The following is a 69857-nucleotide window of genomic DNA, read 5'->3' as shown; positions in this document are numbered from 1 at the left end:
TTTGAGAGGGATGTTGGTCTTCTGCATGCCCGACAGCAGGGGCTGGAATCTCTCCATCTCCCTCTCCACACCAAGCTCAGTTATGGACTCCAGCACACGCTCATGACTGAAATACAAGGCACATACAAAGTTGAACGAACTCACATGCATGCAGATGCCTGCCTTCACACACACACAGCTAACACACAACACGGAAAGTAAAAGGTATACTGGGAGACACTATAAAAGTTAGCAATGTTAACCATATCTCTCTCTCTCTCTCTCTCACACACACACACACACACACACTCACAAGTTGTCGGTGTGCTCCAGGATACAGATGGCCGACAGCAGTCTGACAGCGTCCACCATCATGTCTGGGATGAGAGGGTTGGCAGCTCGGACCAGGAGGGCGATCCCATCGGCTGAGGCCAGCATGGCTTTCAGACCGAACTGAAACACAGCAGCACAGACTGAACACTAATACAGGCCCCTACCGTACGAGACTGAACACTAATACAGGCCCCTACCGTACGAGACTGAACACTAATACAGGCCCCTACCGTACGAGACTGACCACTAATACAGGCCCCTACCGTACGAGACTGAACACCAATACAGGCCCCTACCGTACAAGACTGAACACTAATACAGGCCCCTACCGTACGAGACTGAACACTAATACAGGTCCCTACCGTACGAGACTGACCACTAATACAGGCCCCTACCGTACGAGACTGAACACCAATACAGGCCCCTACCGTACGAGACTGAACACTAAAACTGATGACCCACTGTACGAGACTGAACACTAATACTGTCTGGCCCCCTACCATACGAGACTGAACACTAATACTGTCTGGCCCCCTACCATACGAGACTGAACACTAATACTGTCTGGCCTCCTACTGTACGAGACTGAACACTAATACTGTCTGGCCCCCTACCATACGAGACTGAACACTAATACTGTCTGGCCCCCTACCGTACGAGACTGAACACTAATACGGGCCCCTACCGTACGAGACTGAACACTAATACGGGCCCCTACCGTACGAGACTGAACACTAATACGGGCCCCTACTGTACGAGACTGAACACTAATACTGCCTGGCCCCCTACCATACGAGACTGAACACTAATACTGCCTGGCCCCCTACCATACGAGACTGAACACTAATACGGGCCCCTACTGTACGAGACTGAACACTAATACTGCCTGGCCCCCTACCATACGAGACTGAACACTAATACGGGCCCCTACCGTACGAGACTAAACACTAATACGGGCCCCTACCATTCGAGACTGAACACTAATACTGCCTGGCCCCCTACCATACGAGACTGAACACTAATACGGGCCCCTACCGTACGAGACTGAACACTAATACGGGCCCCTACCATACGAGACTGAACACCAATACAGGCCCCTACCGTACGAAACTGAACACTAATACGGGCCCCTACCGTACAAGACTGAACATTAATACTGCCTGGCCCCCTACCGTACGAGACTGAACACTAGCGGCGGGTTGTGATCTGTGATCGGTGGGGTTGGAGCCCCAGACTCCCTCACCTCGTTGTTCATGAAGGCTTTTAGGCAGCGGATGATCTCATGCTGACACTTCACGCCCACGCTGCTGCTGCTGGCACACACAGATGGAGACAGAGTCAGTGAGCCATCCAGAAACAGCACACACTACCCATCATCATGAACCGCTAATTACCAACAGTGTGTGTGCATGTACACTTGGGCCTTACGTATATTCCTCTTTCTCTTCTTGAAGTATCCTCAGGAAGCTGAGCAGCAGCTCCAACCCCTCTTCTCCAAACGTCTGCACCCAGCTAGAAGACAGCAGTGCCACAGTTAACACGGACCGCGTGCGGGGCACCAGGAGATGGGCCACGCGTGTGTGAGGGTGCGACATACTCCGTGTGTATGGATTTTACCTGACGGGGTTGTTGTTAAGGGAGACACGCAGAGATTCGAGGCAGGACAGCAGCTGTGTGTCTCGGGGTTCAGTCTTCAGCTCCTGGATGTACATCATAGCAGACCTGGAGCTCTCCTTCTGACTCCTTCCCTGTGTGCATGCACACACACACACACACACACACACACACACACACACACACACACACACACACACACATACACAGGTCATCATATATGCCTATTTCAGCCTGTTATCCATCTATATCTGAGCATTCTGCATGTTATTTATGCAATATTATACAAAAATAAAATAAAAGATAGAGTTGGATTCCTGTGGCCAATGCTGGAGTTGACAAGATTACCAGTTAACTGTTGGCCAACTGAGCTGAGACGTTAGTAAACTAGCTGGCCACAACAGTCTGAGAATATAGAGCAATGGGAGTGTTAACACATCGAAAATGTTATGATGACTACCTGCATGAGAAATTATTATGAAAATGATTATAAAAATTATCACCTTAGAATCTGGCTAAAATTAGATAACTTGGTAGAAATTTAAGGTATCTAAAAATCAACAGTCTTCATATTAGGGTTTACATGTTAATGACCCAAAATGCTGCCTATGCAGACACGAAGCCATATACAATGTTAGATCCTTTAGAGACGATTGACTACCCCTGTGCTTTTGAGATGACCTTGTCAGGTATTCTAGCAAGCACATCCAGCTTGTAAGCTGGTACAGGTTTCATGAGATTATAGCACTTCAGTTTTTGTAACCCAGCCCAGAACAAACCCTTCAGTCACCCAGGCTCAATCTGGAACTACACCCTATGTCAGTCACCGCGTACACACAATTCACCTGCACGTTCACCACAAGGGGGCAGCAGGTTCTACATCAGATCAACATCTGCTAGAGTTCACATGGAATAAAGGTGGAGGTGTGTGTGCACGCTCCTTACAGCATTGGAGGTACGGAGGTACTGAGAGACCATCTCTCTCTTGATTGAGATGTCCTTCTCTCTCAGAGGCTGCTGCTTCTCCGCATTCAGATTCAGATCAACCTGGAGAGACAGGGAGAAGATAAACGAGAGAGAACCAACGGAAAGAGCCAGAAAGTGTGTGTATGTGTGTGTGTGTAAGAGAGAGAGAGAGAAGAGTTTTTTTTATTTTTTTGCTTTTCCCTTGGGTCACCCCCTGGGTTTCTTTGATCTTTCCACATATGTCAGTTAGCTGTTTTACCTCCCTATTGTTATTGTCACACACACACACACACACACACACACACACACACACACACACACACACACACACACACACACACACACACGCCCTTCCCTCACCAGCATCGGCTCGAAGAGCTCCAGGATGTACCCATCGGGGTGGTCCATTAAGGTGGGCATGCCGGAGATCTTGTACTGGGCAGCAGATGAGTGTCTGTGGCTCGGGACACTGGGCTTCTCCTTCACCTTCTTTTTCCTCATGCTGGTGAAACGCTCCAACTGCCATGGGGTTAAAGGCCAAGAGGTCAGTGCCAGATTTCAGACTGAGCAGCACTTCTGCTGAGCCTGCTTCGTGTGGTTGGTGGTGGAGCAACTGCACCTTCCAACACAGTTCCTCCACTCACATGCCTGTGCCTCACTGTCGGGGCATATTAACTTAATAGGCCTATCTATCTACATATTTTTCACAAGAACGTATGGCTAGCTCTGACAGTGTTCAACGCAAGCTGTAGCGAACGGCAGTAACTTTATTTTACCGCAAAATATGAAAACGATTGAAACCATCGTTAAATACTCACCCAATTAAATCCACTGGGTAATGTAGGATCTGGTAAATGTAGACGTGAATGTAGATAGCACTATGTCCTGCTTCACGTCCCGCTTAGCAATAACTGAATAACATGAACGTTCGTATGATTGGAACGCAATTTGGCCTCTATGACGCCACAGACGGCCACTGTGTCATTGAAATTGCCGATTTCGGAAGTGCTATGTTTGCTTATCAATTCAATATGATCATATATATGTATATATATATATATATATATATATATATATATATATATATATATATATATATATATATATATATATATATATATATATATATTTTGTACAGAAAATATATGTGTGTGTGTGTGTGTAATTATTATTATTATTATTATTATTATTAATATTATTAACATTTTACTGAGGTCGGTTGAAATGATCTTTTGAAAACCTGAGCGATTAAAAACAATGCCCTGTAATGCGCCACCACCTCACACACACCCGACCTCTCTCTTCCTTTAACACCAGATGCGCTGCAGCAGCAGTTCAGTTCAGCGAGGTGAAGGAAGCGTCTTCAGCACAGCACGCATGGTCACAGATAGACTTCTTCTCCCGTCCCCACCAGCCAGGTCACATACACATCAAGTCAAATAGTACCGTTTGCCCTCTAAGCCCAACGTGAAATCATTTTCTTGTGCAGTAAAATGTCTCATACAGCACCAAACTACTAAGCATTTTTAGCCGACTGGTCACCATAAACTAGTCGCTCTAGCCCAAATCAATGATAGATAACGCGAGGACGACCACATACAAATAATTAAGGTAGAGTTTGCAAATCTATGTGTTAAGCTGAACGTCTTCTGTTGTATAGGTTTTGTTAGACAACATAAATTAACACATTCATTTGTGAAAGAAGAAACGAGAAGTTACCCATTACCTGTGAAAAATGCATCTGCATTCTTGTAATGACAACACTCAGTAGCCTATAACTCCTTCTCGTACTTTTTGGTCTTTTTACTGTCTTAATTGTAGGTCTATGTTGATTTACTAATTGCAAAATATATGCAACAAGACAAGGCCTGCAGACAGTGGAGGGTAAACAGAAGTTAACTGAAGGATATGACTGTATATAGTTAATATTGGATATGAATTTTATCAGTTGGCTGCGTGACTTTTTTCCACTGACAACTCACGTTTAGAGAATTTTACAAATAAAAGTCAAATTTCATTCAACATGTGCTTGTAATTTTTTAATAATGAAGTGTTCCACGTGCGCTAAAAAGGACAACTGGGATTTTAGTTCTTTCACCTTTCTCCATCTCAGCTCGCTTTTCGGAGGAAAGTCAATGTCATAGTTTTTATGAACAGTCCGAAAATGCCGCTCCACGTTTCCCTTGTTTAGAATAGCAATGGCACACTGAAAGATGAGGCAAACGCACTTAGAATATGACATAGTGAATATGACATAGTGAAATATAGTGAATATGACATAGTGAAACAAATCCTCCTCCCGTTCTGTATGAAGTAGGTTTGAGGCTTCTTACTCGGACCAGGTACGGCACTCATTTTTATACCCTTTGTTGTATTTAGTTTAAATAAATTGGAGGCTAGCTACGCTGCAAAGTAACTGAACAAGTTAGCGCGGTTTAACGCGCATGCGTAGGTTGTCAGCAGTTCAGACGTCAGATCGGCTACCCTGTATGTCAATCAAAATACAGCCGTCAGTGCAGATGGATGATAGCCTGTCAATTATTCACTACTTTTTAATGTCATGCGATCTAGTCACTTCCTTCGCCATCGACCAGTAGATCGCGATCGACGTATTGGGCACCCCTGCTCTATACACATTACACTGTAGTCCTCGCACAATCGGCGGCTCAGATCTTGGTTCCAGGCAGGGCTGTAAGGGTTGAGTCCAGCGCTATACCGCCACTGGCCACCAGAGGGACAAATCAAGCCAGATGAGCTCTCACCAAGACACTGGTTGCTGATCTACAGCTTGGCCGGGATCTTTAGGTAGAGGTTGTGGGCATTGGCGTAGGAACCGGGGGGATGGAGGGACGTCTCCCACCCAATATCAGAAACAGGTAGATTTGTTCCACCCAGATTTGTTCCACCCAGATTTGTTGTTTTAAAAACTTTTGTCCTAAAAGCGCGGTTTGGCAGCGTTCGCAATTCACGCGCTGTGTTTGTTGTTAGAAACTTGTCAGGTGCTCTCTGGGTCTTTCGCTTTCTTAAGGCTTGTGTTGAGATGTTCAGAAATATCCCGCACTCATAGCGTCACTGACCCGAGCTCTCGCCTCGCTGCAGCGTCGGTAGTTTGTGCCAGCGTTAAACGCGAGGTCAGTGAAGAGAGCAATGAATAGCTAACGTTTATATTAACGCTTGTCAGAAAGCTCTCTGAAACGTAAAGTTACAATACTCTCTGGCCAGGTATAAAATATAATAAATAAAACAAATAAACAAATAAATAAAAGGACACCGTCGTTTGAAGTGCTTTCAGTATTGCAGTATGTAATATTCCAGAGTGTGCTGTTTGGGACACAGCCTTACTGTCTAACATTAATGTTAGTCTTGTCTAGTCAGGAAACCTTAACATACATTTTTTGTCATTTCATTTCAGCATGCCACCAAAGAAAAAAATAATAAAACAACAGGACACAACGCTCCTGAGTTTTTTAAAAGGCATTTGCTTTATGCTATATGTGAATATAATCAATACATTGCATGCAGAATTTATTTAAAGTTGTGGACAACAGTATCATGTATTATTATGTATCTTGTTTAGTTTATAAAGTGCCCTTTGAATTGGATTTATCTAATAATAAACATACATACAGTAAATGTTGTATTTTGTTTTATTTATTTATTTGCAATTTACCGTAATTCCACAAATGTTCTTATTCTTATTTCTTTCTTTTCAATTGTGATTTTTCACTGCAATCAAAATTTGTCCTCCGCTTTTTACCCATCTGTGCAGTTAGAACACACACACACACACACACACACACACACACACTAGTGATTACTAGGGGGCTGTGGATCACACGTGCCCAGAGGGAGCAGTTGGGGTTAGGTGCCTTGCTCAAGGGCACCTCAGTCATGGCCTCAGGTCTGGGAATCGAACCCACGACCAGTTCCCTACCACCAGACCATGTTCTACGTCATTATACATACAGTGATTAACTACCTTACCTACAGTAGGGTGGGCTTTGATTTGATAGCAAATTTGTCGTCAATGACAAAATTGACTTTCTCCATCTTATTTTAAAATTGATTACTTGTTTGCAGAATTAGCAGAACATTGTACATAAAATGATCATACTGTCGTTTGGTGTGCCATCATTGGTGGAGACTGATCAAGGTTCGTTTTTCAAATCTTTTCTGACTTTCAATTTATTGAAATCTTCAGACATTTGACATAAAAAGAAGAGTTCTATTAGCTTGCTACATTTATGTGTAATGGTTGTAAAGATACATTTTTGAATGTAATTATGTTTGAATTAGTTTTAGTTTTCAGTTTAGTTGTTATTTTTAGTATTTGATTAGTAGCTATTAGTTTTTAGATTTTTCTATGTAATTTCTGACCATTTTAGAATTGAGGTCTATGCAGGACATAATGTCCTGGTTGTCAATGTTGACTCTTAGTAACTGCTGGTGTTTTCTGAATATTTACACGCTTTAATGATACTTGCCAAGTGCTCTGACTCGGCTATATATGCACAAACACACGTCCACCATGATGTAAACCAGACTGTTTACAAAACCCTCCCAAAAGCAAAAGTCATCATGGCAGACTGTGATGATGTTATCAGCAGTTTTCCACTTAGTCCCCCTAAATTATCATTTTCTGTTTAAACTGTTTCTGTTTCTAATGCAGCACTGAGGTACTCTGAATGTATTATATTGCATGTAGCAGTGGCATAAAAAGGGGGTATGCAGCATATGCGACACATAGGGGCGCTGCACTAGAGGGGGCGAAAAATTGATGCCAGAAAATTATTTGCCGAGTTGGTGGGGGTGGGGGGGGCACCGATAGTATGTTAGCATACACCTCAGAAAGTATGTAGTTGCAACCCTGGTTGGTGTTGGGGAGTTTATGTGGTTTAAAATGTTTAAATGTAGCTCAATGAGCTTATAGGTATAGACACCAAATAAAGACACCAGTGAACATGAAACCATACACTTATAGGATGTAGGTAGCTCTTTTGTAGCTCTCTTTATAATATGTGTAACACTGTTCATACCTTGTGCCAATGGTTTAGCATTTTTAGAACATGTACTTTTCTATGCTAGGAGGGCACACCAGCAAGAAGAGTCAGACCATAGATAGGGACAGTGGTAGCATTTTATTGAGCTTACCCAGATCTGTTTTCCTGTCTTCTGTGTTCCCCAGGAGCCATGTCTGCATCGTGGGTCAGTGGGGGTGCTTAAGAGGGAGTGTGGGTTTACTGAGCCTGTCTGTAGACCTGCTTGGAATTCTGGCAAATGTGGGATAAACTATCTGGAACCTTTCTAGGGGGTAAACCAGAGGTATTCAGAGAGCTATGTGAAATATAGGTAACTTTCTTGTCTTTATGCCTAACATGGAAGAATTATGTTGGGTGTTGGGAATGGGATGTGAGATGGGAAATGGCTTTATTGAGCTATAAGTGTTCTGTTAGTCTTTGTTGAGGGGGAATGTATTTGGTGAATTGTGTATGGTCTCACCCATGCTGTTAAAAGTGGCCATGTTGCCATGTGTTAGTGGGCTTTTGGTTATTTGTCTGGCCCAGAATGTATGTGTCCCCATAAAGGGTAATAAATGTATACAGCGGCAGCGGTCCTGTTTTTGGTCACGTGATGTTCGTCCCTCAGGTGGGCGGGACCCGTGATCCGTCTCACCTGAGGGTCGTTTGTTCGTCTATATATGTCTTGTCTTTGTACCAGTTGACTGCTGGTTTTTATTTCCTTCATTTGGAACAATGCACAGGTTTTTGGTTTGCACACTTTCTATTAAACCATCCTATTTTCCTGAGACTTGGCGTGATCGCTTCCTTTTTAGTTGCTCACCCTGCCCGTCACAATCTTAATGAGTAGGAGTATGCCAACGAACTCTTCTTCCGCAAACGCCTGCAGAGTGTGGTAAAAACAGCTACAAAAATCACAGGAATTAAACAGCCCTCTCTGAAAAGCATTAATCAACGCAGAGTCCACAGGAGAGCCGCCTCCATCATCAAAGACCACACCCACCCCCAACACAGACTATTCACACTCTTACTGTCAGGCCTGGAGGTATAGAAGTGATTTACACCTCACAAACTCTTTTGCACTAACTGTCAATTGCACTACATTATGGATTACTGCAATATATTTATTACTTAATGTATCCCACCATTGTACAATGTAAATAGCTCTACTGTATAGCACTACCATTCCAACCATTGCACACTGTAAATAATTCTGTTTTTGTATTTTGTATTTCTTTGAGAGTATGTTTGTTTTTATATTTCCATTATTCTTCTATTTCTTATTTATTTACATTATTACATCCAGGGCGGACAGCAATGTAGGAATTTCATTGTACAGGGGAGTTTGCTCCTTACTGTGCATATGACAATAAAGCTTTGAATCCTTTGAATCCTTGAATCCTTCTTGACTTATCACTCATGAAGCACTGTTCACCCTTCAGACTTACTTATCTTTATCAAACAGTAAAACCAACCCATCACTTACGGTGTAAAGCTATTAAATCTCACAGCACATGCAGTTCATATTTGTTGTTTTTTAAATGGATAACATGGTCCTACATTCATTTAGATGGATAACATAGAACTACAGCATAAAATACCAGCCCCACAATTCAGAAATCCAGACAGTCCTGGGTGTTTACAGTTTACACATACATATGATTGTTTACAGTTTACATATTGTTACCTGTTTCAAAATTATTTCAGGACTATGCTCGCTCTCTCTCTCTCTCTCTTGCTCTCTGTCAGCTCTGTTATGTATCATGGTAACAAGTTGGAAGTCAGACATTGTCTGGAAATCAGACAATTACATGTAGCTACATCCAGCTAACTTTATTTATAAAAATGTCAGAGTGTTATGAAACAATCATGAAGCCACACCCAGAGATGATTCTCCTGTGTTGCACATGAGGTAATACAAAACTCTTTAGGTGGGACTACTGCAAAATCTAAAGCCCCTATTGGCTGGAAACAAATGAAGGATGACAGACTGACAAAAAGACCAATCAGTGTGAAGAGGAGTACACCAGGCATGCCATTAGATGTTTTGTTCTCCTCCAGGGCTAATGACAGTGGAAAGTGATACACATGTGCTGAACTCTAGTCAAGTTCAAGTGGGCAGCACGGTGGCTTGGTGGTTAGCACGTTTGCCTCTCAGCACTGGGGTCTTGGGTTCAAGTCCCTATCTGGGTGGAGTTTCCATGTTCTCCCCGTGTCTGCGTGGGTTTCCTCCGGGCTCTCCGGTTTCCTCCCACAGTCCAAAGACATGGAGGTTAGGTAAATTGGCATTCCCTGACAAATTCTCCCTGAGTGTGTGTCTATGTCTCTTCATGTCCATTAAAAGCAGTTGTCTGAGTATCTGTGCATGAATGTGTGTGTTTGTATGTCCAGTGGTGGATGGTGCTCTGTCACTAGGGTCTATCCTCTCTCCCCTTCCTGCACCCCATTCAGTCCCCCAGGGGGCTGTGGATCCTGGTAGAGAGTACGCTGTGCGCAATTGGCTGCCGCTTCTTGCCGGTGTGTGAATGCAAGTGTAAGAGTTGTACCTGCGTTAAAATTGTAAAGCGACCTTGAGTACATTGAAATATAAGTTGAACGTTCATTCATTCAATTTCAGGACATATGAGACGGAGGAGTTAAAGAAGTGAAGGTCAAATTCTCAAGGTCTTCACAGCTGGTCAGAAACTAGACGGTCCTCACACTGGTAACGTACCAAGTGTAATTACAGTTTCTAGTCATTCCAGCCATTGAGTAGTCTGCTGGCTTTCACTGAGCCTGCAAACCATGACCAAAATAACAGACTATATAGAAGCAATGATGGTAACAGAAGCAACAGATTGTACACTGTCTGTCACAAAAGTTGCACCGGTTTTATACTGATTATATTGCACAAGTATATTGCTCCAATGTAGTACAGATTAAATATCAACTGTGAGTGAACATATTACACATGCCTGGAAATAACTAAGCTGTGTTTGAATTTAAGGCCATGATGGCTTTAGGGTAAAAGCTGTTTTTGAGGTGGGTTGTCCTGATTTTAAAAGCCCTGTATCTCCTGCCAGATGGCAGTAGTTGGAAGAGACAGTGTCCAGGATGTGACGAGTCCTGTACAATGTCTATGGCTTTTTGGCTGCATTGAGAGGTGTGGATTTGGTCTAGAGTTGTGAGATTGCAGCCAATTGTATTCTCTGCTGACCTGATGACTCTGTAAAGCGCTTTCTTTTCTTGTGCTGTACAGCTGCCATACCACACACACAGTCCATACGTACGTATGCTCTCTATAGAGCTGTGACAGAAGGCACAGAATAAATTTTTGGGAAGGTGGTTCTTCCTAAGTATTCTCAGACAATACAATCTCTGCTGTGCCTTCTTTAGCAGCTCTCTGGTGTTCGCACTCCAGGTCAGATTATCTTCCATCTCGATGCCCAGTAACCTGAACACTGGTACCCTCTCCGCACTGGTCCCACCAATAATGAGTGGCTGGATGTCCACTTTTCCCTTTCTGAGGTCAATAATTATTTCTTTTGTTTTTTGAGGGTTGAGGAGCAGGTTATTAATTTTGCACCACTCTGTCAACTGCACCAAAGTCAAAGTCAAATTTATTTTAAGCAGCATCAGTCCCCTCGGTGCAGGCGGTGGGCCTCAGGCAGGAGCCAGCACCAGCACGACCCTCCGTGGCAACGGCACATCCAACCCCGGCATCAGCACATCCACCGGCAAGCCAGACCATCCCCCAGGTGCCTGCAGGTGCCTGTATCCAATCGTCTTGGGTGGAGACATGCAAAAAGATAGACAATACAGACTAAGTGGACATCAATTTAAACCACCATTGATTTAAATGTATATACCTCACGTGCCAGTGATGAGCATGTGGCTCCGACATGTGGCTAATCTATAGCAGCATAACTAAAGGGAGGGGTTCAGAGGTGACCACAGGCATGAGGGCTCACTGAGACATTGCTTTCCAGTCAAGTCATTGTCACAACTAGAGTGATGCCACGACACAGCTGGATGACAGCATCAACACCTCATTACCAGAAATCTCAACGTCTGGAGCCCCCCGAGCCCCTAAACATTACAAGGGGAATATTAGCTGAAGGCTTGATTAAATAGGTGAGTCTTAAGTCTAGATTTAAAGATTGGAACTGTGTCAGAATCTCGGATTGGAGCTGGAAGGCTATTCCATAATTGAGGGGCTTTAAAAGAGAAAGCTCTGCCTCCGGCTGTAGTCTTACAAATTTTTGGAACTAGGAGAAATCCAGCATTTTGGGAGCGCAAAGGGTGAGATGGGTTGTAGTGAGCAATGAGTTCACTCAGATATTGTGGGGCAAGACCAATTAACGCCTTATAGGTTAACAGAAGAACTTTAAATTCAATTGGATATATAATCGGGAGCCAGTGTAATGCCGCAAGAGTGGGACTAATATGATCGAATTTCCTAGCCTTAGTTAGGACTCTAGCTGCGGCATTTTGTACAAGTTGTAGCTTCTTTATGGACTGTTTAGAGCATCCAATTAGAAGACTATTACACTACCTCGTTCCTGTAGGCTTGCTCGCCCTCCCTGTCTGAGATGAGCCCGACCACTGTGGTATCATCTGCAAACTTGATGACCTTGTTGCTGTGGTGGGTGGCGATGCAGTCATATGTATAGAGGGTGTAGAGGAGTGGGCTAAACACACAGCCCTGCGGTGTCCCTGTGTTGAGAAAGAGAGCCGTGGAGATGTGAGGACCCAATCTGACCCTCTGTGAGTGGCCTGACAGGAAGTCCAGTATCCAGTTGCATACCTGTGATGGGAGTCCTAGATCTGACAGCGTGGATACCAGTCTATGTGGGAGGATGGCGTAACTCCCTAGCTGCTCCATGTGGGTCAGCGCAGTGTGTAGTGTTGTCGCTACAGCGTCCTCTGTGGATCTCTTTGCTCTGTAGGCAAATTGAAGAGGGTTCAGGTTGGCTGGCAGACAGGCACTGACATGACTCCGCACCAGCTTCTCGAAGCACTTCATAATGACAGATGTTAGTGCAACAGGGCGGAAGTCATTCAGATTATCTGTTTTTGATTTATACATACAGCCAATGAGTTGAAGTGACGAGGGAAAGAAAGACCTTCCCCTGGAGCAGAAACAGCAGGTCTGAATACATCTAGCCTGGGAAAAATCAAAGTCTTCTAAATCTCTGAAGCTTTCATTTTCAGGAATAAACCATAACCAAAGTCCAAACCTCTTAACAACAGGGCTGAATCAGTAATTTGATCAGAGCTGAACATCTAGAAATGGGAAGAGATGAAACTAACCGAACCGTCCGTAGGTCAAATGACTGCAAAGTGCTCTTCATACAAGCTCAACTGTTCAGGCAGTGTGCAAAGACCACATCGCTGCCAGATCTTCGTCAAGACGCCTCCATACTCTTCAGGCCACCGACGAGACGCACGGAGATGTGCGCTTTGATTCATTCAGTGCAGCCACTCAGAACATCAGCCCAAAACCGTCTGCCTTTCTGAAACATGCGAGATGTGCATGTGTATGAACAAACAGTGTAACATTTCCCATGCTTTGATCGTGCTAACTTGAACGTGAAAGGGCACTGTCCAAGAGATCCTCCAGTGAACCCGTGTCTTCCACTGGCTCCGCCTTCCTGCTTTCAGTGTCCAATCGAGGCGGCACTGGATGGAGTGACTTCTTGAAGCAGTTCTTTGGCGAGAATGTTCGTCACTGCATGGCCTGCTCGTCTCCGATTGGCTAAGAGAGCAAGAGAAAAAGACGAGGCACATACAGAGGTGAGAGAGTAACCTGTACAGCACGGACAATAAATCCGATTTACTCCGATTTCAGTACCATTTACTGCAGGCTGCAATGTTTTGAAATATTTGTTTGGCATAAACATTTGGTTCCTGGTAGACATTTCAGGATAACCTAAATGGGCAAGACGAGGGACATTTTACTCCCTTTAGTGAGTTAGTGTAAGCACAGGCGTAATTTTACTCTCTTTAGTGAGTTAGTGTAAGCACAGGCGTAATGTTACTCTCTTTAGTGAGTTAGTGTAAGCACAGGCGTAATTTTACTCTCTTTAGTGAGTTAGTGTAAGCACAGGCGTAATTTTACTCTCTAGAGATTTCATGGACTATGACTGCCTCCAGTGGTGAATGGTGAGAACTACATCAGAGCTCCAGACTCAAGCAAGCACATTCCCAGAGGACTCCCCCTTCTCCAGCGTCATGCAGACGCAGCAGGGCTCGTGTGTCATACCGCCGTTGATGTTGAGGATCTGGCCCGCATTGGTTCCCTTCTGACGCTCCTCCTTCTCCTTCTCCGCCTTCTCCCGTGCCAGCTTCGCCTTGTGCATCCTCTCCTCCGACTCCTTACGCTTCTTATTCTCACTCACAGCTTGCTGTAACGGACCACACACATGCACAAATATGCAACCGTACCAAAAAACAAAGAACTTTTTCACGTTTCTTCACTGAAAATCTTCCTGTCTATGCACTAGCATGTGGTCATTTTGCTTGTGCTTTGGTGCGTTTGTGTGTATGGATGTTTTATACGCAAAAGAAGGGAGCAGATGTCTGCGTTTATTACTATAAACAGCCCAGACAGACAGAATGGCCTAACCACACGCTGGCGTTCTCTCTCTCCCACACACACACTGTGGTATTTCAGAACTGCAATCAAACTACACTTAGCTCAGGAATGTCAATATCTACATCTGCACAGGAAGCGTTACAGCTCAGAACTGTACAAACCTTGTGGAAGAACAAACAGAACCATAATTGTCATACTGGGGTCATAAGAGTTGGTCAACGGTGACCTACGACCTTACCTGGAACATGTTCCTGAAGATGTTGAGGTCACCGAACAGCTTCTCGGGGGTCATCTTCTTGCTATCAAAGACCAGGTACTTGGCCAGGTCTTCGTATTGCTTGTTCATATTTTTGTGCATGAGTTCCAGCTTCTCAAACTGTTCTTGTGCGCTCACCACAAAACTGTAGGCCAAGTTAAAGAACAAACAAGGGCCAAGCACCACCTACACGTCACTACACTGGACAGAGGTCAGTGACACTACACACTATACTGGACAACAGTCAACTTCTACAACATGCCTTTATAATAGCCATCAACCTGATCAAGCCATCTAGTCAATAAGAAAAAAAATTTTAATAGTAGGGATAAAAGGCAAACAATAATAATTATTACAGTAATAATAATAATAGTCAAAATAGGCAAAAAAAAAGCTTTCCTTCATCCTTCATGTGCTTTGATTTAAATAAGTCATCCTGAAATGCTTCTTCTCTCAAATGAAACTACAGACACTGAACAATCACAATCCGAACAATCAAGCCGTTTCAAAACATATACTAGAAGGTTCCTGTCATTCACACAGCAGACGTCCGCTCAGTCATGCTGGCAGTCAGGGAAAGGATATTGTCATCTTCTCCACAAACATGTCCTTGTCATTCTGGGGCGGAGGGAACGTCTCTATGTCCTTCTCCAGACTCTTGATCTGCTTCCCCATTTGGTCCAGATCTTTCTGCAGGGCCTCTGCAAACACTGCAAAAAAACAGAGATGCTGACTTATTCCATTTCTCTGAAAAGACAGAAGACTACACAGTTTCGGCAACATTTTTTCTTTGTTATTTGCGGTGTCCTTGACATGGTTCTTTATGACAGATCTTTACATGTATGATTTACGTGCATGGTGCTACTTAGTGCTTTACTAATGTATAAGCATGAGTGCCAGAAGACTATGTACGAGTGTGTGTGTGTGTGTGTGTGTGTGTGTGTGTGTGTGTGTGTGTGTGTGTGTGTGTGTGTGTGTGTGTGTGTGTGTGTGTGTGTGTGTGTGTGTGTGTGTGTGTGTGTGTGTGTGTGTGTGTGTGTGGTGTGTGTGTGTGTGTGTGTGTGCGCACCTCGGCTGGCCTTCTGCAGGTGGATAAGCTCATCAGTGAAGTGCATGACTTCAGGGTGCTTCTCCTGACACAGGTCTGCCAGGAAGTGCAGGAGAGTCTGCTTCTGATCTGCTGACTTAGTATCCCGTAGCTGCAGTAAAGAGGGGGGGGGGGTGTGAGCAGGGTGTGTTAATGCCTCTATAAACAACCATTAAGCAATAGGTACATTCACTGTATGCTGCATCATGCATACACACACAAGGCAGTGTGTGTGTGTGTGTGTGTGTGTGTGTGTATATATAAGAGCGAGACACCTTGCACAGGTAGCTGATGCTGAAACCGAATGCATTGGCGTTACGGGATCCTGCGTTCATATAGTTGCCCATCAGCAGGATGATCTCCAGGAGGTTGGCAAAGTTCTTGCTCTGCCTCAGCTCCTCGCACGCTGCCGTCACGGCAACGATACCTGGCTTCATGCTGTTCACCTGCTCGTCAAACTGCAGGCGGAACAGGATGGCGGTGAGACGGGGCTTCAGTCTCTTCACTGAACTGATCTGGAGGACGGAGGACCAGAGAGATCACACACACACACACACACACACACACACACACACACACACACACACACACACACACACACACAAGCTCATTCCTTCCAGCTTTACTTAGTGAAAACAGCACAAAGGTCTTCTGACACCTGTATTGCTCACTAGGGCCAGCGCCAACATTCTGTGACTTCATTAGATGGGCAATATTTGAAATTATTGTCTGAATGAAAATGCAAAACATACAATGAAGAGAATGTAACAGTGAAAAATGACAGGTATTTGGCACTGAACCAAAAATTAAAGACAGAGACGTGTGTGTGTGTGTGTGTGTGTGTGTGTGTGTGTGTGTGTGTGTGTGTGTGTGTGTGTGTGTGTGAGTGTGTGTGTGTGTGTGTGTGTGTGTGTGTGTGTGTGTGTACCCACCACTACTCCAAACTGTTCTGACTCTGCCAGGTCATTATATTCATCCTTCCGCTCTAATAATAGACTCAATTGTTCCTGATTAGGCAACAACTTCAGCAAACTCTGAAACACACATACACACACACACACACACATGATCAGATACAAATGATACAGTAGCCAAAAACCTAGGCGTCATACTCGACTCTGACCTATCATTTGATAAATACATAGATAATGCTACTAGGATAGCTTCTCTACATCTCCACAACATTGCCAAGTTAAGAAATGCATTATCACAGGATGATGCAGAAAAATTGGTGCACGCCTTTGTTAGCTCCAGATTAGACTACTGTAACTCACTACTGTCAGGATGTTCAGATAGGAATCTAAATAAACTTCAAATAGTTCAAAATTCCGCAGCCAGAGTTCTGACCAGAACTACAAAATTTCAGCATATTAGACCAGTCCAATCAGCCCTGCATTGGCTCCCAGTTAAATTCCGTATTGATTTAAAAATTCTATTATTAACATATAAAGCACCAAAGTACCAAACAAACATGCACACCCACCTGCACCATGTTTTCAGTGAGCACCTTCTCGTTAACTTCTAGAATCACATTTTTGATCTCCTCATACGGCAGTCTGGTTGACCCCAGGAAAATAGCTGCTCCACACACACACACACACACACACACACACACACACACACACACACACACACACACACAATCAGACAAACCAGTAGCAGTTTCTTGTAAAGCATCAGCTCGATTCATTACAGTGAAATTACAATAACAGCAGGTAAGTGTTGGCTCGTTGCTATGGCCCATCTCTATGGCCCACAACACTGTTCATCAGCAGTCTGCCTGCACACGGGCAGGAAGGTGACAGATCAAAGGTCATGAACCCATACTCACAGAGGTTCTGGGAGGTTTTGGAGTCGAGAACCTTCAACTCCTTCTCCTTCTTCTTCTGAGCTGCCTTTCCGTCCACTTTCTCCTGGTCTTTTATGGCTACATATGATGGAAGGAAAGAGAACATGAGGGAGAGAGCCGTTTGTGAGAGATGCAGATATTTTCTACTTTACAATCTGATATTTAAAACTGTAGCTAAAAAAGACTGATGATGGACAGAGGGGGGATGTGAGGTGATCTACTGAGATGATGATCAGACAGAGGGGGGTGTGAGGTGATCTACTGAGGAGATGATCAGACAGAGGGGGGATGTGAGGTGATCTACTGAGATGATGATCAGACAGAGGGGGGTGTGAGGTGATCTACTGAGGAGATGATCAGACAGAGGGGGGATGTGAGGTGATCTACTGAGGAGATCAGACAGAGGGGGATGTGAGGTGATATATTGAGAAGAGGCATACAAAACATGCCCACCAAGACAAACTAGTACATACGCACACACACACACACACACACACACACACATACACACACAAAAGGTAATGACTCACTCTTGGTCTGGGAAGTGAAGGTGAGAGTGAGTTTGGAGAAGAGTTCTTTGCTCTCGAAGCGTTCCTCCTTCGCCTTGACCCAGATGCTGCTCTCAGACAGATCCTCAGGCCTGATCTACAGCCAACACCATCACAACACCATCACAACACCATCACTCCAACCGCACACCCCCCAACGCCTGTCCATCACTACAGCCCACAAATGAGTACATGTCCCCTCATACAAACGATCAGGATGGCAGCACTGACTCCTAGAAGTGAGAGCAGGAGAGGAGCACCTGAAAACTGCAGGAGATTAGAGCCCAACACAGACACGACCTCACATACAGACTGCACACCAATGTCATGGTGAGAGGGGCTGAAGTGGGGTGTGGAGAGGGGGCTGAAACTTATTAAAGCCGATCATGGCTCCTCTGCACAAAGGACCAAAATGGGACAAAAGATCCAATACACTCTGGAAACAGCAGATGAGATAGCACTCCTCGCTCTAATCTCCCCACTCCACCTCTCTCTCTCCTCGCACTAATCTCCCCTCTCCGTGTGTCTCTCCTCGCTCTAATCTCCCCACTCCACCTCTCTCTCTCCTCGCACTAATCTCCCCTCTCCGTGTGTCTCTCCTCGCTCTAATCTCCCCACTCCACCTCTCTCTCTCCTCGCACTAATCTCCCCTCTCCGTGTGTCTCTCCTCGCTCTAATCTCCCCTCTCCGTGTGTCTCTCCTCGCTCTAATCTCCCCTCTCCACCTCTCTCTCTCCTCGCTCTAATCTCCCCTCTCTGTGTCTCTCTCTCCACTTGCAGATTAATTTTCAGATAATTAGACAAGTGTTAAATGTTTGAAGCTTTAATCAGGTTGTTTCAAGGACTGATCCCCCACCTCCTTGGTTTGTCCAACCATGACATTTTCAAAAAAAGCCATTAATGGTTTGAATGAGACACATGGAGAGAGAGAGGGAGAGGAGGAGACAGACAGAGGAGGAGAGAGAGAGAGAGAGTGACAGACTGATGAACTCATCTGCTGCCATTAAAGAACAGCTTAAGGCTATAGGGGGAGGTAGAAGGTTTTGATGTTTTAACTCTTGCATCAAGAGAACGAGCGAGAGAACAAGAGAGAGAGGAGGAGGAAAAAGCTGTAGGACTAATAATCACACATGGTTCATACACATACATGTAACATGTCAGAGTGTCATACACACACCCCCACGTCCCTGGACATACACACAGTTACGGCTACACAATACGGCCGTACCCGTTATATGGATTCCGACTGACCTGTACTTCTGTAATACACATATAGACCCGCCCACATACCCACACACGCACACACACACACGCACACACACACACACACGCACCTTGCTCCAGTTGACTCGCTTGAGCTGCACCTCAGGCTTGTACTCCTTCTTGGGCTGGAGGCCGAAGGGGAGCTGTGGAGGTGCGGGGGCCCAGCCTCCAAACCCCCCGGGGGGAGGGGGAGGCATCCCAAGCATGCCGATTGGTGGAGGCGGAGGCATACCCGGACATGCTGGGGGCGGAGGTGGAGGTGGAGGCATGCCAGGACCACCGGGCAAAGGAGGTGGCGGCGGGGGCATCATACCTCCCTGCCCGGGTAAAGGTGGAGGTGGTGGGGGTACTGACATCCCTGGTAAAGGTGGAGGTGGGCGAGGCATGCCTGGTAGAGGAGGGGGTGGAGGTATGGCTGCTTGGCCAGGTAACGGAGGTGGAGGTGGGGGCGTGGCTTGGCCAGGTAATGGCGGGGGAGGCGGGGCCATAGGCAAAGCTGTTTGTCCAGGTAAGAGTGGAGGTGGGGGAGGCATGCCTGGTAGAGGAGGGGGTGGAGGTATGGGGGCTGTTGTGATTTTTGTCAGGAGTTCAGACTTGGCTTCCTCGAGATCCTTAGACAATTTCTCAATCTGAAATATATGTAGAGAGAAATAGCCAGAGAGACAGTTAGGGGGAGGGGGAGAGGGAGAATTATTACATCTCTGGTCATGAGGGAAACCAAGAAAGTCGTGGTGAACCCCTGCTGAAGACATGGCTGTGTTAGCACTCTACTCACCCCTTTCACAACATCAAATGTAGACGACAGCAAACCAGCAGCGTTACATTACTGTTACATTTTTTGTAACAGTCTTTTACATGATAGCTACATTATACTTACCTAAACAAATACCTAATCAGATAAACAGATGCCTAGAGAGAACCACAAACAACAGTGTTGTTTCTTAGAAGGAATAGTTTCAACTTCCAAATGTAGTTCAAGGACGCAGAACAAAAGAGATTCACATTACAAGCAATGCTCATTATACGGAAAACTGTTAATGTCGAACAGACAGAGGGGTGGAGAGAGAGGAGGTAGATATTACAGGTCCTGGCTGGAGTTGGAGAGACATGAATGGGGTTTAAATCCATGTCTCATTAGACGCATCATTGATTCATCCCCAAGTGGCCAGGGCTCATTAAAAAGGACCAGCCTGCTAATGACTCGTCGAGGAGAGAGAGCAAAAGGCAGAGGTAAAGCCAGAGTGTGTGGCAGAGCACCAGAGTGTGTTGCAGAGCACCAGAGTGTGTGGCAGAGCACCAGAGTGTGTGGCAGAGCACCAGAGTGTGTGACAGAGCACCAGAGTGTGTGGCAGAGCACCAGAGTGTGTGACAGAGCACCAGAGTGTGTGGCAGAGCACCAGAGTGTGTGGCAGAGCACCAGAGTGTGTGACAGAGCACCAGAGTGTGTTGTAGAGCACCAGAGTGCGCGAGAGAAGGAGCAAGATTGAGGAAGAAGAGCGCAGGAGCTCTTGGCTGGCTTCTCCAGCACATGCCACTGTTTGAAGTGCGTCAGTGGGAGGAAGCAGTTCACAGGCACCAGGGTGAAGAGGACAGGACTGAGAACACCTCTCGCTCCTGCACGGGTCCAGATGCTGACAGGCCTCTCTGAAGGCTGCTGGTGTGTGTTCCACATTAACAGCAGGTTGAGAGGAGGCGCTTGTGTTAAACTCAGTAGTTCTTCTCTCTGCCTGCAACTCGTTCCCACACATCCACACCCCCTACCTCTGTACTCCACACACACACACACACACACACACACACCTCCACACCCCCTACCTCTGTACTCCACACCCACACACACACACACACACACACATACACACCCACACCCCCTACCTCTGTACTCCACACCCCCCCCCACACACACACACACACCCACACCTCCACACCCCCTACCTTTGTACTCCACACCCACACACACAGAGTGTAATTGTAGAGTGTGAGAGAGGAAGTCTTGCTGGGAGGGATTAGGAGAGAGTCCGTCACAGAGTGGAAGAGGAAATCTCCTGTCTGCTCCCATCTCTCCTCGCAAATTACACATCTGCCAGCTCACACGGGGCGCGCGTGTGTGTGTGTGTCTGTGTGTGTGTGTGTGTGTGTGTGTGTGTGTGTGTGTGGTGCCGGGGGTGTATGTGAGCTTAGAGCTGGTATGCTGAGAAAGTTTGATTATATGTAAAATATTCAGCAGTGTTGAAATGTGATGGGTGAGCATGTGACCTTAGAAATGTGAGATGTCTATGTGCATGTGCAAGCCGTGTGTGTGTGTGTGTGTGTGTGTGTGTGTGTGCGTGCGTGCGTGCGTGCGTGTGTGTGTGTGTGTGTGTGTGTGTGTTTACCTTCTTCTCTAGCTCTATGACCTTGGCCTCACTGATCTCCACTTTAGTTTTATCCACCATATTATCTAGAGGAGAAGGGGGAAACAAAGTTAGTGAGAGAAGATGTGTGTGTGTGTGTGTGTGAAAGACACAGAGAGAGAGAGAGAGAGAGAGAGAGAGAGAGAGAGAGAGGAGAGAGAGAGAGAGAGAGAGAGAGAGAGAGAGAGAGGGAAAGATCTGAGATCTAAATCTGTGATAAACCGCATTCAAAGATTTTTTAAATATATAATACAGAAATCTAAAAAAAGGCAGAGAAAGTGCTAGATTTTCAGCTTGACCCAGGGGGGAAGGGGAGGGAGGCTCTGGAGGTGAAGAGCCAATAGGAGCAGCTTAAGGAGAGAATATGTTAATGAGTGAGCACAGGTGGCACTGCGAGCCCGAGGCAGAGAGAACGCATGAGGAAGGCCTGTTCTTCATCCTCCTGGGCACACACACATCGTGGAGAAGGGACACCAGAAATGAGAGCAAAGGAAGACAAACAGCTGGTTTGTAAACATGAGCAGCTGAGTACATGAGACAAACCTGAACGCTCGGCAGCCAAACACAGAGCTGGTCACCTGAGCGGAGAGTAGGAGAAGTGGCTGGCACCAACAGTCCAACCAACACACTCCACTAACATTGAGGGAAACGCGTTCAGTGTCAAAATGCAGTGGTGAAGTCTTGACACAATCTTTGTGTAAGAAACTGCATCTAAAATGGAGGTGTTGAGGTACTAGATAGCTGCTCACCCCCTTTGAACCCATGTCTCTGGACTCTATACTGCCACACTGTGGACAGAACGGGATTTGCAGCACTGCGAGAATGCAGCCCGTGTGTACGTGTGTGTAGGAAGAAATTGTGATGTAGAAAAGTGCTGCTGTTGGGTGTGTGTGTGTGTTACCAATAAGTCCTTCAATGTCCATTTGGATGTTTCTGCATTTGAAGTCAGGATCACAGCCATTTCTGCGGAGGACTATCTGAGCTACACACTCATCAATAACCTTATAGTACTGTGGCCTGAGAGAGAGAGAGAGAGAGAGAGAGAGAGAGAGAGAGAGAGAGAGAGAGGTGTGTGTGTGTGAGAGAGAGAGAGAGAGAGATAGAGAGAGAGAGAGAGAGAGAGAGAGACAGACAGACAAGAAGATAATCATTAATATTGGAGGTATGGTTTTAGGCTGACATCCTAAAACCATTTACAATCTCCCTCTCTGCCCCCCAACTCTCTCTCACACATACACACTTCCTCCTGTTCGCTTCCTCAGTGAAATCACACAGAGGGAAAGTGTGTGTGATCCCAACCTAATGTGTGAGGGGGCTGGTTTGTGAATGTTTAGAATACATTTACATTTATGGCATTTGGCAGACGCCCTTATCCAGAGCGACTTACATTTTAATCTCATTTTTATACAAGTGAGCAATGGAGGGTTAAGGGCTTTGCTCAGGGGCACCTCAGTCATGGCATCAGGCCTGGGGATCGAACCCACAACCCTCCGGTCACAAGACCAGTTCCCTAACCACCACGCCATGACTGCCCCCATAAGAATAAAAATGTCCTATATAGGAAAAACCCTCAGAAAAAGAGCAGCAAGCTACTTTATCAGGACCAGCAGAACCGTCCTGCTAAGGTCAAGTGTTCAAAACAAAACATGCGGTTCACGTGTTCATGATTCATTTTGGTTCCTGAGCTTATCGTTAGGTTTAAGAAACTCAAATCGTATACAAATAATTCACATATACACACAATACACAACTAACCTATACAAAACACATCCAAACTAACACAAGCCCATCCCTGTGTTTCTGTGAAGACCATGAGTGAGTGAACATTTCAAGACGGCCAGTGATGCTTCTGTCCATCAATCTCTGCACTTCTCTCCCTCCATGTTGTGATCTTCTTTCCACTCATCATCTCTCCCTTCCCCCCTGCCTCCCTCTCTCCCCCCTTTCTTCTCCACCTCACTCTCTCTCCCCGTCAGTCAGCAGCACTAGTGCTCATTGGTCTCCCGTGACCCCGCCCCCCTGCTTCACTCTGCCTTGGGCAGTATCACTTCCTCTTCCTCATTCATCACCACTTCTTCCATTTCTCCCTCATCCTTCCACCTGGCACTTCCATGTGGTCCCTCATCAGTCTCCACATACACCCCATCATTCTCTTTTCCATCCCAACACACTAAACAGGTCTCAAGGAAGGTCGCTGTGAGGGGTCAGAGGTCATACCTAATCATGCAGTCGTTGCGCACCAGCAGCAGGTGCTGCATGAGGGACAGGAAGTGACCTTCTGCTTTAGAATCCTTCACTGTGTTCAGAAGCATCTGGAACACCTCCGATATGTCAGTAAACACCACACTGTTAAGGATCTTCACACAGATTCATGCACACATGCAACAGCACCATGTCAGAGATGGCCATGAAATGTTTGGACGTCTTTTACATGACAATGTCCTGTTATGTGACCTATTAGTGTATATTATAAGCGTCTATTATAAGCCATTTATATGTTAAGACAAAGATGATTAATTCAGTAGGTGTCTTTGCACCTCCTGGTGGCTGAAGAGCAGAACTACGCTACTGCCTAAACCAATAACAATTCAAGCTTCACCTGAAAACTTTTTTACTACATAGCAAACTAAGATAGTAGGGTAATAGAAGCTCTGTTGGTGCCCCAGTGGAGGGGGAAGTCACGGGTGAAAGGATATTCCATCTCAACGCGCATGTCATAGAGACGGGAGCGAAGGACTTCAGAGTCTTTGTTGGCCTGCTCATCGAAGACCTGCAGCTCCACGCGTAGCTCCTCGTTCTCAATGACCCTCACCTCCTACTCAGGACACACACACACACACACACACACACACACACACACATATTATTTTCTTCTCACGTTTTCTTTAAGTGAGAAAAAAATGTATAAATGCCAAAGAAAAAACTTGTGAGCAATTATAAAGGCTGGATAGCTGGAACTTTTGACAGACAACTTGATGCACTGTGTGTATAAGCCCTTGTAAATGACCCTAACCCTTAGCTAATGGCCTTCACACTAGCACTCATTTTCTCAATCTGTTATTTATGTAGCATATCCACAAGGCCCTTGCATCTGCGTAGGCGTCTGTAAGATCTTATAATGAATGGCTTTGTCTCAAGACTTGTATGTGCTTGTGTTGGTCAACTCACAGCCAGTAGGTCCCTCAGTCCCAGTCTCATGAGCTCTGAGCGTATGTGGATCCTGAAGTCCAACTCCTCTCCTCTGATGATCAGGGCGTTGATCAGCTGCATGCAGCCCCCCTGGGAGACGCACGCACACACGAAAAGGAAATTGTAAGTCAATTCTCACATAATGGAAAAAACAAATTCAGCGCTCTATAGCAAACCCTCAACACAGAGGAAAGAGAAAAGACATCTCCAGTTGCTAGGGTGACTGTCTATGGAAGATATGTAAGCCATGCAAACAAACATGCAGGTGTGTGTTTGTGTGAGTGTGTGTGTTTGTGTGAGTGTGTGTGTGTGTGTGTGTGTGTGTGTATGTGTGTGTGTGTGTGTGTGTGTTTGTGTGTGTATGTGTGTGTGTGTGTGTGTGTGTGTGTGTGTGTGTGTGTGTGTGTGTGTGTGTGTCTGTGTGTTTGTGTGTGTGTGTGTGTGTGTGTGTGTGTGTGTTACTTTGAGAGGGATGTTGGTCTTCTGCATGCCCGACAGCAGGGGCTGGAATCTCTCCATCTCCCTCTCCACACCAAGCACAGTTATGGACTCCAGCACACGCTCATGACTGAAATACAAGGCACATACAAAGTTGAACGAACTCACATGCATGCAGATGCCTGCCTTCACACACACACAGCTAACACACAACACGGAAAGAAAAAGGTATACTGGGAGACACTATAAAAGTTAGCAATGTTAACCATATCTCTCTCTCTCTCTCTCACACACACACACACACACACACACACACACACACACACACACTCACAAGTTGTCGGTGTGCTCCAGGATACAGATGGCCGACAGCAGTCTGACAGCGTCCACCATCATGTCTGGGATGAGAGGGTTGGCAGCTCGGACCAGGAGGGCGATCCCATCGGCTGAGGCCAGCATGGCTTTCAGACCGAACTGAAACACAGCAGCACAGACTGAACACTAATACAGGCCCCTACCGTACGAGACTGAACACTAATACAGGCCCCTACCGTACGAGACTGACCACTAATACAGGCCCCTACCGTACGAGACTGAACACCAATACAGGCCCCTACCGTACAAGACTGAACACTAATACAGGCCCCTACCGTACGAGACTGAACACTAATACAGGTCCCTACCGTACGAGACTGACCACTAATACAGGCCCCTACCGTACGAGACTGAACACCAATACAGGCCCCTACCGTACGAGACTGAACACTAAAACTGATGACCCACTGTACGAGACTGAACACTAATACTGTCTGGCCCCCTACCATATGAGACTGAACACTAATACTGTCTGGCCCCCTACCATACGAGACTGAACACTAATACTGTCTGGCCTCCTACTGTACGAGACTGAACACTAATACTGTCTGGCCCCCTACCGTACGAGACTGAACACTAATACGGGCCCCTACCGTACGAGACTGAACACTAATACGGGCCCCTACCGTACGAGACTGAACACTAATACGGGCCCCTACTGTACGAGACTGAACACTAATACTGCCTGGCCCCCTACCATACGAGACTGAACACTAATACTGCCTGGCCCCCTACCATACGAGACTGAACACTAATACGGGCCCCTACCGTACGAGACTAAACACTAATACGGGCCCCTACCATTCGAGACTGAACACTAATACTGCCTGGCCCCCTACCATACGAGACTGAACACTAATACGGGCCCCTACCGTACGAGACTGAACACTAATACGGGCCCCTACCATACGAGACTGAACACCAATACAGGCCCCTACCGTACGAAACTGAACACTAATACGGGCCCCTACCGTACAAGACTGAACATTAATACTGCCTGGCCCCCTACCGTACGAGACTGAACACTAGCGGCGGGTTGTGATCTGTGATCGGTGGGGTTGGAGCCCCAGACTCCCTCACCTCGTTGTTCATGAAGGCTTTTAGGCAGCGGATGATCTCATGCTGACACTTCACGCCCACGCTGCTGCTGCTGGCACACACAGATGGAGACAGAGTCAGTGAGCCATCCAGAAACAGCACATACTACCCATCATCATGAACCGCTAATTACCAACAGTGTGTGTGCATGTACACTTGGGCCTTACGTATATTCCTCTTTCTCTTCTTGAAGTATCCTCAGGAAGCTGAGCAGCAGCTCCAACCCCTCTTCTCCAAACGTCTGCACCCAGCTAGAAGACAGCAGTGCCACAGTTAACACGGACCGCGTGCGGGGCACCAGGAGACGGGCCACGCGTGTGTGAGGGTGCGACATACTCCGTGTGTATGGATTTTACCTGACGGGGTTGTTGTTAAGGGAGACACGCAGAGATTCGAGGCAGGACAGCAGCTGTGTGTCTCGGGGTTCAGTCTTCAGCTCCTGGATGTACATCATAGCAGACCTGGAGCTCTCCTTCTGACTCCTTCCCTGTGTGCATGCACACACACACACACACACACACACACACACACACACACACACACAGGTCATCATATATGCCTATTTCAGCCTGTTATCCATCTATATCTGAGCATTCTGCATGTTATTTATGCAATATTATACAAAAATAAAATAAAAGATAGAGTTGGATTCCTGTGGCCAATGCTGGAGTTGACAAGATTACCAGTTAACTGTTGGCCAACTGAGCTGAGACGTTAGTAAACTAGCTGGCCACAACAGTCTGAGAATATAGAGCAATGGGAGTGTTAACACATCGAAAATGTTATGATGACTACCTGCATGAGAAATTATTATGAAAATGATTATAAAAATTATCACCTTAGAATCTGGCTAAAATTAGATAACTTGGTAGAAATTTAAGGTATCTAAAAATCAACAGTCTTCATATTAGGGTTTACATGTTAATGACCCAAAATGCTGCCTATGCAGACACGAAGCCATATACAATGTTAGATCCTTTAGAGACGATTGACTACCCCAGTGCTTTTCAGATGACCTTGTCAGGTATTCTAGCAAGCACATCCAGCTTGTAAGCTGGTACAGGTTTCATGAGATTATAGCACTTCAGTTTTTGTAACCCAGCCCAGAACAAACCCTTCAGTCACCCAGGCTCAATCTGGAACTACACCCTATGTCAGTCACCGCGTACACACAATTCACCTGCACGTTCACCACAAGGGGGCAGCAGGTTCTACATCAGATCAACATCTGCTAGAGTTCACATGGAATAAAGGTGGAGGTGTGTGTGCACGCTCCTTACAGCATTGGAGGTACGGAGGTACTGAGAGACCATCTCTCTCTTGATTGAGATGTCCTTCTCTCTCAGAGGCTGCTGCTTCTCCGCATTCAGATTCAGATCAACCTGGAGAGACAGGGAGAAGATAAACGAGAGAGAACCAACGGAAAGAGCCAGAAAGTGTGTGTATGTGTGTGTGTGTAAGAGAGAGAGAGAGAAGAGTTTTTTTTATTTTTTTGCTTTTCCCTTGGGTCACCCCCTGGGTTTCTTTGATTTTTCCACTTGTCAGTTAGCTGTTTTACCTCCCTATTGTTATTGTCACACACACACACACACACACACACACACACACACACACACACACACACACACACACACACACACACACACGCCCTTCCCTCACCAGCATCGGCTCGAAGAGCTCCAGGATGTACCCATCGGGGTGGTCCATTAAGGTGGGCATGCCGGAGATCTTGTACTGGGCAGCAGATGAGTGTCTGTGGCTCGGGACACTGGGCTTCTCCTTCACCTTCTTTTTCCTCATGCTGGTGAAACGCTCCAACTGCCATGGGGTTAAAGGCCAAGAGGTCAGTGCCAGATTTCAGACTGAGCAGCACTTCTGCTGAGCCTGCTTCGTGTGGTTGGTGGTGGAGCAACTGCACCTTCCAACACAGTTCCTCCACTCACATGCCTGTGCCTCACTGTCGGGGCATATTAACTTAATAGGCCTATCTATCTACATATTTTTCACAAGAACTTGTGGCTAGCTCTGACAGTGTTCAACGCAAGCTGTAGCGAACGGCAGTAACTTTGTTTTACCGCAAAATATGAAAACGATTGAAACCATCGTTAAATACTCACCCAATTAAATCCACTGGGTAATGTAGGATCTGGTAAATGTAGACGTGAATGTAGATAGCAGTATGTCCTGCTTCACGTCCCGCTTAGCAATAACTGAATAACATGAACGTTCGTATGATTGGAAAGCAATTTGGCCTCTATGACGCCACAGACGGCCACTGTGTCATTGAAATTGCCGATTTCGGAAGTGCTATGTTTGCTTATCAAGTCAATATGATCATATATATGTATATATATATATATATATATATATATATATATATATATATATTATATGTATATATATTTTGTACAGAAAATATATATATGTGTGTGTGTGTGTGTGTGTGTGTGTAATTATTATTATTATTATTATTAATATTATTATTAATATTATTAACATTTTACTGAGGTCGGTTGAAATGATCTTTTGAAAACCTGAGCGATTAAAAACAATGCCCTGTAATGCGCCACAACCTCACACACACCCGACCTCTCTCTTCCTTTAACACCAGATGCGCTGCAGCAGCAGTTCAGTTCAGCGAGTGGAAGGAAGCGTCTTCAGCACAGCACGCATGGTCACAGATAGACTTCTTCTCCCGTCCCCACCAGCCAGGTCACATACACATCAAGTCAAATAGTACCGTTTGCCCTCTAAGCCCAACGTGAAACCATTTTGTTGTGCAGTAAAATGTCTCATACAGCACCAAACTACTAAGCATTTTTAGCCGACTGGTCACCATAAACTAGTCGCTCTAGCCCAAATCAATGATAGATAACGTGAGGACGACCACATACAAATAATTAAGGTAGAGTTTGCAAATCTATGTGTTAAGCTGAACGTCTTCTGTTGTATAGGTTTTGTTAGACAACATAAATTAACACATTCATTTGTGAAAGAAGAAACGGGAAGTTCACCATTAGCCTACCTGTGAAAAATGCATCTGCATTCATGTAATGACAACACTCAGTAGCCTATAACTCCTTCTCGTACTTTTTGGTCTTTTACTGTCTTAATTGTAGGCCTATATTGATTTACTAATTGCAAAATATATGCAACAAGACCTGCAGACAGTGGATGGTAAACAGAAGTTAACTGAAGGACATGACTGTATATAGTTAATATTGGATATGAATTATATCAGTTGGCTGCGTGACTTTTTTTCATTGAAAACTCACGTTTAGAGAATGTTACAAATAAAAGTCAAATTTCATTCAACATGAGCTTGTAGTTTTTTTTATTTGCGCTAAAAAGTGCCCTTCACCACACCCCCCTTCCCCCCGAGGACTTGCCCCCCAAAATGTCTGTGCACGCCACTGTTGAGTACAGTCAATATTCCTGTAACTCCCTCCAAGTTGAAATAACGGACACAAGGCGTTCCTGATTTACTGGCATTTAATTCGGACACAGGTGTAACCAACGATGCCGTGAGAACTGTACAAACATACAATAATAGATTTTCATACAATAAGGGATTCTCATAGAGAATAGACAATAAGAATATGATTCAACAACATAAATATTCACAAATCAGTAGATTGGCTTACAAACAACATCAGTAAATTCGGAATAGTCCTTGAGACTAAATAACTAACTGAAACTTAACAATCCTTCATAGATAAACATCTTATTTCCCATACACATATTAAAATACAAATTACATACCTCATTGGCCGCATTAACTTGAAAGGGTTAACTTGAAACAAAACCACATCTTCTTTAAACATCTGCCCGTCCACCTAGCGGACGGTTATTTCCGTTACTGTTTAAATCAACGCCGTCGTGTAGAGAGCGGCGCGCGACCAAAATAAAGCTCTATCCCAAACAACTAATTAAACATTAATTACACCCTGGAAACATTTGTAGAACCTTTAAACGTGCATTTTAAACAATACATATTACAATCAGATTTAATAAACAAATGATTTTACTTTACCTTAACTTATTTATTGTCACTTCAATCATGAAAATAACAAACTGCATGACTGCCACTGACGGCAGCCACAATTCCCATGTTCAGCGTGTTAATACAGTGTACTTCAAACTGTATGAAATCATAATGATTATGTGTAGAGGATATGAGAGTGGCTGGTGTGTAGTGGAGGACACTCAGGACAGGGCCGGATGGTTTGATCCGCTGTGGCGACCCCTAAACGGGAATTGCCGAAAGAACAAGAAGAATATACTCGATTCAGGGCTATGCGATTTTATTAGCTAGTGAACCCCGTGAAACGGGATCTTTATTCGTCAGGTGGAGTTGATAGTGTGGTTACTCTTACAGCACGAGCTCGTCCCCACATACTGCTCTGCACGATTCCCACATTTTAGGGATTCGATTTGTCAACTCTACTGAGGAAATAGGCGTGTACAGTTTTGACGCTTAGGTGAAATAAAACCACATTCTGTACAAATGAACCATCATTTTCGTTTTCGTTCGTGTATTGTTGTGGATAACCTGCAAAAATTTCACTTCAGAAAAACGAAAATGTATTGCATGCAATTTCATGCATGATATAGCCTAAATATGTAATACATTTAAATTCACTCTGGTGATCAATATCACGAAGGTAACTATTTAAGTTAAGTGTGTTTTAATTTTCTTTTTGGAAGGTCATGACTCTGCCATGACGCTGTTTCTCTCGCTGAACGCTTCAGTCCAGTAGAAAAAAGCAATGCCCGCCCACACTAAACAATGATTGGTTGACTAACAGACACACTCACACGCGTTTGAAACAAAAACGACCAATGAGAACCCTCCCTCTCCCTTCGCCTCGGCCACGCACTCTGGAAAGTCCGTGTCGCTGCGTGCGCGTGTGTGTGTGTGTGTGTGCGCGCGCTCTTGGACGCGCGTTCTGCAATCCGGGAGAGTTTGTCTAACTTGCGGGCATCAGTGAGCCGATACGTATATGCGGGAGTCTCCCGCAACTTCCGGGAGACTTGAGATGTCTGTCATCTGTTGAAAGCTAAAGTGAAAGTGATCGCCCGTACCAACATGAAGTGTGTGATATTTTTATGCTGTATGCTCGCTTTTCCTTTCTCCTACAACGCAGGTAAGGCCCTGTTCCTTTGAACATTATAGACACGAGTGTGGGTTTATGATGTGTAGGGAATCTAAGTACACCACAATATGGTAGAATATAGCATAACCTGTAGAATATAGCATGACTGTGTGTATATTTTGCGTATGCATCCTTTATGACTTTACACGTTGTTTTTCTTTCACTTTCCTATGATGATATATGTATTTCCATATGTAGTTTTGAAGTCTGTTTCAAACTCTGGATTGCTTATGGTGTTTTACCAGGTGGAGTCTTAATGGTATCTTTTTTCGTAATGTGTTATGATGTAAGCTTTGGTGGACCGGAGCCTCCTCTAATTGCTGTTGTTTCGCCTTAGGTTTTCTTATTATTTTTTTTTGGTTAGGTTAACTTTTCGCTTCGTTTATTATCATTTGTGTGTGAGCTATGCGAGTAGACTGGCTAGTCGTAAACTGAGCGTTGTTCTAGTGTTGGACGTCCTGGCTGATGAACGTAGTTTTGTCTCTACCGCTAATTGGCTTCTCTGGCGGTTACTGCGGTCACACTATCTGCACTTCGCAACAGCTCGGTCGCGCAATCTACGTAGGATCAGCTGCGCACCTTCATCATGTTTTACGGTAGCCGGATTGTGACGCGATACAGGGGGAAATCTCACTCAATGCTGCCTTTTGAAATTCTTTAAATTGATGTTCTATAGCTTAAACATATCTAACAGGGGTCTAAAGTATTTGTTAAAGATGCATTCGGTTCATTAAGATTATTGATGCAATTTTAAATAAACGAATCAAATTTGTTCTTGAAATTATATTCCTCATATGCTCATTTTGTTTTTCAGTAAATTTTACTGCAGGAATTGTGAGTAATAAGATACCAAACAGGTGTCAAATGTCTATTTCAGATTTCACATTTTGAATCAAATGCACAAATCAGATTATCAAATCGGTCTATTGTATTCTTGAAACATTCCTAATGCACCCTTCCTGTGACTTGTAAGTGTTTTACTGTAGCAATCTGAAATAACGAAAATGGAAAATGCATTTGAATAGGGAGTCACTTTTTTTTTAATTCTGATCTTCCTCAATACCATCCCCAGTTCCACAAAAACCATGATATACTAGTGCACACATTTAAATAGACTTCAGGATATTTCCTGCTATCAACATTTTCTCAGTCATCTCCTTGGTCTTCTGCTACCACTTGTTTAATCTGTGCCGATTTGACAGTGCCGTTCTTCTGTTGTGGTCTGTTTAGGACAGGCACACAGACATGACCCAAAAACACCAGTATCGCAGTACTGTTGTGCCAAGTAGAAACAAGGTAAATCCATCTAGTCACTGCTTAGCCATACGTGGGGATACAGAATGCTAATCAACTGGAATCCTCAGATTGGCTCATGGTTTTCTGTCTTTCCGCCTATTTTCATTCCTGTTCTTTTCTGTGAGATAATGTTACCAACACCTAATGGTTATTTGCCATATCAAACATCAACAAATCAATTTAAGAGTACTTGCCCTAATTTAAGTCCTGTTGTAATTGCATTTTGATTTAATCATACAATACTTTTACATTTGTTTAAATGTGACGTACTTCTGAGATATTAGCAATCAATAATTACAGGCAATTATTATTGCCTATAATTATTATTATTAGCATAATTCACATAATTGTGTGCTATTCACAAGATTACCTAAAAAAACATTTGGAACAGTCCCTTTTTTGTGTTGGTTAAGAGTTTCTCTCTCGGAACCCATTTAGGAGTGGGTGGCTCATGAGATGGTGTAGAGGTCACTGGATGAGTTATAGTGTTGGGGCATCACATCATATTCATGTTTGATCTTATGATTGATCTTATGATTCTTATATAATTATACTTGTTAAAAATGATAAGACACTTCCTGGAGAACAAAGTTGCATCATATCTTATATTCACAATGTTTGCAATGTTTCATCTTGCATTTCACTTATGGACAAGGAAGTTACAGTGGGTCTAGCCTTCTGTTTGAAAATCACAATGAAATGGATCAGTAGAGTCAAAAAGCAATGGACAATACAGAAGACTGCAGAAAGGAACACACCCGTAATATCTTTTAAATATTGATAAGATATCTGGACCTACACCTGTACTGTATCTGCCTTCTTGTAAACAAGGTCCTGATCTTTATCAGATGGCAGTTGTGTGTAACCCAGTGCCATTGGTAATAGAACACTGAAGAAATTTAAAAAAGTTTTTTTAAATCCTGCTGTATATAACATTTTAAAGAATAATTTTAAATTGAGGTGCAGTTTAATGTGTGCATTATTTGTCACAGGTGAAGCTCTAATCTGTGACTTGGCGTGTCTTTAAATGATTCAACTAGACTTTTGTCCTCACAAAAACAAATGTTATGGGCTTTACCAAGCTGTGGACATCAGGACACTTTATGACAATTTCATATTTCATTTTGCACCCAGTTATTATTGTGAAAGACCTTGACATTAACGTGAACCCTTTATTGTAACAATTGACTGATTACAAATAAAGTTGTATTCCAAGTTACTATGTCCGTATATCACAAGATCTCTGACAGTGACTGTATAGAACAGAAGCAGTGGTGTGATCACGTCATATGATGCTACTGGGAATGGAGGAAAACTCTTGCGTTGGGTTCTCACTACCGGCTCATACACAGAAAGCTGGATTTGGTATTTTTTCCACAATACTCCCTGTTGCATCTACGTACACTCTGACATTTTTCACAGGCGATCAAAAAAGGACAGTGATCTTGGACCAGATGATTACATTTTTTGGAAGGGGAGAAATATTTTTGAAGTACTTCACAAGAGGAGTGAGTTTTTTCATCTATAATTTTCTGGAGACTCAGAATTTCATTAAAAAATTTCTTCTTACTGTTTTTTGTCTCCTTACTGCACTGCCATTTCGCATCTGAAGAACACGTATGCTTTAAATGTGGCTTCGCTATGCACCACAACTTCTGTTTAAACTGGGCAGTCATTAAATCAACAACACCCTGAGCATTTAAAAAGAGGAGTATTCCGTTTTGACCCAATGACTTCAAAATTGCAGTTTGGATTTACTGAGCGAATGCCTTTTGCAACAACATTAGTCCATTGCAGTTCCATAAGTTGGCTCTTTTCCTGAAGATTTCTCCATGCGGATTGTGGAATGAAAACAATGATGGTGGTGGAGAGACTGGATGAAGTATTCCTGATTACTGGCTTCTCTGACATCTTCTTCTTTTTAAGAAAAACCTGTAGAAAAACGTATAAACTTTCATGTCAAATGAGCTGCTTTTGTTGTTGAGATGTGCTTACGTTGACCTTTGTATTGCTTCCTATATGCAAGTAGTTGCTTGTATTTTTTAACAAAGAAACCCTTCTAATCCTGGTTGTATACCTATTTTAATATGAAGTATCGACACATAGCTTACTGTAGCTTAATGTGCCTTTCTAAAACTGTATCTATTTATGGATGTGTTTGATACACCTAGGATTGAGCACAGCTCTCCACAAAAGCTGTGATATTAGTGTCACATTTTTGGTGATGTCAAGATGAGTTCTGAAGCAGTTGAATCTGTCTGGAAACATCTAAAGAGATTTTACATTTTCTGCACTGTTGAATGAAAAATACATTATTTGGAAACAGCCTATGGAAAGGTATTATTTTTATATTTTTGCAGTCTCAAATATGAATTAAATGTATATATTCATCATGACACACCTTTCCAAATATTCTGAATGTGAGTGTTCGAAGGGGAGTAACAATTTTCACCATTAAAATCATAGTAAACTCACATTTTACAGTTTACACATACCCATTCAACATTGACCCTGAATAGTTTACACATGGACCGATCCAAACATTAATGTAACATGCACCAATTTGAAAAAAAAAACCCCGGTAAATAAAGTTGGGTCTACCTTCTCCTTGAACCCACTCAGAGGTGTTGGCAACTTTACCTATATGACCTGAAGAACACTGCTGACCTGAAGACAACAGGCTTTTACTGTCCACAAAATACCCACAGACAACACATGCAATATATAAAGGAAGGTTTTATTCAGTGAAAAGCAACTGAAACATTAATTTGTTTCATTATTTGATCATTTTGTTTTGTGTATTTTATAGAGATTTGAATTTGAAATTTTGTGAGCCAAACTAGTTACACTAGTTTGGCATCCTAAAATATCGACAGTTAATATAACTGAAAATCAAAAAATGAACATATGAGGAATGAAATTTCAAAAACAAATAAATAGATATTGGTGTGGGTTTCTACATTTATTTTTTGAGCTGTATACACGAATGCACTTAATTTGTGATTGCGACTTCCCTCCTCCCCAGTCAGTTTCAGACTTCGCAGACATGCGGATGGCGGGGTTGGCCAGCCAGTAGATCAGAGCTTTTTAATTGGGGAGTTATCTTTGGGGAGATTTTTGAGTGTCCTTAATGGTTGCCTCGCCCTTCCCTAGAACAAATAGGAGGAAAGGGAGGTGAGGCTCTAGGTGGCGTAGTTGAGTTATGGGTTGTTAGCAGATTACCAGTATGTGATGGCCACTTGTGCATATGTATTCATTTAGTCCTATTCCTATATTAGGCATCATAAATAAGGGATTGTGGAGACTGGCTAATGGCTCAAAATTAATGGAAAGGTATGATGGTAAAAGAACAGGAAGTTTGTCATAGGACTTGACAAATGTGTGGGGTTGGTTTGTCAAAGCCAATAGTAGAACACAACATCTCTTCAGTCATTATTAAACACAGGTTTTTCTGCATTTCTGATTTGTTCAGCACTTCATTGTTCAGCTACACAGTGGGAACTGTTCTGTTTATACTGGGTAGAGACGAGCAACAGGTGTAAGCTAGTAATGAGGGGAGGAGGAACGAGGCAGTCATTGCAGAGAATTCTGGGGATTGTAGTCTCCTTGGTCACGCTGCATGACAGCAAATTAGCTTTTTTGAGATTTAGCTAAAGGTGATTAATGAGTTCAGTATTATCACTGTTTAAAATGAGAATACTGCACCTCCTATTCTTGATTTCTAACTGATTCAGAAATCTGATTTTATGTATTTAGCACTAAAATAAAGCTGGATGTCATCGGCATAGCAGTGGAAATCAAGATTAAAGTGGCGTAAGATATGTCCTAAGTTAAATATGTGCGCAATAAATAGGAGGGTCCCAAACACTGATCCTTGAGGAACCCCTTAACTGACTGGAGAAGCAGAAGTAGTATAGCCAAAAAGGATAACTGTTTGCTGTTGGTTAGCTATGAAGTGATCTAGTCCAGAGCAGAGCTGTCAATGCCCAGCTCATGCAGCCTAGACAGAAGGATAGAATGGCTTAATGTGTCATATGCTGCACTTGAATCTATCGGCAAAATGATACCAGAATCCACAAAGAGCCTGAATCCACAGACATGAGATCATCAGTGATCTTAAGTTTCAGTGAGCAGGCTGTAGTTCTAGACCTGATTAGGACATCAGTAATGAAAGAAAATCAACGGTATGATATGCAGAAAGAGAAGATGATGAGTACTGCCGGGGGAATGGCAAAGGGAAAAGTAAGTCACCATTTTAGATTTCAAGTGGGCTAGTGTATTACGGGACTCAGAGAGATCACCATTACGGAGTGTACTTGCTCCTCAGGAGAAGGGAGAGCCGAAGAAACTGGACAAATGGTAGAGATAGAACGGTTAAGAATAAGAGAATCAATGAAGGTCTTAGTCTTGACAATGAGGAACAGGCTAGGGGAACAGTGAACAGAAAAGGCCTGTGATCACAGAAAGGAAATGGTAGGGGTCAGAGATTCAAAATGGGTAAAGTGGAAAAACACTAAGTCAGGAGTGTGACTTCTGTTATGATGTACGAACTAGAAACGGTTAAGAAGTGGGGGGAAATCCTTTGTGAGTCATTTAACAAATTACATTTTACATTATTACATTTTACAGATGCAGTGAAATCCTTTTTTTTCTCTCCCAACAGGTTCACATACTCTATGGATGTTTGCAACATACATTAAAGGAGAAACCCCTTTTCCTGAATTCTCAATTGTCACGATGCTTGATGATATACAGTTGGGGTACTATGACTCCAATGAAAAGAAAATATTATACAGAGGACTGGAAATGGGCCCAAAAAGATCTTTTGAGGCAGCTGATATGGACTATTTCAGACATTATTTTGTTGAATATATGCATGGACGCATGAAAAACAGAGCAACTTATCTAAGTAACTATTTCAACCACACAAACGGTAAGCAATGCTTTTGTTCAGGATTACAGTTCAACTGCAATTCAATTATCATATTTTTTTTCAGGGATGTTGGAGGATGGAATAGTTCTGCAGAAAACTTTTCATCTAAGATGTATTCATTAAAATACCTTGGAGATAAACATTGTTTCTTCTTCAATATGTTTTTGTAGATGTTTATGTTTTTCAGCGAGCTGCTGGATGCGAGTTGCTGGAGAACGATCAGCCCGGAGGATTGGCGAGTAATGATGCTTACAACGGGGAGATTGTAGAGAAGGAGTACTACGATGTCACTCATGACACACTGCACACTGACAAGAGGTGGCCGGAAATGGTGAATGAAGTGTGGTCTCACAAATATCCACTGCGATATGGATATATTTACCACCCAAACTGCATCGCATTGCTTAGAAAACACTTGGAAAAGGAAACTAATCGTGTGCTTAAAAAAGGTAAAATATCATATCAAACATGATGGCTTATGCCAGTTTTTGCCACTTCTCTTCCTTGCACCATCTCATCTGCACTTGGGTCCATCTAGGAGGTCCGTACAGTGTAGAATGTGCAGGAAGAACGGAGGAAGCAAACACAAGTGTCCAACTGAGGAGTTTAGTGGAATGAACGAAACCAAACATAAAAGGAACAAAACAAAGCCAGCATAACCTTAAGGACCTTACATTTCCATGTAAAATTACAGTAATTAACTGGCAGCAGTTTCACCAGTATTATGCCCTATTTTTACAGTACGGATACTGTAATTACAATTACAGCATAATACTGTAAACAAAATCTACACAATATTACTGTATTTTTTAAACCTACAGCAATTTACTGTTAATTTCTGTTACAGCTAATTTTTGTTTATTCATAATATTACTGAAGAACACTTAATTCTGTATTAATTGCATAAATGGGCAGCGGTAGCTCAGTGGTTAAGACGTTGGTGTTGCGATCCAAAGGTCCTGAGTTTGAATCCCCCCCTCCTCCAACCTGCCACTGCTGGACCCCTGAGCAAGACCCTTAACCATCAATGGCTGGGTTTATATTTATGGCATTTGGCAGACACCCTTATCCAGAGCAACTTACATTTTTATCTCATTTTTATACAAGTGAGTAATTGTGGGTTAAGGGCCTTGCTCAGGGGCACCTCAGTCATGGCCTAAGGTCTGGGAATCGAACCCACGACCCTCCGGTCACAAGACCAGTTCCCTAACCACCAGGCCATGACTGCCCTTATATAAAATTCTAGCCTAAGTATTTTTCTAATATTTTTTGTTAGCTTCGTACAGTTAGCTAAAAACTTAGATTAGTTTTTCAGGTCCACGATGTAACTTTAAGCACCACAATGCAGTGTTACAACTGCTAAAACACTCAAACAAGTAGAAAAAAATAGGGAAAAAACTCAGGGTTTTCTCATTTCCCAGCAGCCATTGCTAATTACAGTTACAGTTTTGTTAATACTGTGATTAGGAAATGCTCAAAAGGGGGCGCTCCAATTACAGTAAAGATACCCACAATGCTTATCAGTTCACAGCAACTTCCTGTATATGAAGTATACAGTAGTTTACTGTCAGATTTTCCCTGTAAATTTACATCAATTTGTTACAGTGCACGCTTAACGTTTATAATGGGCACAACATAATAATCACGGGTGGTGTAGAGCATGAGGTGAGATGCACACAGGCTGAGTGGGGCGAGGTATCGAATCAAAACAGATGTGTAATAGGAGACCAAACAAGAACATGCAAAGCCTTATGGGTAGGGGTCACAGGAAATGCACAATAGGTTTGCCTGAAATTGTTTTAGAATGTGGGATTTTGGGTAAAGTGTAGTTCAATTTCTTCTTGTATATTTTGTAATTGCAGCTTTAATGTGTAGGGCAGCTCAGTAATGACTACATTAATGTCTTTGCGATGGGATGTGGTGTTTCTCCATCTTTATTCCTCTTGAAAAGTGAAACCCAGAGTCAGACTCATCCAGAAGGCACTCGTAGACTCTGGAGGAGCTCAGCTGACCTGCTTGGCCACTGGTTTTTACCCTCGTCACATCAACCTGACCCTGCTCAGAGACGGACAGCCTGTGTCTGACCATCTGATGACCGGAGGAGAGGCACTGCCTAACGGAGATGAAACCTACCAGATGAGGAAGAGGTTGGATGTCAGCGCAGAGGAATTACACCAGCATCAGTACACCTGCACTGTCATCCACCTGAGCCTGGACAACAAACTGGACATTGGTTTAGGTATAACAAGGGCATGAAATGTCATAACTTCAATAAAAAGTCCTGTTATCTAAAATACCTCTAAATACACCCATGTTTTCTCCTCCATTCTTTTAACAGACCATAACTTCGCTTCAGGACCTGGTTCCATTGTGTTCCCTGTGGTGGTAGTGGTGGTGGTGGTGGTGGTGATGGTGATGGTGGCTGGGTTTTCATACATCGTTCGAGGCATTATGCTGAAGAAGAGACATGCAGGTGAAACAAACAGTAGCAGTTTATAGATCCTTTACATATTCACACTGGAATTGAAGTGTGCAAATGGACCTTCTGATTATTTCTCTAGTCCAGCATTGACAAGAGATATGTTCTGTTTTTTCCTCAAGATATAACATTTTAAGTTATACCACATTTACTGTGTGTACAACTTGTGTAATATTTTCTGAGAATGGTGCATCACTGTGTTTTAGATCGGAGTTCCCAAACATCTCTTAAAAGATGTGATTCTGCTTCTCCAGGTGAGTGTCAAAGAAATACAGTTCACCACTTCTCAAGCCTTTTGTTCTTAACATGAAAGTAATTACTTAAAAGTAATAGTTTTTACTTTACTCATCTGTAACATTTCCTCTTGTATCTAAAATAATTGTACAATATTGTTCAACTTCAGTGTGTAATGAAAAGACTGTTGAGATTCAGTATGCATAATAGGAGCAATGTTGCCAGGTGTACGATAATTATCGTATTTGTATGATAATTTTGCCCTCTGTAAGATGTACGCTCAATAATCCCAAAAAAGTATACGATAATTTGACCATTCCATGAATGTATGCTTGTAATAGGTTGTAATTGGCCTGTCACAGCTGTCTGAGTTTTTTTTGTGAACCCTGAAAGCATCTGATTCCGGATCTGTTTTGTAAATGTTAGCTACGAGTGACGTGTATGCGTTTGCTTCAGAACAACGGCCACGATTGGCTAAACAGTGCGGTGCGTCCGCCCCATGAATGAGGTAGCCATGGCAACCTTGTTTGTTTACATTTGACACTTTTCTATGATTTCTAGTTCGCGATAGATGTATCTCATGATACGTCACGAGAAAAGGGGCTTCGTCCCAAATCACTGAAACAAACGTAAGGAATAATGACAAAATAAACACCAAGAAAGTATATTTTGCACACAGCACTTGGATAACGGACTGAGTCTTCTTCATGAGTCATTATAGACGAGGTCGAGTTGAGTCATTAGGGACAAATTTCAAGTCAAATCTGAAGACTTTTTGTAGGCAACAAGTTGCTCGCTCAAGTGCCCGTCTGATACATTCATGCGTAATGTTTTGTTGGGTGGGAGCATCATTTTCCAGTGATTTCTTGTTTGCTATTGGCCTATAGAAGAAGCAGGACACATAATTGGATACACTTGTTCCTTAAAGCCCCAATAAATATAATGCAATTTCATTGAAGCTCAAGCAAAATGTCCAGAGTGGAAAATCAGCAGATGCAACATGCTGACGAAAAACTCGCCGAATAACATTGGTTGTAATATTTGCATAGGCGGTCTTTGCATAGAGGCGTGGCTAGGCAACTGCCTTGAGCCCCTCCCACTGCAGCCCACTGTAGGGGGCCCCCTGACTAGCTAACTTATTTCTCGCATATTAATGTTGATGGGCCCCCTAGCTAATTTCGCCTTGAGCCCCCAAATTGCTAAGTCTGAATATTTGTATCTAATTTGTATGCAAGATATTTACAACGTAAGTATTGACATAAGTAAAACATTGTGCTTCATATAACCCACAAAGAATGTCATCGCTATCTTTAAGGTTATTTTGACAGAAGTCTCATGATTGTAAACTAGGTCACATGCATAGACGCACAGCCTGATACCCTTCCAGGCAAGAGATGGAGGTGTTCAAAATAGTTTATTGGTGCTACATTGCAGAAGAGGTTCTGATAGTTTCTCTGTCATGGTTATCCATAACCAAACATAAACTCTGGCCCAAAACCCCCACACCACACTCAGATGTACTGCACTGATCACCCTGCACATATCTTTTTAACACATTTGGATGATGACTTAGTTTTGTTAGCAGCAGTGTGTTTGGGGACCTCACAAAGTTTACAACATGTCTGTTTCTTGTTTCCTTTTCATAGATTTGCAAAATCAAACTGAAGATATTCCTCTTCAAGAACCCCCAAAGGACCCTACTAATTAATACCAGTCACAAAAATTTGATCAGCAATGAAATGCTGAGTACTGCTACGTGATCTAATGAGTGCATAACTCAATTACAGTTTCTCTTTGAATACGGCATGCTGATCTAAATATGATCTAAAAATTGTGATAATTCTGATGAGTCTGATTAGTTTACTGATTAAGAGGGTTTTTGTCATTGCTCAGTACAAGGCAATGAAATGCTGTCTCCATATAGCCCAACATCTATTTCTGAAGCTGGGGTCAAAGCATTGGGTCAGCCATTGTACAGAACTAGAGCTGAGAGGACTGGACAAGTAATGTCTTGCAAATACGTATACCCAATACACTTTTTAAAAATGTAGTATTATGTTGCTACATTTCTTGATTACATAGATTATGTATATATGTTTTTAAATGTATATATTATTTTTAAATATGTGGAAAAAATGAGAGGCTCGATAAATCAAAATAATATAAAGTATAAATAAATTGAGGTAAAGCTGTATTTATTAGCTACAATTTTATGTAGCTATACATTTTATGAACAAAGTTTTTGTACCCAAGTACAGAAGTACATGCTTTTTTTAGTAAAAAAAAAGTAAAAATACTTATTTAAAGTGTTTCTAAATCATTTCTAAGTGTTCACTGAGTGTTAATTAGATGTACCCAACACACCATATTTGTATGTAATTACATTTATACAAGCAAGCATACATACAAGTGCAAGAAAGCATTATTGGTCATGAACTCCTAGCCAGGGCAACATCAGTGATCGAACAGGTAATCACCCAAAACCACATGAATACTGATCTGACTGTCCACATTCATGTTACATGGCTACCAATGAGATACATATCAGATGTAGGACCACATACAGAATTTACTCAAATCTGATTTGAAAGAAAAGGATTGCACAAGCACACAGCTCTGAAAATCACATGTTTGTGTCACATTAAGGCAAAAACAAATAAACAAAGATCCAAGTTGAGACTTTAGCCTGGTCATTTAGATATAACCCAAAACTAAAGAACAATAGACATACAGAGTGTAAATTCACAGAACAATCCAATGAAAGTCTTTTTTGAAAATGAAATTCATAAAGTACTGTACCTTGCTTTGAACATTCTGACTAAAAATACAGCACACACTCCTTCAAAGTCGTATCTAGCCTGACTGTCTCCAGTGTACTTCCTTACATGATAAGAACAGTAATCATACATCTGCTTTTTTATTCTTAACCAATTGTTTTCAGAAACATCTTATTTCTTCAGTATTTAACTAATATCTTTCTCATTAATCTTTGGGACTCTTTCCTGACACCTGTCAGGAGGGCTGAACAAATGTTTCTGAACCCTGATGGCTATGATCATGACTAGAGACGGTTTCACAACCTAACATTCATTCTTTAAAAATAGTTAGATTTGAAGATCTGATCATTCTCTTGCTGAAACATGCTCTAAGCCTAATGCTGGTGCAATGATCACATGTTCTTAGGTGTAGGAGTATGCATGGGCGTGGCAGTGGGGGGTAAAGTGGACCTGACTACCCAGGGCCCGAGTAGGGAGAGGGGCCCATTTTGCTCATGTGCCTCATTTAAAGGCATTTATAGTTTACAGGTCCCAGAATTTGCAGCTACACCCCTGGGAGTATAGTCTATAAAATAAAATTAACAAATCACATTTATAATGTACATTTGTGTACATAAACATATGTAAACATATAGGATATTTTACAGCATAAATATTTCAAGAAGTTGCATCAACAGGCCTGTGTTCCTGCCTCAGGGATAAATTCAGCAACAAGTGCATGAATACTGCATGTGTTAAATGCAAAAATCTCATAGAATATATGTACACTGTTGGAGTGTAATTCTGGATTGGTTATCCAACTTGCTGGACCACTGAGAGCCCAAGGACTATATAGACTGCTTTCTCCATACTTTGCTGGGGTTAAAAGAGTGCACCCAACGTCCAGCTTTCCAATAAGTCACAGTGCTGATGTAGGGCTGACATGAAAAAGCACATACCAAGTGTGTGGTAGTCATAAAGTCATTCACACGTGAATATGTGGGTGGGGTGTGTTTTATCTACAGTTCATGATAGCAGTTCATGTTACTGCCTCATATTGAGCAGAACTAAACTCCAGTGCCTTCTTGAGTGAAGCGTCACTTCCCTGCACCAACCAGCTGTTTATAGTCTATCTGAGGGAACACATGAAAATGTGTGAATGGTAGTGTGAAAATAATCCACACATACTATTGAGTTGGAATATTTATTCAGTACACATGTGCAATGTCTTGTAAAACATCTCTCTCTGGTGGGTGAATTAAATAATTGCATCTGGAATCTCAGTTGCCTTTTTATTTTAGGGACAGCGAACTAACACAATGAATTGTCAGTATCCTGTATCTTATGCACTCTGTATTACATGTGAATGAGCCTGGCCTTGGGTCTTTTATTTTGTTGAATTTGGTGATTTAATTATTTTAGGTTTCAGATTAATGATCCATCTCTCACTTTGTGCATTGGCAATAAAGGCATTCATTTAAATTTGCGGTCATTTTATTTAATATATTATACTTATTATTTTCTTCCATTATATCGAAGTGTTATATAAATAAAATGCATTAATATTATTGTTATATACATGGACGTAATTTTGATTTCAAAAGTGGGGGGGACATAGATTCGTCGCTATTTAAATATTTGGTTTTAACCGTAAAAACTGGGGGGGACCAAAGCCGGCTTTTGAAAAAGTGGGGGGGACATGTCCCCCCCGTCCCCCCCCCCAAAATTACGTCCGTGGTTATATACTTGCTGATAAGCAGATGTGGACATACAGTAACCTCAGTGATGATAGCTGTATGTTTGGGTTTTTCAGTAGTCTTTCTACAGCCTTTGTTGCTGCTGACTACCAGCTCAGTGCTAGGGTTAGAATCAGAATAAATGACATCGCAGTGTGGACATTTTCTGTTTCATTTAATGAGACATATACCTAGACAATTGTACTAATTTTACATAATATTTCATTGAGGTAACATTTTCAGACATTTGGATACTATTTTCACATATTCTTGAGGCTTTAAGAATATTATTTTAGGTTACAAAAATCCTATAAACTACATATTAACATAAGGTACAAGATAAACATTCAATTCATTAGAATAATCACTTTTAAATGATCCTCTAAAAATGTAACTTCAATAGGGACTCTGTGCATACAGTAATGCTATATAAAATATGTTTTTCCTTTGTCCATTCCCCATAACACAGGTCTTTGCCCACGTTTAGAATCAGAAAAGGCCCAGTTAACGTTTGAACACTTATTGAAAATGTACTTAATTTGTTGTTTATTACATGATTTGTCTTGGGCCGAAATCTCAAAGGAGTCGAAGCAAGCGTGAATCTCAAACGTGAGTAGCAGTGTTGGCTCCCGTCCTGGTCTGCGCTGCAGTGTGTACTCCAGCCCGGAAGATGGTGATAGCTCACTGAAAAACTAAAGCGTTTGCTCAACGTAAAAGAAGCAGGAAAATAATTCTGTAATCTGCATTCAGACGCTTATCTCGCTGTTTCTGTACGATAATGGCTCCAGGTTCCTGCACGAACCCCTGCAGCTCAGCCGTTCTGGTCTGGGCTCAACTGCTCGTTGTATTCTCCGTGCTGACGGTCGCCCACGTCTCTGAGGAGAGGACAAAAACGGTGGAGTTCAACGTAAAGCCGGGAGGTGTGGTGCACTCGTTCTCTGAAACGATAGTGAGTACCGACACTTCTCCACACTTATCTAGATACATGTTGAGAGATTGATGGATCAGAATTGTGGAGTTACATGCGTGTCAATGCCTGAAACCTTCTGAAAATAATGTTTTGCTTGTGTATCGATTACAGAAACTCGAGAACAGTTGTTATCTGCAGGAAAAGTAAATGCATTTCATTGTTTTGCCACAGACTTATAGAATATTATAGATATAGGTTATAGATAGTTCACGAGGTAATACTGGGATCTTTCTTTATAATGGACAGTGTTTTACTGTGGTGTGTTACCTCTTTGATTCCCAGATACAGTATGCTACCTTCTTCTACAATATTTAAGAAGCAGATCCCTTTGGTGTTTCTTAAAATAATTGTCAGACTTTACAACCGGCGGAAGAACAAACCAAAGAGTATTACTGTGAACCCATTATGTTTTATTGGATATAGTAACTTGTGTTATAAAGAAACCCTGGTGGAATGTTTGTCTTTGTAACTCCGCAATACACTGATGTCCACAAGTCAGCTTTTCATTGGTGAGGGGGCGGAGCATCAATAATTCGCTCCGCCTGGTGACGTCTCATTGGTCAGATGTTTATGTAGAATGAATGAAGGTGATGTATGTCGCCACCTAGTGTTACCCGATAGTAAGTGGAGAGTCAGAAAATAATGTGTTTCTAATTTTTTAAGGACGGCGTGTTGCTGTCAGTTGCTCATAAGTCGTCAAAGTTCACAATATGCACAAAAGCTCACAAAAAAAACTTTCTAATGTTTTTATTTTCCAGAAAGAATATGAATGTTCTTTCACCTATGCATCCCAAGGAGGTACAAACGAGGTGAGACAGACGTGAATGTGTGGAGTATCTACACGTTTCTGTGGCAGTTTCTTGGTTTTCAGGGTCCTGAACTATACACGCATTATACACTTCGTCATTAGCCCTTTCACTAGCAAACACGGAGAGTGTGAATTAAATGGTGAAAATAAGAGGGTTTATTTATAATGCAGGTTTGTAACGTGTTTTACAGAGAAGGAATAAAGGTAAATGTAATAAATAAAGATATATTTAAAAAACATCATATAAAGCAAGGAAAAATCCAATAGCAAATGTGAGGTTGGATTTATTAAAAGCTAAATTGATAAATCCTGACCATCAGATCACTACAAAGACAATTCTAAAGATTAGGGCCATAGTAAGAAAAGGTTTCCTCAGTCTATTCCGGTGGATTCATCATCTGTCGGCCGATCTGGGGTTCTCTTAGGGGAACATTCCTTATAATCAATTCACTAAAGTTACAGTAGTCTAGATCAGCTGACATACACAAACATGTATATGGGTTTTTTTCTCAGCTGTTAACAGAATGTCATGGACCTTGGACATATTTCTCAGCAGATACCTTTTTTTTTTTTGCAAACATTGCTTAAACTTACAGCCACTGTTGAACGTAACGCATTTTAAACACATTTGTAGCCTTCACATGTGGGGACTGTAAGAACTCAAGGCCAAGACTCCCAGTGCACTATTGCCAAGAACAAGAAATTCAGTTGTGTCTTTTTTAAGCTACAAAACCACGACTCATCTAGTATTTGATGTCCTCCAGACAATCAGACATGGAGTTGACAGACGTCTGAGGGTCGAGAGCAGGATGAGTTGGGTTTGGTGAAGGGGAAGAGAGTCGCTGACATGTACAAGCAGGACCAGAGCTGTGTCCTTTCACAAAGTGTTGAAATACACTGGTGTTTACAGAACTTGGCTGGGTGACATTGGAAGTTTGATTATGCCACATGCTGTAGTGGGTTCATGATCTTGATGGAATGTCTGTGGAGTTTGGGTGTTTTGGTTGGTTAATTTGTTTAGACTACCCCAAATAGCCTTCATGTAAATCAACAGGACAATAGCTTATGCTACAAAATTTAGTACATTTATAAATGATTTAGTCACACAGAAATGCATCTTGCATTGGATTATTTAATGGTACATGATTGAAATCTTGGTTATTTTCCCCAAATAAAACTGCAACATGTAAGCATTTCGGTTCCAGTGTGACAGCACAGCAGAATTACACTATATTTTTAACTCTACACTGCAGTATATAAGATTTCTGGTATGTCTGCACATGAGTTTATCATTATCAGATCAGATTTATTGTGCTTTGCACCAACATTCTGAACCACATTTTTTTGGGATTAAGGTTATGTTTATTGGATTTTTTCGGACAAATGCATCTACCCCTTCTTATTCTGGTTCATTAGTGACTATCACACATTGGTTATGTTGCCTCTTAGAATTTTTGGGAGAAATACATTAGAGAAATGTCAGAAATGGTGTGTGTGTGTGTGTGTGTGTGTGTGTGTGTGTGTGTGTGTGTGTGTGTGTGTGTGTGTGTGTGTGTGTGTGTGTTCCCTGCAGCAATGGCAGATGAGTGTGGGTCTAAGTGATGACGACAGTCTCTTCTCTTGTTCAGTGTGGAGGTAGGTGAAGGTGCTTTAACATGGCCTCTGCAGCTAATGACACTGTCCCACACTACTGGCTGCTCAGGATTCTGTGGAGATCATGTGATCAACATGGCGTTCACTTTAAAAGTGCACTCGTCCTCAAACAAGTCCCCTTTGGACTCACTTAGCTACTGCTGAAGAATCTTCTCAAACAAGCATGCTAACATGGTTTAAGATGGTTTAACAGAATCCAATAGGCACAAATTGGTATGATGTTATTAGCATATAAATAACATTTAATCTGAAGAATTCCATCATATAGCTGTTCTCTTTGATTCATTATTGGTAAAATATTAGTTCAAACTGCTACTGCTGGTGTGCTGTTCATGTCTTTGGAATGGCGTGATGTGGAAAGACGTACCGATCTCACTTGTGAGTTCTTCATTGTCTTGTATCATAAGATGAATGAAATCCTATTGATTTTTTTTTACTTCTAATCTCTCTCTCTTTTTCTCTCTCTCTCTCTCTCTCTTAAACGAAAGGCCCCAAGGGAAATCATACTTGTTTTTCACAGAGTTCAAAGCTGAGATTAAAGGAGCTAAGATTGAGTTCGCCAGTGCGTATGTGAGTACAACTTCATCTGCGTGCTGCACTCGGGCTGCTCTACGCAGCCTCATTGTGCCCGACTCAATCACACAGTGTCCCAGAACCACATACCCAGTCACATCCAGATGTGTTATGAGCCTGGCAGCTGCCTCATCGTTTACTTAATTCTGTAGCAGTTTTACTTACATCAGAAATGGTGAAATACAGTGTAAGTGTTTACAGGAGCAGATGTTAACCTTTCCCCCCAGTAGCTAGTACGTTTGATTCTGGTTCTAGATCAAGGACTGGTGTGACTCCATTTCAGCTCAGATCTTGAACATTCCTGACTCGTCTCGGGAGGAATTGCCGAGTGTGGCCTCATCAAAAAACATCGTCATCCCTTGAAAGGAAATCAAATCATTGCAGGCAACTGTCAGTGTTACAAAAAGGGGTGTATTCAAAAAGAATACATGTGAAATACAAGGAGTCTACAGACGTGATTCACGCTGCTGGATTTTCAGAAGGGCTTTGGTTTTCCTCCCTTTTTTACTCCAGCTCTCTGTTGGTGTCGTTGTCTGTCTTGCTCTTTCTGTTTAGTTTTTTGTTTATTCATAATGCATTATTGACATGATTGTCATTAAACATTAAAGCAGTGTAATTAATGAAGTGATATGTTTAAAAAAGAAAAAAGAAAATAATGAAGAGTATGTAAATGTAATTTAACAAAGATTTGCACAAACAAAGGAACGAACAGACAACACTCACCAACATTGTGCAGTCTACTGAAAAGTGTAACCTAGACAGGAATCCCTTAAATATGATTCCTAAAAATTACATAGAGCTGAGACATAGCTACTTTCCTCAATCCTTTCTCTCAAAGTGCTTAAATTCATCAGTCACACTTTCCCTCCATCTCCCTGTGTCCCACTCACTCAGTCCCAGGCAGCTGTGGGAGGCCAGAAGGACGTAGCGTTAAAGGAGGAGGAATACTCAGTAGGGGACCACACAGGTGAGCAGGCTTCACTGCCCCACTTCCAGCACAGGTTTCCCTCCTGTGACGTCAGGCTTGACTGCGTCTCCAAAAAGAAACAAAGTGATGGTCCTCACAGTGATAGCTTTTGAAACAAGAGGAGCAGTGTACATTTTTCTGTCATGTCATCTGCTGTTGTTGAGTTGCAAATTGGCTTTTTTTTCCACCTTCTGTGGTTTCTCATGTTGCTCCTTCCTGTCTTTCAGTGAAGCAAAAAGATGGAAAATTCCGTGCTGAACTCTCAAAGCTCACCATTATTGGTCGGACACGCCATGATGAGCTCTAATTGGCTGAGCTCTGTGATGCCCGCCCTAACTTAAGGGGTTAAAAAAAAACACATGGATGAAGTTCTAGAAAGTTCTGGATGCATCTATCACTTGAACTTTGGGGGACTGTGAGAACTGAGCAATGGGAGTGAAGCCGGAGGAGATTGGAGATGTCTTTTTGTTGTTGTAGTCGGATTCCTCCTCATTAAAAAAATTAAGTCGATGTCCTCAGTCTGTCTGTATATAAAAATAAAAAAAAACAGGTTTTGTACCAGGCTTTGAAATGGATATGAATTTTCTTCCCCCCCCCCTTTTTCAAAGTATGGACATAATGTGTATCAGACTTTTAATTAAAAAAAATTAATCTCAAACCAGTGAGAACAACTTTTCACTCTTTGTATTTATCAGAAGGTTATGGGTGTTGTCAAAAATCCATGATGGCAGCTATTTCTGTCAGCATTAGCCAAACCGGTGTCTTCAGCCAGACTGCCTCTTAAAACCCCCCTCTTGCTGACTGTGGGATCCCAGCAATGTTTTCACAAGTCTTAATGGAAATAGTGCTGTGTTATGATTAATCTAGTTCAGTATGGCCCTCAGCAAAATATCTCTTCAAATAACTGTTCCTTACAACACTGCATCACTTGTTTGTGTTTGACATCTGGGAGTTTCTGCAGGTATGTCAGTCTTGTAATCGGTAAACCTGAAATCACACAGCTGCCTTGCTGTGATGGACTGTTTCAGAATGAACACTTTTACCTGTTAGGGACTTCAGAGCAGTCAACTATTATAATCACAATCTGTTACATGATTGTATTTCACTCCCGTTTAAAAAACATGACTGCAGTAAATGTTGAGCTCTACACTCCACAAGAGGGCGGTATACTCATGAATCCATGCACTAAGAGGATCTAGCCATTATGTCATGCACATTCAATTCTTCCAAATAAAAACTTGTTCAAACAGACTAAGCAATAAGGAAATTTATCATTCTCAGTATATAATTCACAGAGAGTTGAGCCCAATGAACATATCAGTACAAATAAAGCCCTCTAGTAGGTAAGGAGTGGCACTGTGTTTTGTTCTCTCTTAGGGATGGGACTAATATCTCCATTGGTTTTCTGCCTGCAGTGGTACCTCTGACATTTTTCTCCAGAACTTTTCCACAGCTTGTGGGCTAAAACATCACTGGTGAACAAGGTGTTGAACACACCAGGGTCCATGTTTATCAGACGCACCACACTGAGCGAGTTGAATTGTGAGGCTCTGAATCAGTTGACACCATGCCAGGACTTTGAGACCATACTTACTTAACGGCACACGTCACCTTGGAGACCGGCTTCTTCCAAAGCAGGTGAGTAATCGGCCCCTGGCTGGCCGCTGCCCGCTCATACGATGGTGGAGAGCAATCTGCGCTTGCCTGAGTGAGGGAGAGATTTCAGGTCCTTTTCTTTTTTTGACCTCCTAGCTCTGTTGCTGACAGGGTAAGGAGGAGGCTTCTTGCTCCGAGGCCCTGCAGATGCCTCTGATTTGGGTCCATTGCTTCGTAATATGGCCGTGCCATGCTCGGATTTCGGCACAATGGTTGAGCGTCTGCTTGGGTACGCTGGTGGGGGCCCCCGAGGAGTACTTGTACACTCAGGCGGGGGCTCGGTAGATGCCCGGGGCTCTTTCCCACCCCTTTGCGCCGTTGTCTGTTTACCGCATGGGCCGTTTGGGTGCACAGCAATGTCTCGGACCTGGGGGATCTTGGTGTGCGCACGATTCTCCAAAGCAGATGGTCTCCTGCTGAAGCTATAACCTCCAGAAGCATCTCCGGTGTCCTTCTCTCCTAGTTCAATATTGGAGGTCAGCTTGTCGATCTGCGTGACCACCTGAGTCAGAGATATACAATTGGCATCACCATTAAAAAAAAAAAAAAAAAAACTTGAAATGACTACTGCCCCCTAACCCACGTGTGTTCATAATAGCCCTGAACCCAGTCCCAGTCCCACAACACCGAAACAGTCAGCAGCGCACGGATGCAGGTGAGGTGTGAGGATGCAGATGGGATGCTTTTGTGTAAATGAGATTAGGACACAGCAGCGCGGGACTATAAATAGTCGGCCGTCCTGGCCCAGCTGCCCCGGCTCTGTGGGCTCCAGCTGGGGAGGGAACTCTAAAAAAGGTGCAGCACATCATTCCCAAGTGCTGCGTTCAACTGGGACGAAACGGAGCGGATGAAAGTTCTTTTTCTTTGTATTTGAACCCCTGCTTTCCTTTGACTATAGTACTAGTCCTAAATGTGTACTTAATTAAATATTTGATTGTTTTGTTCTGGTGTCACAGATCAATAGTTGACTCATATGGACTATGAGAGATTCAAAGTTTACGCAACCAGGTTGACAACTCCCACAAAATCAAGGTAATGGTAGAAGAGTTTTACCTATTATTAGAAAGGTGTGAGCATCCCATACACTGCTGTACAGATCTAAAGTCAGATATAAGACCATTTACCTCCTTCATTTCCAGTTCAACTTCCTTCAGGCCGCGAAGGACTTCCTCAAGATTCACGACCACCCTACGGATGTGGTCCTGGAGAACGCAGTTCCTTTTCTCTGTGCCAAAAGCACATGTTTTTCCTCTCAGACCGTGACCGCCAGCGTCAGGTACGTTTTGTAAATCCCCTCTGGCGGTGTCCGAACGCGAATAGCTCTTATAGCAGTTGAAGGTGGTGTTGTGAGGGACTTCTGTAGAGAAGACAACGTCGTTAACAGCTCTGGGCCCATCGCCTGATTCTCCTACATGTCCCATTGACTGCAGGATATTCTGCTTGGTACTATCCACACTGTCGGGGTGTGGGCTGCTGTGACAGCTGTTTTTCAGACTGTTGCGTTTGTTAAAGGTGCGCTGACTGGTGCGTGAGCCAGACGACAGCGGCTCGGCTACAGAGTCGGACTGTTGCTCCACCACGCACACAGGCTCTCCACAGTTTCTTTGACCTGTGAACTGTGTCGGCATCCCCAGAGCACATTTCTTTGAGGGGAGGGGTGTGTGAGTCTGGTGAAGCTTGGCCACAAAGCTGCATTCTCTCAAGCACTCCCTCACAGAGGCGCTGTTGTGTAGCAGGGCCGGCCCCTGACACTTGCCCCACCTTAAACGGCCGGACTTTGCACGACGTGTCTGGCCAGCTGTGACTAGCTGCGCGGGGCACTCCAAAGTTGCGAGAGACAACCTGGAATGGTGACTGTATCCATTGCAGAGGGACTGTTTAAATCCGTAGGACGTCATCCCGTAGTGCTCCTCGGGTCTAATGCTGAAGAGCAGCTCCTTTTCCAGGTTTGGCAGAGCGTCCCATCTCGGTCTGCGTCTGTAGACCATGCTGGAGCCAGCAGTGGCGTGGGCCAGAACGCGGTGGAGTCCAGCTCTCCCTAACCGTCCTGGTATCACCGAACATGATGGAAGCAGCTGCGTAGTTTCACACCGAGACTCCTGCATGGAGTCGCCCTTCCCACCTGCGTTCAACCCTCACAGCTCCTGCTGGATGTTTCTCTCATAGAAGTCCCCCCCCCCCCTCGCCCTCCCCCTCCCCAAACTGTAAAACTTTTTTTTCTTCTTCTCCCTCTGCTAGGAACAGCCCACAGGCTCCGCCCCCTTCGCTCTGTTTTCTGTCAGTGATTATTTCTGATGTTATCCCAGTGTTTGTTTCTCCCGCTGGACCCTGGCCCGCCTCGCCCCCTCCTCTTGCGTGAGCCCGCGTGTGTTTCCTTCTCTCCCATCACCCCTGGGCTTGGCGGAGGGCCTCCGATTTCCTCTCCTTCCTCCTCTCTTCCTGTCTCGCAGTTTTCAGTGGTTCTTACACGTTTCCAGCCTTTCCCTCTCTCGCTCTCCCACCCTCCCTCTCTCTCTCTCTCTCTCTCTCTCTCTCTCCCCCCCCTCCCTCTCTCACACCGCACTGTCTCTTTTTCTGGCGCTTTCTTCCTCCTACTCCTTCTCACGGCTGCCCCCCCCCAGCCCCCCCCCCCCCCCCCTCCTCCCTCCCTCTCTTGCAGGGACTCATCGACTTCAATCAGAGCCGAGTTTTTTTATTTTATTTTATCCAGCGTCGACGCCGTTTCTCTGTGTGCCTGCTGCTCTCGTCTCTGATCTGATTACTCTCATCCCTAGCTTAGTACAGCACAATTAACGCTAGGATTTAAGAGGGGGTCGTCTGGGGAGGGGGGGGGGGGGGGGGGGGGACTCTCTGTGTGTGATAGTACAGCTGCTGTGCGAGGAAGGTGTGCCAATTCAATATTCTATCACTCCACGCTGCATCTTTCTGTTTACTGTTTCCACATCTTAAAATTCATTGCGTTTGTGTCTTGCAACAGCACAGTTATATCACCAAAATTACAGCCACACTGTCCAAAAGCTACACATAATAAGGATGCCTCTTACACAACAGGAGGTTTGAGGTTTTTTTTTTTCGTCTAGAGACTCGCTCCCGGTTGTTTTTAATTTCAGGAAACAATTTCTCTTTTCTCAATCTGTGAACTAATGTGTGTCTGTGGGCCTCTTAACATTTCAACCACAGTATATTGTTTATTACTCCTAAACCACTGCCAATGCAAAAAAGTATGTCTTGTAAAAGTATGTCTTACATTTATCCCCTTCCGCAAGATCTTAAAAGGTGGAAGATGCAATTTCCCCATATAAATATCAAATCCAGCAGACCTTGCAGGCCTTCTAAACTTTCAAGTTTCTAAAGAACCATTATTTAAAAAGGGACAGAAAAGAACGAAAACAAGGGTGATCTTTATAAACACTAATAACACGGTCCTGCGGGGCAGCCTTAGAAACCATGTGCCTTCCCCGATGTGCTAACCCTCGTGGCCATGCAGCGAGGGGAGACTGTTGTACAACTCTAGCAGGGCTACTCCGCTTTCTGAGGACACCGGTCTCGTCACTTTCTCGCTGGCTGAGTGAGGGAGCCAGAAATATCTAGAAAATCTCACACTGCAGTTCGTTTCTAATTCAGTTTTGGAGAAGTACGTGCTGTTACCTGGTCATGACTGCAGAGACAACAGTGCTAACTGTCCTCTCCTCCATGTCCCCTGATTATTTTAAACCCACAGATATGAATAAAAAGACCAATGGCACTGAAGCTTCTTCACCCACATCAGTTGCGATGCTAGATTGCATAAGCCCGTGTTTGTTAAGCTACGTTGTCCCGTGTGTCGGACAGGAGGGTAACCCAATCGTGGTGGCTGGTCATTAAGACACCAGTTGAGTAGCAACATAGCAGACATCTGCATGCATTTTGCAGGCGGTAGCTGTAGAGGTGACAGTCTTGACGTTACCCATGATGTCATCCACACCAGCAGCTTTCTGGGGAAAGCAATTTTTATTTAACGTGCCACGTTTTTGGTAGGGGATCAGAACAAACCTTCTAAGTCATTTGTCATCCTGTATTTACCAAGAGACATCCCCACCTTCCTTTTGACTTTACCATTTGATAAGAACTTTTAGAATTATATGCAGAATATTAACATATTCTGCTCATCGCCTCCAATTGCGGAGGGTTTGGTTTCTGCCTCGCTGCTTTTAACTCAAGACAAACATGCCAGTCTCTTCTATTCTCAGAGGACACTCTGGAGGAGAAAGAAAACGAAAGGAATTTGCTCATCCTAAGAAGCTCCGGCTCAGGTAACTGTCACATCTCGAGTAGCAGGCGCCGGAGGGGACAGGCATCAGCACGCAGGACGCAGGAGATGAGACAAAGGCAAACCCGAAATGCGTGTGAGAGGAATAACAAACGGAGTGGCGGGCGCCCGCGGGCATTCTGATACCGCCCGGCTTCCAGAGGTGCCGTGGCGCTTCTCGGATCACGGAAAGCGCAAGGGGGTGGTCCGTTTTTCCTAAAAATGCACCATCTCGTATCCGAGCTTTCCCTTCACGCTAAAATGTCATAATCCTCTCTCAATCCCTCACCACTTTAAACTGGACGCTTGATTAAAAGACGCGGAGGCGCACGCCTGCACATCTGATCTTTGTCTTTGACCGATGACGTTTCAATTCCCCATGTGTTCCAGGAACTGGTCATAATCCAGCAGCTTCTCTAAATACATAAATAAGTAGAGTTATAAAAAAAGAACTCTGACTCATTGTCTACACTGCATCGCAACAATAGACCAGCATGGAAACAGAGACAAGTAAATCACGAATCACTCTAATTTGGACCCTTCTGACTCCATGAAGAACAGTTTAAAAGCCCAGTTTGTTTGAGGGGAAAGAGACTTCAGACTTCAACAATCCAGGAACACCGTTCTCAAATTAGACCATCATGCATGTGTCATTTAGTGCCACCACCTCCATGAAGCCTCTTCAATAAAACACAAACTGCAGGGCCACTTACAAATGAGCTTTCCTTTATACATGCACACTGTACCTATATACAGCAATTATAGAGAAGTGAAAGCACACTGAAAAGAAAAGACACTGAAAACTGTTTGGGCTTCAAACTGCAATTCACATGTCCAAAAAAAAAAAAAGTTGGAAGAAAACCCCCTGATCATGTGGTTAAACCCCCTGATCATGTGGTTAAGTTTACAGACAGTAGGACACAGTTGTGTGATCCTTTACACGCTCCCTGGAACAGGCCTGGGCCCTGAGGAGTGTTCAGTTTAGAGCTGGATTTGACCTTCACTGCTGTCAACAATTCAGTTCTCAGGTTACACTTCAGCTTCAGGAATGCATGTCTTCCTGGTCCTTAATTGGTAGGCTAGCCAATCATAACCTGGGACATATTGAATGGCTTACCCCCCCCCCCCCCCCCCCCCAAAATATATATATATATATATATATATAAAATATAGACACACACACTCACTACTGTTAAGTGCATACACGCTGACAGCAATCTATGGTTTTTGTTTACCTTTTGATAGTACGCCTTAATATCTACACCTTTGTTTGGTTAGATGTGCTATGGATGATGACTTAAAAACATTTAAAACAAACATTTTATATTGCCCTGATAAAGCAAATGCAATTATCACAAAAGGCTTCACCCAAACCCTTCAGAAGGTTACGTTGGAATATTCTGTGACTGGTTTAGAAGCCAATGATGCCCCTAACTTTCGAAACAAGTACAACACGCAATATCAGCAGTCTCGCTCATCCTGGCAATATAAACATTTTTTTCCTTTAAATGTTTCAAAATGTAGTGCTTACATTACCTAGCTTTAAATAGGTCAGCATGTAAGCAGTTCGCATTTCAAGGACACACTATCCACCCAGTGAGCGGTAGAACAGGGTGGAGGTCAAACCAAACATGTCTCCTCCTGGGCCTCTACCTGCCTCTACCTCTACCAGCAGCTAGAGCCGCTTCAGGCCCGCTCTAAACAGAGCAGCTAGAGCCGCTTCAGGCCCGCTCTAAACAGAGCAGCTAGAGCCGCTTCAGGCCCGCTCTAAACAGAGCAGCTAGAGCCGCTTCCTCTCTCTCTCTCTTTGGCAGAGCAGCTTCAATCACAGCACGTGTTCAAGACTTGGGCAGGAAACAGAGACCATGCTCACATACATTCGGAAAACATTCAAGAAAAAAGGAATTGGAACAGCGCTCAGAAGTGGAACAAAAAAGGGCTCAGTGATGAAACATAAAATATCTTAAAAACAATAATAATGATCGTGAAATATGCTTATGTAAGAGTTCTGCCTTCATTCCTGTTGAGGAACTGCATCCAAACAAACAAATACCCCACAAATCAGATCGTGTAGGAGGTGGCCAAAGTGCCACCTTTATGAACCTTCATGGTGGAGCTTGGTTGCAGCTGAAAGGTTGTCAAACGACCACGAACTGGTTTGTTATACACAAAGCTTCAGTCAATTCTCCTCCCCCCCCATCTTCATGTGACTCCTTTTGGTATTAAAACAATAGGTTTAAGATGTTTGCAGTGAGCCACTGTGTACATTCAGCCTTTGAAGATGGAATCAAAAGAAGTTAGAATTTGGAATCAATCCGATGTCTAAGCCAGCATGACATTTTAGATAAAAGATGAAAGCACGTGATGTAAACCTCTCTGTCATAAGAGATTAACTATAACACTGTCCTTCATTAAACCCAATTATTATAGTGCACAATTCCTTGATTACAGAACTCTTCAGCTAGCCATCACTGAGGAATGTGAGAACGTGTCCATCTGCTCCTCAGGCTTTCTTTGGGCAGCTGAAACAATCAGCGCCCTGAATAAACCATCCATATACATGAGCTAGATTTTAAAATATGAGTCATGCTTTTCTTCCTTTAATGGTTTAAGCAAGGCAAAAAAAGATGTGTGTCTCTTATGGAAAGATCACTGTAGACAGCTGGTTAACACTTAGGCCAGACACACCCCCAAGATGCATTATGGGTCAGAAACAGCTCCTAACTGCCTGGGATGGATTATTTGTTTGGTGTGACAGAAGGAAAAACACAACAAAGATATGGTAAAAATGTCCACATACAAAACTTAAAAAAAAAAATTTAACACACCAAAACATACAACATAAGAGCTCAAGAAGGCAAAAAAAACTTTGAGGGTCAAAGACTGCCTTCATCCAACATCTTGTTCACCCCGTCACAGATTCTCTGCAGGTGGGCGCGGTAGACCTCCGAGGGCCCGTACAGCGCAGCCAGGAAGTCACAGTCGGAGAAGTGGTTGAAGACGTGGTTGATGCGGCCGTGCGTCTTCGCGGTGAGGTGGCGGTTGACGGCCTGGTGCAGGAGGTCGCGGCAGTCGTTGAGCAGGCCGCTCATGACGCGCCGGTCGAAGGTGAAGTCGATCTGGTGGAAGCTGACCGCCGTCATGGCCAGCGTGTGGAGCTTCTTACGGAAGCGCTCCACCAACGCCAGCTCCTCGTTGCTGAACTGCCCGTTGCGGTAAAGGACTCCCAGCTTCACCACGATCTTGATGAGGTTCTTGATGATCTTCTGCGCCTCCTTGCGGTTTCGCGTGTACTCCTTGGTCACGCGGTACAGCTCATCCAAAAGTTCGCTGCTCGTGTCGTCGATGAAGAGGTTCACCACCGACTTGGACGCCATTTTGCTCATGAGCTTCTTCTGCGCCTGCAGGGCTAGGCTCTTTGTGCTGAAAGAGTCCATGTTGTCTGGAAACCAAAGTCAGAAGAAGAAACGTTGTCAAACAACAAGACAAGCAAAAAAAAAAAAAAGCCATCATAATGGAGGGAAGGGACTCAGGAACGTAACTTTTTTTCCCCCCCTTCTCAAACAATGCTCACACAGCCAAATTCATACAGCAAATACCCCGTCTACAAGCACTGCTAGGCGTTCCTCCCAGCATAAACAGGCCCAAGGACATGGCAATTAGTGTTAAGAACAGAACACCAACATCTGGACGGGAAATCCAAGAACAGATTCCCAAGGTCCACAGCATGGAAGGCTTGTTGTTCGTGAGTCATAGTGCAGGTTTGAGGGTATGAGACAGGCGTGACAAAAAGGTGTGAGATTTCTCACCTGCACAATGAGGGCAACCTATTACAGAGTTCTGGTTTCAGTGACTGACATCACAGAGAAGTCATTGATGAAAACCTCAGTGATCGCAGCGCATTAAACGTAGAGCTGCTTTCCTGCCCTCTAGGACTCTCAGAGAAGGGGGGGGGGGGGGGAACAAGGGGGAGACCCCCCCCGGGTTGACACAGGAAAGTTACCGGTGTCATTTAATTTGGTGAGGAAGGGAACGTGCATTGATCTACCCCTGACATCATGCTCATGGAGATGATCCATGCAGATGCAGATTCCAGCTCTCCCACACTTAGCTCTATACCGATTCTTAGCACAATGACGATGCCGTGTCTGCTGGTACTACGTTCCATTGTCTCACAGAAAATCAGTGAGGAGGGAGACAATTTCAGATGCGTGTTGCCTGAATACAAGACACTGCTCGACTGCTGAACGCCATTACACAACAAATTCTGGCATCTACAAATGTATTTGCTCAAATCTTTAAATGTGGGCATGCATGTCTACAAACTTGTGAATCTTTGATCATCTTCCCCCCCTAGTCTCGTGTACACATTACTCTTCAAGCAGCAAGAGAATTCTTGCATGTTGTCTCAACAACAGCGCATGACAGTCACGACATTCCAGCTCCACGTCTTCCAGACTCAAAACTCAGAGCGCTGAAGCAAAAATTAGCGTGTAAGCAGTGAGAGCTATTTCTTCTCAACATTATCTTTTGTAATCTGCCATCTGTATTCCTTTGAAGGTATTAATCTAATGCAGCCTAGCTTTTTAACCCCTAAGGGAAAATCTGTCATAAATCTAGAGACAATTCCAGCATGAGATGGATGGGAGATGGATCCATCCGTCTGTTACTTTAAAGGACGACATACACCATTCTTAACTTGGGCCAAATGAACCTCTCACAAGATCAAAAGGTACATCCTGTGAGGAAAGACACAAAGTCGTAAGAACTGATACGAGATTACTTTATTTTCCAAAGAGATAAGAAGAGTTGAGAATGGAGCGGTGCCGTCGGACACACGGAGTGACATTTTAGAGATGCATTCTGGACCCAGTATTCTAGAAAGAAATTTGACCAAAATAACATTTTAATAGCAGGTCCAGCAACCTCACCATAAGCTATGTGGTACCCTCCAATATCTGCAGGTTTGAATAAAAGCCTCATATCAAAACCAATTTCCAAAAGAAAAAGCAGGTTTCAGATAATCCGAACTGGCGCGGAATGCATCCTGAAAGATGTTAAAGGGTCTTTTAGCATATGTTTGAGACTAAAATTCAAAACAAATATGTCTAAACTTTGCCTTGCCAAGTGTGGTAGAGCAAAATGATTATGAACTTTGCCCAGAGAAATACTGAGCAGTGACCAACTCAGTATTCAGGCTATCATTAGTGGTGAGTTTTACATGAGCATGAATGAAAACTTGTGACATTAATGGAGGAGTGAAGAATAATTGTTTTTACCATATAGAACTACGGTATAACTCCATACTGATAGGGTCAAAAGAAAACACTAAATGAGACACTAATAAACCAGGCTAATCATTGGCTAGCAAGTAAAACAAGGCAGGTTAAAGTCTCCATTACTTAACATCATGTGTGAAACAAAAACTCACCCTCATGATGGGGTAAAAGAGCATTCTCCATCTTAAGAGGCTTTAGTAACAAGACACTGCTTAGACAGAGGAATTGTATGGAGATCATGGAGACCAGGTCAAGCTAGCAAGCTTGCAACCAAGGCTCCGTTTGCCTACCTTGATTGTCTCAGGTGAGAGGGCGTGGCCAAGTAGATCCGCCTGAAACTTCCACCCACTTTTCCCCTTCTGGCCTGCCCACTCCAGGCCATACAGACCAAAAACGAGAAAACCAGCATCTGCTACGTTTGACTTCTGGCTTTCAAGTGTGATCCTACAGCCTACATGAAGGAAGCTCCTGACTGCAACTGCAAAGCTCCTTTCATGTGCTAGTTGTCAATTCTCCCCCACCGTCAAGTTTTCGTTACAGGATCTCCGAGGTCGAGCCTCTGTGTGAGTGGCAGGGCATCGCGTGCTCAGACACCACAGTCTCATCCCGTCTCCTTCACAGACAGCAGACGCTCACTCACCAAAAAAAAAAAAAGATTAATCTTTTCTTCCTTTTTTTCACCTCAAATTTAGGCCCCACAGAACTACAGAAACCTGCGGTGTTATTAATTATTCAGACTTGCCACAAAAGGGTCCACAGATGAATAATGCATCAAGTAATTTGGAAAAAATATAAAACTCGGTGGAAAGTATGCCATTAGCTAAAGGTGACGGTGACTAAAGAAAGCACACCTCTAAGCCATCTGAAATTAGAAGCTGCAGCCAACAAAGTAGGAGACACAGCAAGCAAAATCTGGTGAATTTGGGCTCCATGGCTTGGTCAGGTTAAATGCAGTGAAGGAGGCCACAGCTGAAAGTATTTCCTATATTCTCTACAATGGCACAGAAGTATCTCGTGTGAGCACACTTGACTGTGACACACTTTCATATTTCAAAATGGCATGTTCTGTATTAGATAGATTAGATTCTGTCCTTGCAATGCAGCTTCCTCCCAAGGCGTTTGAGCTGTATAACAACACTTAAAAGTAGACTCTTGTAAAAGGTCCTTTTATCTCTTTTTGTGATAACACAGCTAAATCTCACACACAAATACCGAGCCCAAGACAGACATACCCAACAGTGGCAACACACACACACAGACAGGTTGACATTTATGGTTGTGACGATGCCAACCACACACACACGCACGCTTCATTCAGTCACAAGTCGTTTCTCAGCAATAGAGGTAGTAGACACACAGGTGCTTCCTAGGTTACTGCTGAAGCTGCCTTACACTGCAGTCCAGTAATTCAGGTCATATCCACTAACACCCTGTAAATGAGTTACCCAGTCCCTCATCAACACACCACGTTTCCATAGTTGTTAGAGCTATTGTTCTTTTTGTATAGGTTTGTCGGCTCCTGTAAGCCAAAAAAGGATTTACATAGAATAGGAACAGCCTTCCATTGTACGGATTAAATAAGCGTATCCTACATCATGTACATCTTAAACCTAATAATCTCAAACCCATAGTGCAACTTTGACAGGTACCCGTACATAGGTAACCTGTGATGCGGGTTGTATATTAGTGTGATCTACTCTAATGGGAGTTGTTTCCTGATTATCTGGCAGACTAATCCCAACTATACAATCAACGCCTTCATGTTTCTCAATAGACTCGCAAATGAAGAATAAACAGGTTCAATGACATCTCCTTTTAGACTGCCTGTAGGCACTTTTCTAAAAACGTTTCACCACCCTCCACAAACAAAGGTTGAATACAAAATACGTTACTTTCAAGCAATACGTCTAACGCTCAGTCAACTGCAAAGTTGTGGTTATTGTTAAAGTTGTGTAGTTTTCTAGTTCTATGCTATGCAATTGGCTATTTTTTAAAGCAAATTTACCTCTCTCTGATTTGAACCGGATACGGGGCGTCAAATCCGTGATTCACAGCAACCTTCGATCTTCAAATCTCCCATCTAACATCTACGGTTCGTGGAAGCCATATCAGACGACCTACCATAACCACTGAGGGAAACGTACAAACTTTTTAAGTTGAACAAAAATGCGCTGATTAGATTGGTAATGCGTATTAGTACCCTGTCTGTCAGTGATGTAAATAATTAAAGAGATATTCGGTCCCTCTCGAGATCGGTTACAAGAGTTTGTTACATGACTCCACCTTTCGAAAAGTTTCAAACTTGAAAGTCCTGGAGACGAGGAAATTGATGTAATATCCAGCCAATAATGCCGTCGATGTAACTTTCAACTAACCAATCACAACCACAGAATGCTTGGCGAGCGCCCGTTTTCCCCGCCCACATTTGGATTTCAGTAATTATCCCGTTAAGTGAGATGTTGAACCGAAGTCTGAAAGTTCCCCAAAGGAAATCACCTACAGAGAAAAATGAAGCGGTACTGATGGACCTTACGTGTTCTCTTTTTCTGTACCGATCTGACTATAATGTCAACAGCTGGCAGGCTAAATTAAAAGCTTATAGTCTAATTAATTTGATGAAACCCGACTTAGTTGCCTGTTAGTGGTGTGAGGACGCCATAATTCCCTTCTGCAACCGCGCAGGTCTAGATTTAAAGAAGCAACTCGATTAAAAAGAAAAACATGACAATGCCTCAGAGATAAAGGGACTCCAAGTGTAGTCACCTTTTGAATTGGTGAGCAACCCTGGCCGGATGCTTTCTCGACAACCGCTAACTCTGTTTTTTCCGTTGTATGAATGGACAGCTCAGGAAGACATCCGGCGGAGGCAAACTAGACTCGTTTAAAATGTAGCATAGATTTATCACCGAGTTGCGATATGTTTTTTAATAATTTGCGAGAAACAGTGTTCGGTGCGGGCATTTTACTATGTTATTTACCATTCTGATGTCTCCTATCGTCTGTTAACACGATACCCTGTTCTAGCAAACCTTCTCATTTTCAGACCAAGAATATTAAGATGTACACCGTCTCGAACAGAGGACACAGACCTGTTTGTATTACGTGTGTTCTGTGGTTTACGGCAGTGAAAAGTAAAGACTTGAGTACAACCACATAGTAGCGGCAGCTGAACGTTGGAGCACAGCGCCACCACGTGGAGTAGATCTGCGCAACGCGGACACAAATTAGGCCAATAATAAAATTAATATCGTAGTTTACCTATTGTTCGTAAACGGTTCTGGTTCTTTTGGAAGACCGACTGCGCGTTAGTGTCTTGTCAGGGACGCGTCCTGTGTGGACGGCTGGAATGGATGGAGGTCTGCACTTTCAGTTTAATTTGGTGTGTTTACAACATTGTTTTCGTGACATCGGCCTCCTCTTCAAGTTTTCCCTCATGTATGGTTTTTTTTAACACGAACATAAATATTGTAGCTACGCTGGGGGATGAGGCGGAGAGTAAGCCATTGTTCTTGCTTTTTCTTTTATTAAAGAAACCTCGCTTACATCAAACAGGTGTAGGGGAAAGAAAGGAAGCACACCCACTAGGTGGGGAGGGGGAACACACACACACACACGAGAGTGGCGTTAACTAACCGCGCACTGCCCTATGGGGCTTCACAGGCCCCGCCCACCTATTGGCAGACGCTACAATATGGCGATTTTCTTTAGCCCAACTTCCGTGATGTAACGAGGTGTGTCATTTACATATTGTAGTGTAAACATAACCTTTCACATAGGGTCTATAGCAATTCCAATTATAAAGGAGCAGTGTCCTTTTACACATTTTATACAAAATGTATATCAGTGTCATGATAATGGTATTGTGTGATTTTAATATTATCTTTATCTCCATATTATCTTTATCATGGTAGATTTTTTTTCAGCAAAATGGAGGTCCTGGTTCATGAAGTCATGAAAACACTTTTGGCAAATTTCCCTTACTCTGATGTCCTCTGGTTTAGTATTGTAGTAATGAACTCGACTCTAGGTGGCACAACACATCTTGCCGACCTATTCAGCACATGGAAAAGCTGGCACACATTTTTATTATACCGCTTGTAACTGTATCGTTCACTGTTATCATTGATCCCTGATTGCGCAACTGCGAGACAATTTTCCATATTTAATGGATTTCACTTTTATTTAATCTACTTCGATGGTTCTCGTCCTCAGTTTGGGTCACTCCTCGAAGAAATCAATGCAATAGGGCTATTAAATCTTCCGTATTAGTATCAATATTTGGACATTTGTTGTGACTCAGGCATTGGTGAAATAAACAACGCAGCAACTCTGCAATGTAAAACTACTTTACTAAGACTAATTTCTATGAAGTCACACGTGGAGATAGTTAAAACAACGCCGATTTAAAACCAGTTGTTGTTTCATATCGTTTTACTGCATGCAGTATACCTAGCCCAACTTGCTTTGTAAATGGAAAATCAATTTGTCTTATTTGACGTTTTGTGAATTATTCTGTAATGCAGATTACCTTGGTGTAGGATATACACTGAATACACAAAGGTTTGTTATATCTCAACAAATTGTGAGCATATATATGTTAATAGGACTAAAATGCACTGGTCAACCTTTTAAAATCAGCTGACCATTTTTTTACGTAGTTCTCATGTCATATTTTAATCGAGAGCTGAAGAACAGCGCGCTATGATTACGTCAAGCTGCAATTATGATTATATATATTTTTTGTTTGTTGCTTTTGTAAATTTATCTTACACCATGCTTGTTGATTTAACTGGATAACACAGGACTCGTACAAAAGACGCGGTTATAGTGAAATGTTAAACGTACTATTACAGCTATGGTGGATATATAGTGGGTTGCAGCGTGTGTCATTAGCGCAGCCGGTTTGTTTTCACAATGTGGACGGAGGGCGACACGCAGCAGCGCTTGCGCATCCGTACCGGCGCGGATCAATCAGGATTTTTAAAATATTTTCTCGCTGTTTCTCTTGAATCATACAAAATAGATACTCAACTCTAATAGACTGTGTTCTTAGAAGAGGTGAAGGTATAACGAATAACAAAAAGGTATCTGGACGTTTGTAAAGAATTGCGTGCGGGCTATAGCGATAGCTAGCTATATTTAACTGCGCCGTTATCGTAACCATGTTGCGCTGACTTGATGGCGAGATAAATGTGCAGCGAGCTGACGGGCGTTTGCTTGAAAACGGGTCTTATGTTGGTAACGCCGACCGCAATTCTTTCGTACTCCCGCTTTTTCGCTGAAAGCAAATATATTTTCGTCATAGAAAAGCCGAGTAACATAATTGTCCAAATGTATCCAAAGGATGCCCGTGTAAGTCGCACAGGTAGCTAACGACCAGTGTGACTAGTTAACCAGCTTTTATTATTTGTAGTGAGCTACATTTTGAAACAGTGCGCGAGCGCAACCGTTACGGTTAACGGCTTAAATGACGCCGACAGCGTTCTAACGCTCGAGGTCCGTGTAACTGGCGTTCTAACGCTCGAGCTCAGTGTAACTGGCGTTCTAACGCTCGAGCTCAGTGTAACTGCCATTTACATCCATTTGACAACTGTTTACAACCTGATTCAGGTTTATTTGTAAATGAGCGTTTATAACCACAATATACTTGGCATTAAACGTTTTACAAATGTATTGATATAGAGAACAGGCTGCTTGTTAAGTTAAGCAGCTTAAAGTTTGTTTTCCTCTTTCAGGTTAGACTAGTTGGGTGAATATTCGTTAGATAAGCTGGTTAAGTAAGTTAGTAGTTGTGAAGGAATAAATAATCGCCTTTTTTAAAGACGAGACTTTTATACCCTAGTTCTCTAGTTGAGTGTCATTAGTGTCTGATACAATGGACAAATATAACGGGGACGGTGGCGGCGGTATAACAGCGGAGCCCATGCCTGGATATGCGGACTTTATCACGGGGTTTTCCGTGATGCTCAGTGCCTTGAGAGACTGTGAAGACTGTGGGCTCGACCTCTCCACACGGACCCTGCGGGACAACGCATGCATCTCCTTAACCGAAATCGGGCTGTTCTTCCTATGTGCTGTGATGTGGACCGGGTTGCGATGGATATTGACAACTTGTATGTTTGAGGTACATCATGTAAATACTGCACATTAACAGACATTATTTGGAAACATAAGGTACCAATTATAATTCCAGTGAAAACCCTCGGCTTTGCATCTCTGCGCCCCCCTCCCAAAATACGGATGTGGTGTGGGGAATTAAGATTCTCTCAGACGCGTATCGGAAACGTAGGCCTCGTGAGTCAGTTACAGATATGAAGTTTGATAGTGCAAGTTTAAAGTAGGATTTCCGGTCTTCAGATGTTTTGCATAGGCTTGACTGCATTAAAAATGCTTGACTTAAAGTGTGTTACCGTTACATGGCTGAATTAAACACGGACATTTGAAATGGGTACTTGACATTTTCACTAAATATTTTAAACAGTCGTGAAACGTTAGACCTACTTCTAACCCCTACTGTATATTAATCAACATTTGAGCTCGTGAAACTGCAGATTGATCAACGAGCGTTGGGCTGTTCGTGGCCGCGCGCGCGCTCCTTTCCTGCAGCTCGAGGCGTGTTTAATAAGTTATCTAAGCACTCTGACCGCCAAAGCAAAAGTGGGTGCAGTCTTAACACTTATCGCGGCTCAGACGGTCACCAGTTACTGTGTTGCCTTTTGTATGAAAAAGGCAAAGCGTGTAGGTAAAGACCATTGAAAACACTTGGGCAACGTGTAAAATGTCATAATGGAGAGAGGAAGTGATGAAAGAAGCCTACTTTGACAGGCGTTCTTGTGTACAGTCATACAATATTCCCCAAAATTAAACTTTAAAATCATGGCCATATTGTGATGTGACATGGCCAGAAAGAGCTGGCACACTAGCCAAAGTGGATGTGCAGATATATTGGTTTGAGCCATTCCACTTCTCTCCTCAGTGCTTATTCAAAGCAGAAACATTGAGGTTTATTCCACTTGTCATTGTGGTAAAGACTAACTGCACCAGGCCAAGTGAAACGCCTGGCTCTCCATCAAGAAAAGCCCTGGACAAAGACCTCACAGAACACGCTCGTGTTTCACATAAATAAATGAAAAGATGGCTTTGTGGGCAAAGTAGATGAGAAGAGTGAGGGTTGTGATTGCATTTTGGATGGCTTTTAGGTTCAACCAGGGATACACGTGCTGTAATTTGGTGAACACTCTCAATTTCATATGTAGATCCGTTTCTGTATTTTGGTTAGTTAATTAAGAAGGCTCTTGGAACCATCCCATGTAGCCATGTGCACCTCTCCACATGGTTATTCCTTCCACAGCCAGCCTACCCACCTAATGAGGCAGCGTGTCACTGGGTAAACGACAGCTTTCTGTGTGGTCCCATTTTAGTTTGTGTTGAAGCTGTAGGTAGAGGAGCAGAGATCCACCCCCAGCTACCCCCCAGGACCCCCAGCTAGATCGTTGTTGCTCTCTTCCAGCTCTCATCATGCTCCACAGTCATATGATTACTCACCATTCTGCAGACGTGTCTCAAGAGTGCCATGACTAAGAATGACTGAGAAATACAGGTGGCCTCAGGGTCTTCGAAGCCTGGGACTGCTTATATGAACACAATAGCCACTCTCTGAAGTGAGAACTAAGACTTTTTTTTTTTTTTTACAAGAGCTGTAAAAAATAATAGTTTATTCACAGTTCTGTTTAGATACACAGCCACAAAACTTAAGCCACATGCATGAGACAAGTTCCTCACACTTGGTAGATCTTGGTCTTCTTTACTTGGTGGATTTCTTGTTTGCTTGCTTTTTTCAAACTATTAGTCAGAGCCAAATGTTTAACTGTGCACTTTATCCATGTAGTCCAAGAGCAATATTGCAGTTTTTCATCAGTTTGTTTTTGCAACCGCAGCTTGTGGTTTCCTTTGAATTTGTTGGGGGTGAGAATGACTTGTTAACATACTTCGGGCCAAGACAGGACTGAGTGTGCAGGACGCTGTGCAGGAATGAGTGTGCAGGACGCTGTGCAGGACAGAGTGCGTGTGCATGCTTAAGAGTGCAGCCCT

General features: G+C 43.3%; 7 protein-coding genes across 23 annotated transcripts in view; 3 read left to right on the top strand and 4 right to left on the bottom strand.

The window, feature by feature from the left end:
- Window positions 1–3844, bottom strand: part of LOC143528327 (protein diaphanous homolog 1-like) — an 18086-nt gene extending 14242 nt beyond the window's left edge. For 3 of the 4 annotated variants that reach the window (XM_077024023.1, XM_077024022.1, XM_077024024.1), the window contains exons 1-8: window positions 3711–3844; window positions 3253–3411; window positions 2872–2973; window positions 1930–2060; window positions 1741–1824; window positions 1556–1625; window positions 293–432; window positions 1–106 (exon numbers count right to left, since the gene is read on the bottom strand). In XM_077024023.1, the coding sequence (XP_076880138.1) occupies window positions 1–106; window positions 293–432; window positions 1556–1625; window positions 1741–1824; window positions 1930–2060; window positions 2872–2973; window positions 3253–3393 (774 nt within the window). In that variant the 5' untranslated portion in view covers window positions 3394–3411; window positions 3711–3844. The remainder of the gene's footprint in view (window positions 107–292; window positions 433–1555; window positions 1626–1740; window positions 1825–1929; window positions 2061–2871; window positions 2974–3252; window positions 3412–3710) is intronic. The other variant, XM_077024025.1, reaches the window with a different exon arrangement.
- Window positions 3845–11487: 7643 nt separating this feature from the next.
- On the bottom strand, window positions 11488–30856 carry LOC143528326 (protein diaphanous homolog 1-like). 5 transcript variants are annotated; one of them, XM_077024018.1, is made up of 28 exons: window positions 30745–30856; window positions 28642–28800; window positions 28263–28364; window positions 27339–27469; window positions 27150–27233; window positions 26965–27034; window positions 25844–25983; window positions 25534–25639; window positions 25051–25161; window positions 24579–24697; window positions 24100–24216; window positions 22784–22899; window positions 21865–21929; window positions 19561–20118; window positions 18210–18324; window positions 17662–17757; window positions 17314–17408; window positions 16763–16864; window positions 16106–16345; window positions 15813–15942; window positions 15329–15453; window positions 14726–14890; window positions 14155–14296; window positions 13203–13647; window positions 12981–13056; window positions 12697–12832; window positions 12445–12605; window positions 11488–11675 (listed from the first exon to the last, which is right to left on the bottom strand). In XM_077024018.1, the coding sequence occupies exons 2-24, from the start codon at window positions 28780–28782 to the stop codon at window positions 13550–13552; spliced, it is 3168 nt and encodes a 1055-aa protein (XP_076880133.1). In that variant the 5' UTR covers window positions 28783–28800; window positions 30745–30856; the 3' UTR covers window positions 11488–11675; window positions 12445–12605; window positions 12697–12832; window positions 12981–13056; window positions 13203–13549. The 5 variants fall into 5 exon arrangements, with proteins under 5 accessions (XP_076880133.1, XP_076880134.1, XP_076880132.1 ...); XM_077024019.1 differs by lacking the exon at window positions 30745–30856 and adding an exon at window positions 29100–29220 and having other exon boundaries at window positions 11488–11712; XM_077024017.1 differs by lacking the exon at window positions 30745–30856 and adding an exon at window positions 29100–29220.
- A 998-nt stretch (window positions 30857–31854) lies between these two features.
- Window positions 31855–43376, top strand: LOC143528324 (zinc-alpha-2-glycoprotein-like). Its single transcript, XM_077024016.1, has 7 exons — window positions 31855–32129; window positions 38098–38367; window positions 38538–38816; window positions 40319–40606; window positions 40706–40840; window positions 41053–41100; window positions 42727–43376. Exons 1-7 carry the CDS (start codon window positions 32072–32074, stop codon window positions 42786–42788), a joined length of 1140 nt encoding a protein of 379 aa, XP_076880131.1. The 5' UTR covers window positions 31855–32071; the 3' UTR covers window positions 42789–43376.
- Window positions 43377–46231: 2855 nt separating this feature from the next.
- On the top strand, window positions 46232–50948 carry mydgf (myeloid-derived growth factor). 2 transcript variants are annotated; one of them, XR_013134428.1, is made up of 6 exons: window positions 46232–46521; window positions 47301–47351; window positions 48924–48985; window positions 49492–49573; window positions 49832–50543; window positions 50771–50948. XR_013134428.1 is itself a non-coding variant. In XM_077024015.1 (6 exons), the coding sequence occupies exons 1-6, from the start codon at window positions 46351–46353 to the stop codon at window positions 50848–50850; spliced, it is 519 nt and encodes a 172-aa protein (XP_076880130.1). In that variant the 5' UTR covers window positions 46249–46350; the 3' UTR covers window positions 50851–50948. The 2 variants fall into 2 exon arrangements, 1 of the variants encoding a protein (XP_076880130.1); XM_077024015.1 differs by having other exon boundaries at window positions 46249–46521; window positions 50471–50543.
- LOC143528322 (uncharacterized) lies at window positions 48414–54342 on the bottom strand. The gene is made up of 3 exons (XM_077024014.1): window positions 53324–54342; window positions 52138–52701; window positions 48414–51067 (listed from the first exon to the last, which is right to left on the bottom strand). Exons 1-2 carry the CDS (start codon window positions 54302–54304, stop codon window positions 52216–52218), a joined length of 1467 nt encoding a protein of 488 aa, XP_076880129.1. The 5' UTR covers window positions 54305–54342; the 3' UTR covers window positions 48414–51067; window positions 52138–52215.
- A 4711-nt stretch (window positions 54343–59053) lies between these two features.
- tnfaip8l1 (tumor necrosis factor, alpha-induced protein 8-like 1) lies at window positions 59054–64863 on the bottom strand. 6 transcript variants are annotated; one of them, XM_077024011.1, is made up of 2 exons: window positions 64745–64863; window positions 59054–59929 (listed from the first exon to the last, which is right to left on the bottom strand). In XM_077024011.1, exon 2 carries the CDS (start codon window positions 59922–59924, stop codon window positions 59364–59366), a length of 561 nt encoding a protein of 186 aa, XP_076880126.1. In that variant the 5' UTR covers window positions 59925–59929; window positions 64745–64863; the 3' UTR covers window positions 59054–59363. The 6 variants fall into 6 exon arrangements, with proteins under 6 accessions (XP_076880126.1, XP_076880127.1, XP_076880124.1 ...); XM_077024012.1 differs by lacking the exon at window positions 64745–64863 and adding an exon at window positions 64530–64666; XM_077024009.1 differs by lacking the exon at window positions 64745–64863 and adding an exon at window positions 63772–64417.
- A 1598-nt stretch (window positions 64864–66461) lies between these two features.
- cers1 (ceramide synthase 1) overlaps window positions 66462–69857 on the top strand; it is a 23081-nt gene continuing 19685 nt past the window's right edge. For all 4 annotated transcript variants that reach the window (XM_077024007.1, XM_077024006.1, XM_077024005.1 and 1 more), the window contains exon 1: window positions 66462–67890. In XM_077024007.1, coding sequence (XP_076880122.1) covers window positions 67642–67890 — 249 coding nt within the window. In that variant the 5' untranslated portion in view covers window positions 66462–67641. The remainder of the gene's footprint in view (window positions 67891–69857) is intronic.

Source organism: Brachyhypopomus gauderio, chromosome 12, assembly GCF_052324685.1.
Source record: "Brachyhypopomus gauderio isolate BG-103 chromosome 12, BGAUD_0.2, whole genome shotgun sequence".
NCBI classification, from domain to species: domain Eukaryota; kingdom Metazoa; phylum Chordata; class Actinopteri; order Gymnotiformes; family Hypopomidae; genus Brachyhypopomus; species Brachyhypopomus gauderio.
The sequence above is the reverse complement of the archived record's forward strand: the minus strand, read 5'-3'. Positions and strand labels throughout refer to the sequence as shown.

Coding starts and splice junctions, on each gene's coding strand:
- LOC143528326 (XM_077024018.1), bottom strand. CDS start 28,782: ATGAGGAAAAAGAAGGTGAAGGAGAAGCCCAGTGTCCCGAGCCACAGA. Junction 22,900..24,099: donor CGCAACGACTGCATGATTAG/GTATGACCTCTG, acceptor TCTCTCTCTCAG/GCCACAGTACTATAAGGTTA. Junction 15,943..16,105: donor GCATCAGCTACCTGTGCAAG/GTGTCTCGCTCT, acceptor TCTTTACTGCAG/CTACGGGATACTAAGTCAGC.
- LOC143528324 (XM_077024016.1), top strand. CDS start 32,072: ATGAAGTGTGTGATATTTTTATGCTGTATGCTCGCTTTTCCTTTCTCC. Junction 38,368..38,537: donor CTATTTCAACCACACAAACG/GTAAGCAATGCT, acceptor ATGTTTTTGTAG/ATGTTTATGTTTTTCAGCGA. Junction 40,841..41,052: donor GCTGAAGAAGAGACATGCAG/GTGAAACAAACA, acceptor ACTGTGTTTTAG/ATCGGAGTTCCCAAACATCT.
- mydgf (XM_077024015.1), top strand. CDS start 46,351: ATGGCTCCAGGTTCCTGCACGAACCCCTGCAGCTCAGCCGTTCTGGTC. Junction 46,522..47,300: donor ACTCGTTCTCTGAAACGATA/GTGAGTACCGAC, acceptor TTTATTTTCCAG/AAAGAATATGAATGTTCTTT. Junction 50,544..50,770: donor CTCAGTAGGGGACCACACAG/GTGAGCAGGCTT, acceptor CCTGTCTTTCAG/TGAAGCAAAAAGATGGAAAA.
- LOC143528322 (XM_077024014.1), bottom strand. CDS start 54,304: ATGCAGGAGTCTCGGTGTGAAACTACGCAGCTGCTTCCATCATGTTCG. Junction 52,702..53,323: donor TTGAACTGGAAATGAAGGAG/GTAAATGGTCTT, acceptor TCTCTGACTCAG/GTGGTCACGCAGATCGACAA.
- tnfaip8l1 (XM_077024008.1), bottom strand. CDS start 62,006: ATGATCTCCATACAATTCCTCTGTCTAAGCAGTGTCTTGTTACTAAAG. Junction 59,930..61,918: donor TCTTTTACCCCATCATGAGG/GTGAGTTTTTGT, acceptor TTTGGTTTCCAG/ACAACATGGACTCTTTCAGC.